Source organism: Helianthus annuus, chromosome 17, assembly GCF_002127325.2.
Source record: "Helianthus annuus cultivar XRQ/B chromosome 17, HanXRQr2.0-SUNRISE, whole genome shotgun sequence".
In the NCBI taxonomy this organism is placed as follows: domain Eukaryota; kingdom Viridiplantae; phylum Streptophyta; class Magnoliopsida; order Asterales; family Asteraceae; genus Helianthus; species Helianthus annuus.
The window spans coordinates 95,255,278-95,327,366 of NC_035449.2; the positions used below are offsets into that span (position 1 = coordinate 95,255,278).

Here is a 72,089-nt window from a genome sequence, read left to right on the forward strand (position 1 = left end):
CACTGTACTCTTTTTCCTTGACTAATTTTTGTCCCACTGGGTTTTCTTAGTAAGGTTTTAATGAGGCAGTATAACTGATCCTGAAGTGTTAGTTAATATCGGTCCTGAAGAATCGAGCCAATATCTTCCAATGTATAATGTTGATAGTGTATAATATAAAATGTCTGAGGGGGAGTGTTATGAATGCAACCATTTTATGACCCAACCCAATGTTTATAGGCTTTAGGTTTATAGGGATTCTATTGTACTAGTATATATATACGATGTATATGTCAGATGAATGATGAGATTGAATCAATTTTCTCCCTATATTTCTCTCTTGTTCATAACAAGGTGTATATATATAAACATTGTCTAAATTTTTTTTTTTTTTTTTACAAAGAGAAAATTAAAAACTAGAATGTTATATTTTATTACATGAAAAAACAAATTGAAAAAATGTTGGGAATCAGGCAAGTATGCTCAGATTGGCTGAGCCTAAGGTTGGGCAATACTCGGCTTTGTTATCCTTTTAACTTTGGCATAAAACACATTCTTTTTTAAATAAACAGGCTGAACATGTCACATGCAAACTCGCCAGGACAACCACAAACCCGACCTGTTTAGCTAAACACGTCTGATGTTTGACCCGAAACTGTTAAAAAGACCTACTTGGTTCAGACATACACAACTAATGAATCAATCATAGTACATAGATACCAATACAATCTTACTACATATAGAATGCCACAATCACTTGACAAAAACCAATTTAAAGACATCAAGATGAAACAAAGGTTTTGATGAAACAATTAAAGCTATGATTTATACTCCAATTTTCATTCACTCGATCAAAACTCACCTTCTAAGAAGAACAGCATCCGGCTTTCTTCACTGCTGACACGTCATCCTTCCCGCCAACATTAATTGTCTGCCCTTTTGGCAACGTGGCCTGATCATCACCAGCATCGAGCGCTTTTCTGCTTACAATATGATAAATTTGAGTAAGAACTTCAGTGAATGCATTTTCTACATTCAAGGATTCAAGTGCAGAGGTTTCCATGAAGTAAGTGTGTTCTTTTTCAGCAAATGATGTGGCATCTTCAGACTGGACAGCTCGTAAGTGGCGTAGATCGGCTTTATTACCCACGAGCATGATAACAATGTTGGAATCTGTATGATCACGAAGCTCCTTTAACCATCTCTCTACATTCTCAAAGGTGACATGGCGTGTGACATCATACACTAGCAGTGCACCAACTGCACCTCGGTAGTATGCGCTTGTAATTGCGCGGTACCTTGGAAAAGGAAAAGGGTCACTTCGGGTTAATAATTAATGGTCAACGTCAAACAAGCAAAATGGAAATCATAATTGGTGAAACAGGTCAGAAGAAGAATGTGAAATAATAATAATAATAATATGTTGAATTATAAGTAACCTCACTCACAGGAAGGCAGAAAACTAGACTCAAACCTAACAATTCTTCTACGGAGTGTTGTGTACCAATTGAATTCAGTTTTGTTTAAAAGCCACAAGGTAAATAAATACTTAAGTGGGATCTGTGGAGTCTAATTGTTGACAGACAGAATGGTATTGGAATTGAATCTAAATCACCAGTTCACCTCCTTCTTTCTTTCGATACAAGGTAGTTATGTCATTTAACATTCCAATTCCAATTCCAAATCCAAATCCATTCTAGTATCAGTATCAGATCCGTCGTTCCTTCCTAAGAGTAAGGTTTACGAGGTGGTAATTTGTTCGATTGACCAGGTGAATTGCTGTTTAGGTGGAAGAGGTGAATTGGGATCTGAAGGAGTTAGATAAAGAAGCCCTAGGTAAGGTAATAGAATAGATTAGGGGGGTTTAATTACCTTTCCTGGCCAGCAGTGTCCCAAATCTGAGCCTTAACAACTTTATCATCGACACGGATGCTGCGAGTGGCGAATTCAACGCCGATGGTGGATTTGGACTCGAGACTGAACTCGTTGCGAGTGAATCTGGAGAGGAGATTGGATTTACCCACTCCGGAATCACCGATGAGGACTACCTTGAAGAGGTAATCGTAATCATCGTCTGCTCTGTACGCACCCATAACACCAAACCAAAATGCTGCTGCTGCTGCTGCTGGAGATCTGTAACACCCCTGCAGCCGCCTGCCTGCCTTATGTTAATTAATCACGGAGTAGAGAAACAGGGTGGTGCTGGTGGTGATGCTTTCAAAGAGATTTGCTTCTTCTTTATTTTCATTTTCATTATGTTAACCAAATCTTTTTCTTTTTTAATTAATAAATTCAATGAATATTTCCTCTCTTTATTTTTAAAAAATATTCAGTTTATTTTAATAATATTTCTTAAGTGTTTTTATTTTCTTTTTTATTGTAAAAAGATAAAGGAATATTAAATCATTATTAATGAAAACTTGAGCATTATAAAACAAGGTAAAAGATCAAATGGGAAGTTAATTTTCGCTAGAAAGGATAAGAAGCCATAAGATTATAACATGTGACAAATTTTAAAATAAAGAGAAAGAATATTTTAGTCAATCCAACTCCTTCTTCTTCCTTTTTCAAAACCCAGTAAATTCAAAAACCCACCATTTTCAAAACCCACCATCTTCAACTATTTCTTCACTTTCTATCTCAATAATCACTACATTATAGTGCGATTTTCATCACCAATCAATGATTCAGAACCCGATCAACGTGTTCTTCAGCTTTTTTTGAAGAAAACCCAGTTTAATTTCATAAAAAAAAATCTCGTTTTTTCCGGTGATTTTCGAGATAATCACTCGATTTGTTCGATTCGAGCGTTGATAAGTGTTTCTATCATTCAAATTTTGTCAATTCATGAAGAAATCGGCTTCGATCCATGTAAGAAATTCTTTAATTTCATTTTCATGATCTGGGTTTTTTATTTAGTCATTGCGTTTTACGATCTTTGCGGGGGTCCGGGGGCGGCAGCCCCCGGTAGCGGGGTCCAAGGGGCAGAGCCCCTGACTGTCTCGGAAATTTTTTTTTTCGATTAAATTGCTGTACTAAAAACGCATCAGAAAAATTAATTTTCCATAAATTGGCTCATTTAGGTAAAACACATTTTTTAGGTGTTTTCAGTCCATTGCGTTTTAGAATGAGTCATTTTTAAGTGTTTTCTGGCCATTGCGTTTTACATATAAGACATTTCTTTGTGTTTTTGGTGCATTACGTTTTAGGTAAAACACTTTTTTATGTGTTTTCAGTCCATTGTGTTTTAGAAAACAGACATTTTAAGTGTATTCTGGCCATTGCGTTTTACAAATAAGTCATTTCTTTGTGTTTTTGGTGCATTGCGTTTTAGGTAAAACACATTTTTATGTGTTTTCTGGCCATTGCGTTTTACAAATAAGACATTTCTGTGTGTTTTCTGGTCATTGCGTTTTACAAATAAGTCATTTCTTTGTGTTTTTTGTGCATTGCGTTTTAGAAAAATGTCATTTTTTAGGTTTTTTTTTCATTGCGTTTTACGTAACTGGTGGTTTTTCTATTGCGTTTTACGCAACTGGGTTTTAATTTTTTTTTTTTTAAATATAGCAATAGTATACTTGTTTTAAAGATTAAAAAACGCTCGTTTTTTTGGTGCAATTTTTATAAAAAAATAATGTCGTATGAAAGAGTTATTAACGTTTAAAAAATGGGGGGAAATTGGAGGAGAGAGAAACTATTGGCTTGGATTGACTAGAATGCCCTTGAACAAACTCACGCGTCTTTTTTCTTTCTTTCAATTTCCCTGATTTAATCTTAGCCCTTGATTAACTTAATGGATGGTCAAGATCACTTCCTATCCTTCCTAGCCAAATAAACTTCCTATTCTATCTCCACCCTATAAAATAAATTTTGAGATAACATATAACTGAAACTAACTTTTTTATATTTTGAAATATAATATAGGATGAGAATCAAATAGGAAGTTTATTTTTGCTAGAAAGTATAGCAAGTCATATTAGCCGTCCATCTGTAATTTTTAAAATTTAGGACGCGGGGGCTTTTTTTGTCATTTTACTTATCATATACTCGTCCTAATATTATACCAGATTTTGTTACCTCTACTCTCAGTTCATCAATTGCATAACAGAATTGAGATTGTATAACCCTAAATCGTAATCGATCGCAAATTCACATTTTTTTCAAGAAATAATCTTGTTTCGTTCGTCAATTCGACAACTTCAATGTCTTCTGCACACTCTGTTGGTAAGTTTAGCTTCAATTTTGAGTAATTTTTTGTTATTTTTCCGAAATTCAATCTTTTACGTTTTATAATTCCTCTTTCTGTTATTATTAGTTGATTTTTGATAAGTTTAACTATTATTGTTGTATAATTTAATATAATTTGATCATTTTATTAATTGTTTTGTTTGTTCATCAGTTATTGCGTTTTAGTGAACTTATTGCGTTTTATGCTTTTATTCACATAATATGTATACGAACTTTAAATTGTAATTGTTCTAATATAAAGCACATAACTGTCATTGTTGTATAATTTAACAATAATTTGTTCGTTTTATTCGTTGTTTTGTTTGTTGATCAGTTGTTGCGTTTTAGTGAACTTGTTGCGTTTTATGCTTTTAACCACATTATATGATATACAAACTTTAAATCGTAAATTTTCAATTATGAAGCACATAATTTTAGATTTAACACTCTAAACATGATTATATAAGAAGTATTGCATTTTATAATTATTTGTTAAATATTTCATATCTCAATTCCAAATGGGAGGAACGTGTATGCTTAAACAGTGGAAGAAAGTTTTAAAACCTAAAGTCAGTGGATCCATTAGACCTTCTGTTGGAATGTTTTTTAAATCATTTGATGAGACTTTTGCGTTTTATCAGAGATATGCACTTGCTGCAGGTTTTTCTGCAAGAAAAAATACCTCTTGGAGAAATGGTGGTTTAGTGAAAATAAGATATATTGTCTGCTCATGTAACGCCCAGCGTCCCAAAACTTTAGACACTTGGCAAGAGCAGTCCCTGAACTTTTGATAAGTTGTCAATTTTAGGCCCTGTGGTTTTATGGAATTGATGTTTTGATGCCTTTGGTGTGAATCTTGTTGATACTATTATGATATTTGATCCTTTAATCTAGATGCTTGATTCTTGAAACATAAACTATGAGACTTGATACAAATACTAGACTCTTGATGCTTGACCCTTGATGCTTAATCTAGATACTTGAATCTTTATGATTTAACTAGATACTTGGTTCTTTATGCTATGAAAGTTAGATTCTTGTTGTTGATACTTGACACTTGGACTCTTGATTCTTGATACTTGAGAAATGATGATTCTTAACCTTTGAGACTTAAATTGGTGCTTGACTCCTTAGACTCGTGAAGCTTGATCCTTGGTTAAACGAGAGACTGGAGCCTTGTCACTGGCAGAATCTAGGAAACTTTGAGACTTCGGTGCTTATAGTCATTCCCCGACGTTTCCGCCACGTCTGGTTGTTCCACGTGGTCGGGGTGTGACAGAACTTTTCTGTCACACCCCGACCACGTGGAACAACCAGACGTGGCGAAAACGTCGGGGAGTGTTGTAACAGAATTAATTGTTTCAAATCCATGGCAAATGAAGTTTCGTTTTATTAATCAAACATGAAAGTTTACATTGTTTAAACAAGAACCAAAGAGTACATAACATAAATTAACTAGTTCTTGTCTCGTTTTAAGTCACTAAGGCACAGGTCAACTTTTCTGTCACACCCCGACCACGTGGAACAACCAGACGTGGCGGAAACGTCGGGGAGTGTTGTAACAGAATTAATTGTTTCAAATCCATGGCAAATGAAGTTTCGTTTTATTAATCAAACATGAAAGTTTACATTGTTTAAACAAGAACCCAAGAGTACATAACATAAATTAACTAGTTCTTGTCTCGTTTTAAGTCACTAAGGCACAGGTCCGCCTAAGTATGTCTTGATAAGTCCTATGCATCATCTCCTGAAAACACATGTGAAAATAGGCACGTCAGCATAAAAATGCCTGTGAGATACATAGGTTTTGTGAAAACAGAATTCATGACTTATGTTTGAGAAAATGTTTAGTCATGAACCTTGTAATTTGCTTTGTCTTTTAAATCATTTGAAAAACGATAAGATCAGATGATATGTTTAAATAAGAGAATAATGTATGGTTAAATGAATAACCATGTAAAATGAGTTTGTATAAGATAAGTTGTTTGTAAATCAATGTCTAGTGAAAAGTATGTTATTTGTATAAAATGTTATTGTCACACCCCAACCAATGGCGGAAACATCGGGATGAGACGAAGTGTGAAGATTGCAAGAGACTTCATAACGCTATTTGTGACAATATTTAATAAATCGATTTCATTTCATAGATAAATTATCAAACATACAAGGAAATTCAAATAACAACATGTTCAAAGGAAATACGTAACAACATAATCAAAATTGATACAACATATTAAACCTAAACGTCTATATGTGTATCTAGGCATCAACGTTACTTCTTTTCATAGCATCGTCATCATCAACCTGTAACATGTTTAAAATACAATTCAATGCAAAAGCAAAGGCGAGTATACAAGTTTAAGCATAAGTATAAGTATAAGTGAAAAAGTTTAAAACGAATCCACATGGCATGCAATATTTCTAGCCAACCTCTGTTTACGCAAGAAAGTTTAAATAAATTCAACATGACCCAAGTTTAAGGGGGGCGGTGCGTTACTCCTATAGCGCTATACATGTCGAAAGGAGGCTCGTGAGAGCTAATGACTAAAACATATCACATAAGTATGGTCCACGTAAGCATCAAGTATCATAACATAGTATTCATGTATAAGGATTGTTTTGTGCATTGCATAAAGAATAAGTTTAAGTGTAGTTTAATAGTAAAACATGTTACACCCCAAAAAGTGGTAAACATAAAAAGGGGGTTGCGAGTATACTCACAAAATTGCTAAGTCTTCCGATTATCCAAGTGTTGACGAGCGTAAGAGATTAGGAGGAAGGAACCCCGAAGTCTCGAGTGTATGAGTGGTTGCGATTGCGATTCCATTGTAAAAATTAAGCGCACGAATTAGGAAACTTGAAGCGGTTGGAGTTATCCTATAATATGAAATACGTGGCATCATAAATGATCTAGTTATTGATGATATGTCTCCATTTTTGTTACAAGGAATATAAATAAAGTGACATTGTATAATCGTATGAAAAGTATTAGTATAATGTATGTGTAAAAGTGAAATCTCAAAAATAGTTCGAAATTGAAAAGAGAGGATTGCATCATAAAAGATCGAAATCAATAAAACGTAAGTTCGATTAAAACTTGGATGGTTCCAAAACGGAACGTTGACTAACCAAAGTGGTCAAAAAGTCTTTCGAACTTGAGGAGCATGCTTTGGCCTAATAGGTGAAATACTCTCGCCGGCAAGTCGGTTAACGGTATCTACCCTTCCGGTTACTACATGTCCCAAATCAATCGAAATTTCGAGACTTGGCGGGATTTATGAAAAAAATCAAGGAATGCAACTAGTCGATAAGGTGCGGGTTTCACCCCTAACTTGGCGATTTCGTATCCTAAGTGTGGTTGGTACTCGTCGGGTCAAAATTTAATTTCAACACTTTAACGAGGGTCCACTAGAATTTGAAATTTGAATTTCCCCATCAAGGTGAGGATTTCACTCCTAACTTGATGGTGAATTTCATGTAAAAAGGAAAAGTAGATGGATTGAGAGTTGTTCGCCAAATTGTGGGTTTCACGCCTATTTTGGTGAAGTCGTCTCGTTTGTGTATTACGAGTGGTTTCGATTTTTCTATAAACGAGTAAAAAGTCGTATGCTTAAAATAATAACAAGTATAAGCACATAAAGAATCTCAAGAAAGTAACACGTAAAAGACATTTCAAAAATGGCACATAAAGAATGGAATAATACAACGAGTATTAACAAATAATAAAGCAAGTATTAACACAAAAGTGACGTATATGTTTAAAAGGCCAAAAGAAAATAAATAAGGAGTAAATAAAGTATCATGCAAGTGTTTCAAGCAAAACATAAGAATAAATCTCTAGAACTATAGACTAGGTAAAAAGCATGGCAATTTTTCCTAATTCCCTATAGTTATGGCTCTGATACCAATCTGTCACACCCCAACCAATGGCGGAAACATCGGGATGAGACGAAGTGTGAAGATTGCAAGAGACTTCATAACGCTATTTGTGACAATATTTAATAAATCGATTTCATTTCATAGATAAATTATCAAACATACAAGGAAATTCAAATAACAACATGTTCAAAGGAAATACGTAACAACAAAATCAAAATTGATACAACATATTAAACCTAAACGTCTATATGTGTATCTAGGCATCAACGTTACTTCTTTTCATAGCATCGTCATCATCAACCTGTAACATGTTTAAAATACAATTCAATGCAAAAGCAAAGGCGAGTATACAAGTTTAAGCATAAGTATAAGTATAAGTATAAGTGTAAAAGTTTAAAACGAATCCACATGGCAACTTAGTCTATACGAGACCAACCTAGCGTGGCATGCAATATTTCTAGCCAACCTCTGTTTACGCAAGAAAGTTTAATTAAATTCAACATGACCCAAGTTTAAGGGGGGCGGTGCGTTACTCCTATAGCGCTATACATGTCGAAGGGAGGCTCGTGAGAGCTAATGACTAAAACATATCACATAAGTATGGTCCACGTAAGCATCAAGTATCATAACATAGTATTCATGTATAAGGATTGTTTTGTGCATTGCATAAAGAATAAGTTTAAGTGTAGTTTAATAGTAAAACATGTTACACCCCAAAAAGTGGTACACATAAAAAGGGGGTTGCGAGTATACTCACAAAATTGCTAAGTCTTCCGATTATCCAAGTGTTGACGAGCGTAAGAGATTAGGAGGAAGGAACCCCGAAGTCTCGAGTGTATGAGTGGTTGCGATTGCGATTCCATTGTAAAAATTAAGCGCACGAATTAGGAAACTTGAAGCGGTTGGAGTTATCCTATAATATGAAATACGCGGCATCATAAATGATCTAGTTATTACTAAGACAGTTCCTAATTTTATTGCTTAAACGGATTAATTACATTTTTAGTTATTTAAAAATTATAGATTAGTCCTATTAATATTTTAGGTTATAAAAGAATTAAGAATCAATTTCATTTGGCATACAGGTGCCATGTTGACTACACATGAGTTTTCTAACTTAAATTCACGAGGTAATTTACCTTACTATATATAAAACCTTACAGAAGGTTTTCGAATATTTATGTGACCATTATTTAGATCAAAATTCAAGTTTAGATATCCCATAATATGATGATTCTAATAACTTAATTCCTTAACTAAGCTAACCATCATCAAAGAACGAAATCTATAATAAAAAAAAATCAGTTTTACATCAGAATATATTTCTGTCGCCGGACCCGTCAATTTAATCATGGCTTTAATCGAAAATTTTAATAAGGAATCAGGATGGTTACCCCAATAGATGAGCAGGAACAATTAGCAGACCGTGATGGAAACACTCGCCTTGCGTTGATCACTCAAACGAACCTGAACGGAATCGGGACTGAACTGATAAATACCTCCACCGCCACCATTGTCGGTTCCACCGGAACCAAAACTTGAATCGAAGCAACCCGAGCAGAAGCTGAATTGGCTGACCCGAGACCGAACCACCGATGAAAGAGACTCGACCCGAACCGGAACTCAAAACAGCCAACCAAAATCGAGCCGAATCGGGGCTGAGCGACTGTCTCCGCCGACGCAGATGGCGGCACTGCCGTCGTCTCTCTCAGCTTCTCTCTTCGATCATGTCGCACCAAAGATCCTCGTCGGAGCTCGCGCTCGTCGTCGGTCGTCGACCAGAGGTGGAGGATGGTGTGTGTGTGTGTGTGTGTTTGGAGATGTCTCGACTAGAATCAAATCGAAAAGGGAGGGAACGAAGGCTGTGAGTGGTTATCGGAGCATGGGGTGTCGGAGAGGTCGATCATAAGGTGTGGGGGTAGGGATTATGAGTCTGTGTGAAGTATTTTGGGAGAGATGAAGTTGCACAAGACAAATGAGGGGGAACAGGGTTGATAACGGCTGCAAAAACAAAAGTTTCATTTAGGGTTTTACTAGTGTTATATAGGTAGGTTTAATTTAGTGGGCTTGGGCCAAAGGCCCACAAGCCTATCTCGTGTGTTTTAAGAGGCCCGTAATTCCCACGAGACCCGTTATCAAGGACCCAAACTCTCGGTAACGTCGTAAATTATAATTTTAGTATCAAAACATGTAAAATATGATCGGTGGTCGTTGTTGTCGCGTTTGAGCGTCGGTTGTAAAAAGCATGTAAATTTGCGTCGTTTATTATTTATTTATTTTTTTTGTTTTTGAACTGATTTCGACTGTGGTTCTAAAAATATAAAACGAACACGAGTTTTCTAAAAAGAATTACCAGAATACGAGGCGTTACAGTTATATGTCTCAAATTGAAATGATTCAAATAACGCTACGATATGTAATACCATACAAACACTTATATATAGGAAGTACCATTGGCGTATCCACCATCATTGTATCATATTACACACGCCTCGTTACTTAGATCACTTACTCAAACTAAACCATCAAGATGAAATGTTTAACAATTGTAGAAATGTTTATGTATAGTCAAATATCTATTGTCAAATGTAAATCATGTCAACAGATACAACTGGTTCACACGGTTCAATGGTTACAAACGGTTCATATAATCAAAGGGTTAAGACGGTTCACATAGTCAAATGGTTACAACGGTTCAAAATGTAGTATAATGTGTTCATATGCTGGATGAGCATATGTAACAGAAATGCAATGTAAAACAATGTACTAACTATGCACACAATGGGCGTACGTAGCATGAAATGTATTGTAAAGTGATGTACTAAGTATGCACACAATGGGCATACATAGCATAAAATGTATTGAAATCATGTACTATAAATGTACTAATAAACATAGCAAGCATGTGATATGAAGGCAAGAAAAGCATGAAAGTAACAAGTAGGCACATGTGTTTCACCCCAAAACCGTTTGGAAAATAGTAAAAGAGGGGTCCATGTACTCACCTGAGATTGCTTAGAAGTCCTTGTGTAACAACCAAACAATGCTAGAGATCACGGATATCAAACGACATCTAATATAGGTAACTATGTTAATATACCGGACCTAAATCGGAGGATTGGATAGGATGCGGGTTCGTAAACCAAACGAGTATGGAGACTCGTGTATTATGGTTTAACAAAGCCCACATACTAAAGTGAAACTTAACCTAAGTGCTTACGACCCATTACGACCCGTTTTGGTAGCTTATGCTACCTTAACGCATCGTTTGCGTAAAACGCGCTTGGAACGCCTAACGTCGTGACCATAAGGTATAACCTCGGAAGGTTATTCCCTATACAACTATGGTCACCTAATATGTTTGGTCGGATCCTAAAGATTGACAAAATGGGTCGGGTTCGAAGGTATAAGCGATTGTTTAGATCGCTTTCCTTACGACCCTATATAAGCACTATACTAAAAGTGACGAGCTAAGCATGTTAGAACATGCTTAACTAAGTTTAGAAAACAGGTTTGGTATCAATACAAACGGTTTTGATACCTATGAGTAGTTTGGTTACAAAATACGCAAGAATGCGCATTTTGGCCGAAACTACGACTCGTCACTGAGCCTATATAACGTGGTAATCAGTAGGTGTAGTCACTAGGGACTATAACCATCGTGATCACGCTCACGTTATGAAGTTCGAACGAACTTCGTGTTGACCATAACCTGGTCAACGCAGAAAGTCAAACAAAGCTTGACTTTCGGACTCGAAAAGCGAATAAAAGAACGAAAGAACACTTACGAAGGGTCCCCGAAAGCTAAACTTGATCCAAGAGCTCAGGTATGAAGCAATGGCATCAACTTAGAGCTCTTTGATCAGATTTGTGGGTTTTCCACCAAATGGGGGGGGGGGTATTTATAGGAAAAGCAAGACCGTTAGGATCGTTTCTTGAATATCGTGCCTTGATCTCATTCGTACACTTGTCAAAATGTTGTGTTATCAAAATGTTGTGGTATCAAAATGTGACCCTAACCCCAGAGATTGTGAAGAGGCATTGCCCCTTGGATGCTTGAAAGGCCAAATTTTGCAAGAAAAATGAGTTTCTGCATCTGCAGGGCTGACGTGGCCCGCGTGAAAGTTGCCCCTAGGCTTACGCGGGTCGCCTGAGGTGCAGTTCAGAAAACAAGTTTCATAAATGACAGTTTAGGTCCCTGTTGTGGTTTAGGGCCATTTCCGACATGTTTAAGGCCCGTTAAGCCATATTTAAGGCCCTAAAATGATGCTTAAACATTGAGGACATGAAACATGCTCAAAAATATGCCGGATGTTGGTTCGTTTGGTCGTACGATCGCGATGTTCGCTTAATTACGACGGAATGCGCATAAGCGCGAAAAACGATCCAAATGACGCGACGAATGGATTTTTCTCATGCCAAACACTAAGGCATAATATTAGGATGCTTACATAAATTTTTGGATGTCCGGATGTATTCAGAACGTAAGTTATGCGCGAAAGTGCAAACTTATGCACTTTTTGACACTTTTAGTCCCTGAATGATCCAAAAGTTTATTTTAGCACACCGAACACCTCAAAGCCTATTTCTAAGCTATGGAGAGGATATTTATGGCATGTTTAACTTATGGGCACGTTCCGGAATGTCTGTTTTAGTACGAATCGGCATACTTTCGCAGTTTGTCAAGTTTAGTCCCTGTAAGCGAATTAACTTGTTTTTGCCATACCAAAGCCTTCAAAACTTATTTCTAAGTTATGTAAAGGTTATTTAAGGTACGTTAAGTATATATTGATGTTCTAGAGTATTTGTCGCACTTAAACTGTGTACGTTTACGCACCAGTTTGCGTATAATTCTCCAGAAAACGATATAAGGTTTGAAATTGAACAAGAATTGATATGTGCAAAAGATACACATATTTATACAAGATCCCAAGTATGAAATACAATATTTCATCGGCTTGGTATTTGTTTGATGGTCGCGGTGACACAGGTGTCACACTTATGATGTAATCTAATTAATAAAATACTCCGCATAATCTATACGCAACGCAACGCCAAACCTAACGTGTGAAACGAATCAGAAACGCGAAACGCGAAAGGATGGAATGGCCAGAGTGGCCATCCGATCGGATGACTATCCGATCGGATGACCATCCGATCGGACAGCCAGCCGATCGGATGGCACTCCAGCCGAACCACCTTTCTTCCCTTCCCCCCTTCGCCTATAAATAGGCTGTCACATCACCATTTCAAGTGATGTGACAACTCTGACCGAACCTGACGCACGCGCACGCTATTTCTTCCTTTTCTTGCTGATTTCGGTATGTTTCAAGCTAGATTCTTGTACTTTCTTGATCTACACTTCATCCTCTACGTGATTCACCTTTGAAATCACACTTTTCACCGTGAAATCTCTCGGATCTGAGATCTTAAGGATGATGTCATCATGGTGGTTCGTACAAAACTGCTATATGAGGTCATTCTTGGTAAGATCTAGCTGAGATATAAGGGATTCCATGTATTTATCACTAAATCTAAGTTAAATCTAAGAGTTTTTATACTAAAACTTAAGTTTCTTCATTTCTACTCCAAATTTCTGATTTATTTCGGTGATAAATGTGACTGAACGGACTGTAGACTTGATCGGTGGTCTAGAGTTGGTATAAGAACGGATTATTCACTGATTAAGACGATCACGGGATGGATTCTGGCATAAAACCGTCACCAACGGACAAACAGGTCGGACGGGGGTGATTTCCCGACCGATCAGAATGTCGGTGAAATGATGTGTAACTGTTGTCTCAATACGTGTTGTGACGTCACCATTAAATTCCAAACTTAACAATTTTACGAAAGTTGGTAACCAAGAAACAACAGGCTAGCCGATCGGACAAGCCTTACTCCAAAATAGGCGAGCCGATCGGACTGTCATCCGATCGGACAACCCTACTTCTCAATAGGCCAGCCGATCGGACAACTGACCGATCGGACAGCCTATTTCTTACACTCGGCTAGCCGATCGGATTGCCATCCGATCAGACAGCCACTTGGTCTTACCTCATGTTGTTCTCAATCGGATGGATGGCAGCCCGATCGGATAGCCATCCGATCGGGCAGACATTGCCACTATACGTACACAAGGCCACTCGGTCGACTGGCCATCCGATCGGACAGCTGTCCGATCGGACAACCATCCGACCCAGTGACCTGTTAGATACTTTATTCAATCTCGATTCTTCGCCCGACTCTTACCCTATTGCAAGCTAATCAGGCTAATCTCAAAAGAGCTCCCTTTGATCGAATAACAGTTGCGGCTGTTAAGCAATTACTGTGAGTATACTCGATTCCCTTTTACTTTAAACTTTTGGGGTGTAACATGTATTCTATGAAACTTAAATTTGAATTTTTGAGACCGATACTCTATCCTATGCAAAACTTGTGATTCTTGATTCTTGATTCTTTGTGCTATGTGACGTTTAATCCAGAGTGTGTAGTTCCGCCCTAACAATAGTAGTGCTATAGGAGATGCACCTCTCCCATTATTCGCGGGGGGGTATTGTTAGGAGGATTCTAGTTACCTTGAGTCTTGGGTAAACACTAAAGCATCGGGATACTTGGGCTATCACTGCGTGGACTGCGACTCTAGCACGGCTGAAACTATTTTATTGTTTACACTATGGATATGAGTTTTCTTAATCTATTATTCTATTAACAAACTTGTATACTCGCCAGTACTTTTGTATTGATATTTTAATACATGTTGCAGGCTGATAGGATGCTTGGAATGCTTGGAATTCAGCTAGGAGTTGCCTAGAAACGTCACCTAGTAAATCTAAGATTTTTGGAGAATATTGATGATGTAACTTGATACTTGTTTGATGGTTGTTTGTTTAGACAATTACTATGAAATCTATTTAAAACTATTGAAATATCTAGTGTTATGGAAATCTCATGAGCAATCTGAACGCTTAGTGCTCGCACCCCGATGTTTCCGCCATCGGTTGGGGTGTGACAGATTGGTATCAGAGTCATAACTATAGGTAATTAGGATAAGTAGGAATACTTGTCCTAGTCTATAGTTCTAGGAACTTGACTCTTATTTGTTGTTTAAGACTTATGCATTCTACCGTACTTGCTTCCTAGCATCACATGTTCTTATTTAACTTACATGCCTTTCCTAAGGCTGCTATAATTTACCCTTTATACTATGAAGACACTGTTACGCAGTAATTATTTTAGCACGAGATTTGCCCACAGGATAGGAGTGACATCCGAACCTTGAGGGGAAATCTCCCTATTATTCTAAGTCGGTTTTGTCTGCGGATGAAAGCTGACGACACTTAGGGTACGATGTTGTCAAGATAGAGGTGAAACTCAGACCTTGATAACTAGTCCCACTCCTTGATGATTTCATGTCTCGCCAAAGTCTCGTAACTGCCAATCAATTGAGTACGCGGAATGACAAACAGGACAAATAGCGTAGGTCTAACATCGATGATGTATTTGTCTCAGTAAGTCAAGACGCGTTACCTCAATTCGATAGGAGTTCGAATCACTTGGGTTAGTCGCCGTTCCTCTACCCGGAACAATCTTGTGTTTTAAAAGCTTATCTTGTTTTTATGTTATCTCGATTTTATGAAAGTGGTTTTATCAATAAAGTGTTGAACTTAATTCTTCGTTTGTTTATAAATGCCTTTAAGCTTGCACGTCGTCCGCAACCTAAAACGTTAATTCTAATATCTGATCAAGCTAAATTTACGAAGTTTTATTCTATGTGTAATCTACGTGGTAAAACTTAATCGTCTATGGTATGACACATTATTATGGTGTGAAACACTAAGATGACATGGAAGTATGGGACAGAAGTGGTGTGTCAGAAGCATGGTGGATACGCCGCTGGTACTTCCTATATATAAGTGCTTCCGGCATATTACCAACTTCCGAACCAAGTGCCATGCGAGATTTAGTGTTTGCAGACCATTGTAGAAAGTCTATATAATCTGCGAACTGCCTATGTAACCTATGGAAAATCTATGGAATGCATATAGAAAGTCTATGTAATCTATGAAAATTCTAGCATGATCTATGGTTGATCTATTGTGTTAATCTATGATAATCTAGTGCGTTAATCTATTTTGAGCTAAACTATGTTAAACTACCTTGGTCTGTTAGTTAGTCTACGTTAAACTACTGGGTTACTCTATGAGCTAATCTATGTCGATCTATCGAGTAAACTATGAATCAACTATGTGAATCTATTTGAGTAATCTATGCGAAACTATTTGAGCAATCTATGATGATGATGATGGGTAAATTGTTTGTTTGGTAATTGCGACACGTAGCATGAAACTGAGTACGAGGTAAGGCGATGTGTCCAAAGCGTGGTGGATACGCCACTGGTACTACCTATATATAAGCGTTTTTGGCATGTTGACCAAACTTCGTACAACGTGCCATGTGAAAGTCATGAGTTTTGTGGTGATTCAATCTAGATTCTTTAATCTATCGTGTGTGTAATCTATATTGTGAGATCTCGTGAATGTAGACTCATACGATCCTCTTGTTGGATCTTTAGGATGTCTTCTCGAAAGCTATCTGCCACTCTCCGGAAATCCAGGAGAAGTCTCAGAAAAAGATGATGTCATTCATGGCCGACCAGATCGCTCGAGTCGTGCCAAAGATCGTCACTGAGCTTCAAGGATCAAACACTCCTCCATCCTCTGTGGACTCCAAGGCTGAGAAGCAGAAGCCTACAAAGTTCAACTACAAACATTTCATCTCTTGCAACCCCAAGTCTTTCACGGGCAGTGATGGGGTGACTGCTATGCTCGAGTGGTTCGACATCATCGAGGTTACCTTCATTAACAGCGAGTGCCCAGACCACTTAAAGACTAGGAGTGCAACTGGAATGTTTCAAGGCAGAGCGTTGGAGTGGTGGTCGAATGAGAGAAACATCGTTCAAATGAAGAAGCCTATGCTCTTCCATGGGCTGAGGTGCGAGAACTAATGATGCTTGAGTTCTGTCCTCCTCATGAGCAGTTAAAGCTTGAAGAAGAATTTTGGCATCTGAAGCAAGTTGGTGATGACAACCTGGCTTATACTACTCGTTTTAAGCAGCTAAGTCTCATCTTTCCTCACTTGGTTTCGACTCCTAAGCGGATGATAACCAAGTATATCAACGGCCTACCATCTGCAATGCGTAATTCTATCGAAGCAGCTCAGTTGGAAACTATCGAAGAAGTCTATCGTTTAGCGGCAAGTTTGAACAACAATCGTGTGCATGATAAGCAGTTTGCTACCCCTGCCCCTTCAAAGTCTGCTAATCAAGTGACCCAACAGCCTAGTAGCAGTAAGAACAAGAAACGGAAGTCTCAGGGTCCGGGATGCAATGCTATTGTCCCTACTGCTAACCCTGCTGCAAAACCTGCTCCTGCTCCTGCTGCTAACCCTGCTACTCCCGAAGCTAAGAAGCAATACACTGGACCTCATCCCAAGTGTGCAACTTGCAACTACCATCATCCTGCTGCTTATGCATGTCGTTTGTGCACCAAATGTAATTGCTATGGCTACACCACTCCCTACTGTTGTCAAACTAACCCTGCACCGCCAGCTCAGCAAGCCCCAGCTCAGGCAACACTACTAGCACCTCCAGCTCCTCTGCAGAACCCTAGGCCAGTCAATGTTGTTCGTGCATGCTACAAGTGTGGAGATACTACCCACCTCCGTAACCAGTGTCCTCAGCTGAACCAGGACCAGCAGCCAGCTGCTCGTGGATGAGCGTTCAACCTTAACGCGAATCAGGCTCGTAATGACAATGACGTCGTCAATGGTATGTTCCCTGTTAATAACCTTTATGCTTCGATTCTATTTGATACTGGTGTCGATAAAAGCTTTGTGTCCGTGGAATTTGAATCTTTGATAAACTGTACACGCTCCAAGTTAGCAGAGTCATTCTCTGTTGAGGTCGCCAATGGTAAGTCGATTTTTGTGAACTCTATCGTGCGTGATTGTTCCTTGATACTTAACGATCACGTATTTGCTATTGATCTTATCCCAATGCGTTTAGGTAGTTTTGATGTCATTATCGGTATGGATTGGTTGCGTAAGAACCATGCCGAAATCGTGTGTCATGAGAAACTTGTTCGTCTTCCTCTTCCCTCTGGTGATACTTTGATCGTCTATGGAGACCGACCTTCAAAGGGACTAAGATTAATGTCATGCACACAAGCAAGCAGAAGCTTACGTAAACAGAACCCTGCCTTCTTGGCCCACGTGGTGGAACAAAAGGGCAAGGTGAAGAACATAAGCGACGTTCCAGTGGTGTGTGACTTCACCGATGTCTTTCCTGAAGATCTTCCTGGTCTTCCCCCTCCCAGATCTGTTGATTTTCATATTGGTCTCATACCTGGTGCGACTCCTGTCACCAGGGCTCCTTACCGTCTTGCACCTTCAAAGATGCAAGAGTTATCTAGTCAACTTCAGGAGCTACTCGATAAGGGTTTTATTCGTCCAAGTACCTCCCCGTGGGGTGCCCCCGTTTTATTCGTCAAGAAGAAGGATGGTTCCTTCCGTATGTGTATCGATTATCGTGAACTGAATAAGCTTACCGTGAAGAATCGCTATCCTTTGCCCCGTATTGATGACCTATTTGACCAACTACAAGGCGCGTCCTGTTTCTCTAAGATTAACCTACGTTCTGGATATCATCAACTACGTGTTCTCGAAGATGATATTCCTAAAACGGTGTTTCGTACTCGATATGGACACTACAAGTTCGTGGTCATGCCTTTTGGGTTAACTAACGCGCCCGCCGTGTTCATGGACCTTATGAACCGCGTTTGCAAACCCTACTTGGATCGTTTTGTTATAGTATTTATCGATGATATTCTCATTTATTCTAAGTCTAAAGCTGATCATGCTCTCCACCTATGTCTAATGCTTGAACTCTTACGTGGTGAAAATTTGTACGCTAAGTTTTCTAAGTGTGAGTTTTGGATTGATGAAGTGCAGTTTCTAGGCCATTTTGTTAGTAGTCGGGGGTATTCATGTTGATCCTTCGAAAATTGAGGCAGTAAAGAATTGGTGTACGCCTAAATCCGTGTCTGAGATTCGTTCTTTTCTTGGATTGGTGGGTTATTACCGCCCGTTCATCGCATATTTCTCTAAAATCGCTGTTCCTCTTACAACCCTAACCCAGAAAGAGAAACCTTTTGTTTGGGGTCCCGAACAAGAGGAATCCTTACGAACTCTTAAGGATATTTTGTGTAATGCTCCTGTTTTAACTCTACCTGATGGCAACGACGATTTTGTGGTATATTGTGATGCCTCGAACCGTGGATTGGGCTGTGTGCTCATGCAACGGGACAAGGTTATCGCTTATGCCTCTCGTCAACTCAAGGTGCATGAGAAAACTATACTACTCACGATCTGGAGCTCGCTGCAGTTGTTTTAGCGTTAAAGATTTGGCGACACTACCTTTATGGTACTAAGTGTGTGGTCTTCACCGACCATAGGAGCCTTCAACATATCTTTGACCAGAAAGAACTGAACATGCGACAGAGGCGTTGGGTGGAATTGTTAAACGACTACGACTACGAAATTCGCTACCATCCTGGTAAGGCGAACGTAGTGGCCGACGCTCTTAGTCGTAAGACTCATTTCAAGGCTATTCGTTATCTAGTGATCTGCATGCTTGCATTCGTGAAGCTCAGTTCTCGTCAGCAAATGAAGGAAGTTTAACCGTTGAATTTCATGGCGCTAATGTGAATCAGCTCGAAACCAAGTCTGATGGTCTGCAGTATTATCAGAATCGCGTCTAGGTGCCAGATCGCGATAATCTCTGTGAGCTCATTATGACCGAGGCTCACAAATCTCGTTACTCTATCCATCCAGGTGCCGACAAGATGTACCAGGATCTGCGTACAACTTATTGGTGGCCTGGCATGAAGAGGGACATTGCTGTCTATGTGTCTATACCTGTTCGAAGGTAAAGGCTGAACACCAGCGTCCTTCTGGACTCTTGGAGCAACCTAAGATACCTGTTTGGAAATGGGATGGCATTGCTATGGACTTTATTACCAAACTACCCCGTACCTCTAAAGGTCACGATAGCATCTGGGTGATTATTGATCGTCTGACCGAATCCGCTCACTTCCTTCCTATTCGTGAAGATTACAGAGTGAAGAAACTTGCCCGAGTCTATACCGATGAGATTATAAGCCGTCATGGCGTACCTCTCGACATAATCTCGGACCGTGATGGTCGTTTTACTTCACGTCTTTGGCAAACGTTTCAATCCGCTATGGGTACGCACTTGAATCTTAGCACGGCCTTTCATCCTCAGACGGATGGTCAGACCGAGCGTACTATTCAGACCCTCAAGGATATGCTTCGTTCTTGTGTCATCGACATTGGTGGTAACTGGGATGTACATTTAGCATTGATAGAATTCTCGTATAACAATAGCTACCATTCCAGTATTCAGATGGCTCCTTTCAAAGCTTTATATGGGCGAAAATGCCGATCTCCTCTCAGCTGGCATGAGGTTGGGGAAAAGCAGTTCACCGGCCCTGAGATTGTTCAAGAAACAACGGATAAGATTCTCCAGATCCGTGATAACTTGATCAAGGCTAGGAGCAGACAAAAGAGCTATGCTGATAATAGGCGGAAGCCTCTGGAATTTGTTGTTGGAGACCGAGTACTGCTCAAGGTATCCCCCTGGAAGGGAGGAGTTCGCTTTGGTAAAAAGGGAAAGCTCGCGCCTTGCTATGTGGGTGCTTTCGTGATACTCGAAAGGATTGGCAAGGTAGCATACAAACTCGACTTGCCACAGGAGCTAAACAACGTGCATCCAGTGTTCCACGTATCTAACTTACGGAAATGCCTAGCCGACGAAGGACTGCAGGTTCCTCTTGAAGACTTGCAGATAAATGAAGCTGTTCAATTTGTGGAGAAACCGATCGAAATCATGGATCAAACTGTCAAGCGTCTGAGGCGCCGTAAAATTCCCATTGTTAAGGTTCGATGGGAAGGAAAGCGCGGCGCTGAATTCACTTGGGAGCTGAAAAGTGATATGAAGGCCAAGTATCCGCATCTCTTCGAACAGTCTTCTTCTAAGATTTCGGGGACGAAATCTCCTAAAGGAGGGGAGACTGTAACGCCCAACGTCCCTGAACTTTAGACACTTGGCAAGAGCAGTCCCTGAACTTCTGATAAGTTGTCAATTTTAGGCCCTATGGTTTTATGGAATTGATGTTTTGATGCCTTTGGTGTGAATCTTGTTGATACTATGATATTTGATCCTTTAATCTAGATGCTTGATTCTTGAAACATAAACTATGAGACTTGATACAAATACTAGACACTTGAAGCTTGACCCTTGATGCTTAATCTAGATACTTGAATATTTATGATTTAACTAGATACTTGGTTCTTGCCAATTGATACACTTACAGCGGAAACAAACTAAACTTTCATTAAAACTTATAATAGTTTGAGTACAACACTTTATTTATTCACAAACTTTTGGCAACTAAGAACTCCTTGATCTTCTAAACTCCACAACTGTCAAGTAGTTCCTATAGCTTTCCTCATGACTCACCTGAGATAAGTATACTCAAAACGACGTCAGATATATACTGGTGAGCTCATACTATACAATTTTTATAAAGACAGACCACAGTTTACATTATATGCATACACAATATGGGCATGTGACCACATTATAGTCAGGTTAGGCCTCATTGAACCTTATAGGTCACATTTGACTTGTCACAAACCACCGTACAAGAGACATACTGGTCCTCCAGCTGTGCCCCCCTACGGCCGTCACATAGGTATGAGTGTGTGTCGCTGGACCTTATAAGCACGAAGTGCCTGTGGGTACAACACCTTATTACCCTTCCCAGAGTGACACACCTCATTAAGCATAATAGGATCCCATATACCCCTACTGACACATGCATACCGCAGCATTCTCATTATTACCAGTTATGGACGAGTATACTATCACAGTTTAAAAGACAAGTATGATGACTCACCTGATTAGCAATTGCTTAACAGCCGCTAGTAATACTGGGTTATGTCTCAAGGTCCTGACACAATTACATAATCCTAGGTTAGGTAATGGTACACCTAACTAGTCATTATCATGGTTGGATATTGGTTAACCCTACCTTGTTTAAGCATGGGTGATCAGTCCATGCCTAACTAAGGCTAGGCTACCCAATACCCGCCCCTGACAATAACCCTAGTACCTAAAAATAATACTAACACTACTACTACTAATATATTATTACTAATAATAAAACTAATATTAACTACTAAAAATAAATAATAAATAACTAAACATAAACTTAAACGAGAGTATACCTCAAAACTATCTACAACACGTTGATGTAGAGTTTCCCTACTCCTGCTCCTACTCGCGCTCCAAAAACGACTATTAACAACACCCAACGGGGTATCGTATACTCAGGATTCTCTATACTAGAGCATTCCCGTTAAAAAAACTGGTACCTAAACAAACTACTGAGACTCTTATTTAAAGGAAGCAAGCAGGCACCTCAAATGATTTCTGGGGCGATGTGGGATAAGTGACGTGCCTACCTGCCTGCTTGACATGCTAGCTTGCTTGCTTATATATATTAATTCAGCTGCTTAACTCGTTTTTCTTGTATAACTTTTAAAATATGACGTTTTATAAAACGACGAATATGTCACTAGAACGAGCATATTTTTATCTACGTTTTAACCTAAGTTTCATTAAAAACGGAGTAAGGTAAATAAAATAATATATTTAATTATTAATATTAACGGTCTCCTATATTGAGCATGATCACCGATCGGTCGATTTTCTTCAAAATCAACTTCTGTTCATCCAGTGCTACTCTGTGGATCCATCGAAATAAACAAATTGAATGAAACCCTAACACAGAAGAACGAAAACTGCCAATTGAGAATTATGGAAAATTTGAAACTGATTTGAATAATAATTACCGGGATATATTATAACGAACTTCTCGCTGAATGAATGAATAGACGAATTTGCCCTCTGATGATTAGGTTAATTGTCTGATCTAACCTTATTGAACCGAAAACGAATCAGGACACGTGTACGGCTCAAAATATAGCGTATGTAATGTACGATAACCATATTTGTACCATACTCTTTACCTATATATATATATATATATAGAGAGAGAGAGAGAGAGAGGATTAGGTTCAAACGTAAACAAAATCCCAAGAGTGAACTGCGTGAACTGATCTGGGCCCTTCATTTTTATGATCTTGAGATTACAGTGAGTGGCATGATGGTAATTATTTGGTTATTTTTTTCCATTTAATTAAATACAAAAAGGATATATGTGTAATTTCAATCTTAAATTGATTGCATAAATCTCTCACAAATCAAGTAATCCATTATCCTCTTAAATTGAATGCATAAATCTCTTACAAATCAAATCAAGGATTAGGAAAGATGTAACTTAATTCAATTATTAAATTAATTATTTGTTTAAATGCGATGTACACATGCGTATTCTGATTTTGCCCTCTTTTTAATGCGATGTACACATGTGTATGTCGTCTGTTTTTGTGATATCTCAGAATTTTTTGTGTATTGAATGTTGATGTACACCTGTGAATTACTGTACACATATGTACGATGCTGAGTACACATGTGTACTGTTCTATTTATATTCAAGTACACATGTGTATACCGTTGAAATATGAAGGTTACGTGGATCTTAAAAATCAAAATTTGAATTCTGGTGATGAAATCTGAAATAAAAATTAAAATTGAAATTTGGTGATTTGTTGTTTGTTTTGATAATTATCTTATTAATAAATAAACATAATGTGGATAATGAATTTAAATCAGGAAAGATGTAACTTAATTCAATTATTAAAATAATGATTTAAATCTAATTTTTTATATAATTACAATCTTACCCTTAACAACTAAAAAGGAAATCAAAGGTCCATATCTGTTCACGCAGTTCACTCTTAGGAGGTTGTTCACGCTGGAACCCTACCCTATATATATATATATATATATATATATATATATATATATATATATATATATATATATATATATATATATATATATATATATATACGTTTTTTTTAAATAGTAAACAAACACATACCAGTTCCAATATAGACCCATTTACAAATCATTTTTTATGGTTTAGAATTTAGACCACTTGGCATTAGTTTTATTGAGCCCAATACTAATTTGATTTTTTTTTTAAATACTAACTAGGTTAGAACCTCGTGTATTACACGAGTTGAATAAATACAATTTTATATACCAAATAATAAAAAAAAATATAACTTAAAAAATATCGTTTATTACACGGGTTGAATAAATGCAATTTTATATACCAAATAATAAAACAATATATATTTAAAAATCTCTTTTATTACATTGGTTGAATAAATGTAATTTTATATGTTAAATAACAAAAAAGTTACATTTTTAAAAACCTCGTCGAGCTGAGGAGCGAGACTAAGTTCGACCGTTAGGGAGACTAAGGGACTGTTTGGTAGCCTCTTAATGACCATTCAGATGCTACCTCTTAATGGTTTAAAACATCTGAATGAATAAGAGGTAACCTCAAGTCTGAATGGTTAAGAGGTAACCTCTGAATGGTAAATCATCACATGTCACATTCTTCTACATTTTCATTGGTAAAATTCTTAATGGTTTCATTAAGAGGTTGCCTCTTAATGACCATTCAGAGGCTACCAAACAGCCCCTAAAGCGGGAGGGTGTGTTATACGGGTTGAACACATGTAATTTTATATACTAAACAATAAAAGTTATATCTTTATACATTGAGTAAATCTAATTTTATATACTACATAATAAAAAAAGTTATATTTTTAAAACCCCGAGTATTACACGAGTTGCATAAATGTAATTTTGTATAGTAAAAAATAAAAATGTTATATCTTTAAAAAATCTCGTTTATTACACGGATTGAATGAATCTAATAAAAATTTATATCTTAAAAAAAACTAACGGATATACTCGATATACGACGGATGGGGTGATTGCGGTGATTGTTCTTATAAATGTCACGTAAATATAGTGATTACCGTATTTGAGTTGAGAATTGAACACGAAAATATAAGTATAGAACCAATAAACACCTTTTAAACATTTTTGAAATATGTTCTACCCTTAACTATTTTAGTTTAATAAAATAAATAAATCATTTAAATTAACTTGGTTAGGGCTAAAGGACATTACTTGCAATGGTTTGCAAACATCGAGTACGTTTTCTGTAATTATTGAAGACAAAGGACACAGTTTGCAATAAGTGACATACATAAAAAACGATTTTTGTAAATTTACTCTATTTTAAAATATTATATATATTACTAGGTTAGTTCCCCGTGTGTTACACGGGTTGAACAATTTAAACTATATAGTATAGATATTTCATGTAAATGCAAAACAAAGACAGAGACATTTACATACCATATTGACATAAATGAGTTAATATAAATGTAACCCATCAGCTCGTATATATTAATTAATTTAATGTCGTAGAGTTCAATAAGACAGCTCTAATGTCGGTTGAATGAGGTCAATCAGAGTCTATTCGATACCCTTTGTATGACTTCTTATTTTTTGAATCTTTGTATTTGATTCTAAACCTATTATTAATATTATTGATAATAATTTTAGTTATATATATCAATAATATATTTTATATAATTTTGAACTATTAAAAGGATATATAGAAAATTTGTACTTATATAGAGGGTGTTGGACATTTTGTTTTGAAAGTCATTATCATATTCTTGTGTTTCCAAGTCGTATATAATCATATATATTAATTATAAGATCATCGCAACTTAAAAAAAAATACACATATATACAAAAATTTGTATTAGATTAGATTTTAGATTTGATTAAATATTATTAATAATAAAATTTGTATTAATTTAGATTAAATATTATTTTTATTAGTATTATTAATAATTTTAATCAATTAAATGAGAGAATGACAAGTGTCTCAAATATGGTTTCTTTTATTATATAGTATAGATTTCCTATATGAATTGTTTAAATTTATATTAAATTTAATCGTATAATTATTTTTTAATTGATATTAATTATCTATAAAAATAGACGGCTTCAATGAATGACACGTGTCCAAAACTTGGTTTCTTTTATTATAGTAGATAGATAAAACATTATGGACGAGCACATTTTTTCGAGCTCGAACAGGATACATGAATTCTCAGAGACGCCTCTGACAACGAGGATTTTGAGGTGTTGTGGATAGAAGGAATGATGTAGAGATGGGGATGGAGCCCCCCTCAGCCTCTCCTGAAACCATAACACATAGAGCACGGTCATGTATGTCGACACATGACTCATACGTGTAACAAAAATAACATTTATACAAATACTGTTAAATGTACAGTCATAGGGTTCTAAACTTGGAGCAACTAATTATATTGCAAATCAAGATCAAGTTATGTAGACAGTAGATACGAATGAATACCTGAGCTACAACATCTAGTTTTCAGTTTATTTCTCAAAAATATATAATAATATGATGGTGATGTGTTGTGTGTGAGTTTGGCTCAAAAAGCGAAATTCAAAATTTTACAGCCTTGAAATGTTGTCACATATTTCATCAATCACCCCTTTGGCCGTTTGCTCATTGTTTTCCGTTTGTTTGAATCCAAATATCTCTTTCTCAACCGGATATTGTGAGGTGTAACCTGTTAATTAATGTTGTTCATCAGGCTCAACTACAAAAAATAACTATGTGAGCTACTCGTTATCGGCTCGGTTAAAAACTCGAACGAGCCGAGCATTAACGAGGCCGAGCCCGAGCTCGAGCCCGAAATAGAGCTCGTTTTGTTATCGAGCCCGAGCTCGAGCCTGAAATACAAAACTCGTTTAGGCTCGCGAGCCTAAACGAGCCCAAACAAAATTTTATTTTATTTTTTATATATAACATAATAATAATGATGAAAAATTGGTGAGCTGAACTCGAGCCGAGCTTTGGCGCGTTAAAGCGATACTGAAACGAGCTCAAACTAAGCTTTTAGCTTGTTTGAGGTTGTTCTCAAAATAGCTCGAGCCGAGTTCGAGCTTTGGGTTTTACTCGCAGGCCGAGCTCGAGCTCAAATAAGTAAACTCGAATTGAGCCGAGCTCGAGCTCGAGCTTCAGAAAAATATGACGAGCCGAGCTCGAGCCCAGTCGAGCTCGGACTCGGCCCGGCTCGTTTACACCCCTAATGTGACTGATTGAATTAGGTGAGTTGGGTAACAGGTCGAAAGAGTAAAATTCAATGCGGTTGAGCCAAACCCACAAACCACTTTTTTTATGAATTTTTCAATGATTAATGTATTTGTTATGACTATGAAACTATGTAATTACAATGATAATCTAATTGTTTATATGAAAAACAATTTAAAAGGTTTCATGCATTTCGAATACCAATTTAAACAACTTTTGACCCACATGACTGATTCAACCCTCCATTAAAGTTAAACCATTTGATCCGTTTGACGCAAAGTATAGACCAAATAAACTGACCTCAATTAGCTCATCAGATGCCACATAGCCAATAGCTTCTTCAAGTGTCATCTGCATAAAATTTGTACAGAACATAATCAAAAAGATGGTAGAAACTTTTTTTTAAATATTTTACAGAAAAAAATTAGCATCAGTAAGCTCAAAGTTTCTGGTTAATATTTAGGTAATCTTTCGTTAATTTAACTAAAACAAATAAGATAATTAAGATCAAGTAAAACTAGTTTTTTTAACGTCGCGCGTTGCGGCGAAACCAAGCAAATGATAATGTAAAACAAACGTGATTCAAAAATAAAGGATGTTGTTTAGAAAAAAACAAACCATTAGAACGGTTTAGTTTATTATCATACCGTTATGATACCAAATAAATACTTTATTTTGAGTAGAACTTCGTTTTTTAACAAAACTTGGGAAAAAATCAAGCGCAACTACACACTTAAGTTTTTAGAAAAAAGTTATAAACGTAAATTATTAAAGAAGTATCAAATTAATTGATAAATAAATATATGTTCTAAAAAAAGAAAAAAGAATTATTAAAAAACTGGTAAAGGAAATATAGGGTTTTAAAAAAGGAAAAATATTAAAAAAAAATTCTAAAAGTAAATATAATAATATATTGAATAAAAAATAACAAAATACTATATATTATTATAAAAATAAAGTTACTATTCATCGTCCTTCATCAACAATATATATAATAGGTAAATGAGACGAACTCTGCGAGGTGGTGATAGCTTCACATTCTCATCATTTCCAGCAGATCTTATATTTGTAAGTGCCTTGTTTCGTACTGGGTTAACCTGTCACAAATCCTCAAGTTACTAAAAAAAAAAAAAAAAAAGTCATAATTTCCGAGCAAAATTAACATGGGTTTCCTCCTTACATCAAGATCCGTGTCTCGTGAGTGTTCGCCAACAATCATGCCATCATATGTCTGCATCAATCATAAAGGAACTTAGTGAACAATAACAAAGATAAAATTAAGCTTGAAATAAAACGGATCAAAGGGGTTGAAACTTGAGCGGAGTGTATTTTTAATGTATACACCCTACTAAAACACTTTATTAAAAAATTAGATTATCATTGTAATAATATACTTTTTGTGCAATTACTTCATATATGAATTATAACAAAACGGTAAAAGAAGATCACCTCTACACCAGGAGTCACAAAAAGTGTTCCGCGTGGTTCCAAACTCACTAAAGCATAAGCTGTGATCGTTCCACGAGCACATGATACCTGTTCAATAACCATGTAACTATGTAACCAACCATGAAGATTTTATTATTTAAAAGTTGACTATCATTAATGTATGTTCACATCAAGCCTGATAAAAAAGAAAGCTTGAGATAAGCTATGGTGCTCAAAATCGCCCTCAATCAGATACGCGTATAAATTAAAAACCAAAATAGATAATTTTAAAGAATGCTAAGAACTCTTTAATTAACTTTATAGTTAAAACACTTTTTATTCTTCTATTTTATAAAATAAGAACTTTTTAACCAAAAATAGTAATGTTAAAAGATATTATGAGGTGCTTGTGCAATATTATGTTCATCGTCTAAATATCAAGACACCTCCATACATCTGATTCCTTTCAAGAATTCTAGAATATCAAAATTAAATTTACAGTTAAAATAGATTTTGATAAAAGTGTGCTCATACAAAAATGAGACGTAAATAAAATAAAATTTACTTGTTTTAAAACTCAAAATATGATCAACAGTTTCCTGAAATGAACCCAAGTATGGAGAAAAAGAACAATATTTGACACAGATTAATGTAACAAGGATATTACCAACACTCCTTTTCTGACATTTCCAAGTGGGCCCCGATATTTTTCATAAGCTGTAAAAACATTGTAAACAAAATAGAAGAAAAATTCAATATTAAATATACATGTAATATTCAAACAAGAGAGCACTTTCTACATTAGAAATAAATATAAAAACATTTTTTAAGATGTTACTCTTGAAACATCAAAGTTAATATTCATAAAAAAACAATGTTAAAATAAGAATACCCATGAATGCACGATGCATGAATCCTGTGCCACGAGTGTCACTGCTAAACACACTTCTGTAACCAACCAGTCCCCTGAAGTGTCATACGGGAAATTAGATATAATATAATATAATGGAAAAAGTAGCAGTCTCCATGCATGAAAAATAAAGTACATTTAAAATGCATAAAACCTCCTAAATCATGTATTCAAAAAACTATAATACTATTGAAATAATATAAATTTTGTAATTGAAGGCTGACCGTGAGGGACAAGTTAATGTCATTCTAGTCCGGCCAAAGTTTCCCGGGACGGGGCCCATGTCAGTAACCTCCGCTCGTCTGTGAGAAAGCGCTTCCATTACCAAGCCCACATGTTCTTCATTGACCTGAAATCAATATTTGTAAAGCTAATGTCGTATTGGAAATGAAACACTAAATCTATAGGTACCTCAATAGTTACTTCCTCAATTGGCTCTAGCTTTGCACCGTTCTCCATTTTGTACCTGTGTCATTGCATTGAAGAACATTGTCCAAATTGTTTCGATTAACGTCATCCTTCATAATCTTTAAATGCTGTTTTATTTTGAAGTAAAAGGTAATATACGAAAATGGCTCTTAAGAAAACATACATAACTTTTGGCGGTGAGACAGAAAGCTCAAAGCTTTCACGCCTCATATTCTCAAGCAAGATACCTGGTTCAGTCACACACAATAATAAAAAAAGTCAGCATGCATAATGCCATATGAAGCGCACGGTGAGTTGGAAGGCATGTCACCTAATTGAAGTTCTCCCCTGCCTTGAACCTCATATGATTCTGCTGGACCAGGGATTACGTTTATTGCTAAATTTGTTTCTGCTTCGGCCAATAGGCGATCACCAATCTTTCCTCCTGTTAACTACATATATATATATATACAGACCATAACATATATGAAACTCTGATTTTTTTTCATAAAAAATCTGTGGTAAAAGTATATCTTACCTGAGAACCATCAAGACCAGCCAATGGAGAGTCATTCACACCAAAAGTCATTGAAATGGTTGGAGGGTCCAGCTCAACAGTGGGCAATGGGGTCATCACCTGCCAAATAACTTACCACTTAAAAACGTGTCGCCATGCAAATTAATAATCAATTTTATAAATGATGACAAACCAGAACAGTCTATCATGATTGATAAAGTATTATGCCTCGAAAAGGAACTATTACTTGTTTGTTTTCAAATTTGTATTCACTTAAAATTAAAATTAGGGTTGGCAACCTGACCCAAAGACATATATATGGACTCTCTTTTTTAGATATGAAAAATTTGATGGGTCACCTAAATGTTGGTTTTGAGCACAATTAGTCCGTCTGTGGGTTCACCATGCTATTTAATGTTACTTGTATGTTCGTTTACTTGGTTTCAGTCAGTTATCGGCTATCCCGTTAAGGAAAATTGGCACACTAAGAATGAAAAAAAGTGTATATTTCATATGGAGGTCAATTGTCAAATGTTCTCATTCGAAGCTAAATTCTTGAAAGACAGATGTTTTGAACTCTTCATGCATTTTTGAAAGCTAAATTCCAGATGGCAAAATGGGAACTTCTAAATGTGATGTGCTAGTAGAAATTATTTTTATTTTTAATTTAAAATCGACCGGTTCATTAATGACACAAAGTTCAACCAAATTACATAGACCAGCTTGCTTTTGTTAGCAGCATGAATAACAACTGAATCATTATTCTGTGACTTAATTTTTTAGTTGATATATATATAGGAGAAGGATCCGTTAGGAACCACCCTATATTGCGAGAACTAGTGTGAACACGACCAAAAATACCTAAAAAAATCTAAAAACCACACAATTTTTTTAAAATAATTTTTTTTTATAAAAATCGCTACTTTTCGTTAATAAAAGAATTTAAAAAAATTGAAAGCTAAAAGTAGCGCTTTTAATTAAAACAAGTATTTTAAAAAAAAATTGTGTGTTTTTTAGATTTTTTTAAGGTTTTTGGGGAGTTTAGTTTTTAGCATTTAACCGGGGGGGGGGGGGGGGTGGTAGTGTAGTGGGTTGTGTTCGCATTGGTTCTCGCAATAAAGGTGGTTCTCGCATGAACCCTACCCTATATATATATTATTGGGGGGTTACCTCTACATTTGCTACTGTGTGGCCAATAGATGGACTCTTCAACCCTGCCACTGAGATGATATCACCAGCACCAGCACAATCAACATCAAACGAGACCATCCCTTGTTTTTTCCTTAGCTTCACAATCTAAACAATAAACAACAAGAGGCACCAGAATTGCATCCAGCTATTACAAAGCATCCTAAATTTATCTATTTGTTAACAACAAGTAGAGCATCAGATCACATACTTTTCCCTCTTCAATTTTGACAACCCCAGCATCCGAATCACGTAATCCATGAACCCTATCATTTATACGAGCCACACCAGATGTAATTCGCCCAGTCAAGATTCTCCCCACATAATCATCCTTCTCCATCATCGAAACCTGAAAAGAAATTAACCCATTTTAATAAATTTGGATATAACAATTTCCAGGTCTTTACTTGGATACATGAAAATTATATTATATTTATGAATTGAATGTAAAATGCACTATAAATTAACAAACCAGCATTCTGAAAGGTTCATCAAGGCTAGCTTTTGGTGGGGGGACATATTTTACAATTGCATCAAGCAATTGTGACATATTTTTGGCATCAGCCGGAGGATTTTTGGTGAATGTTGATGATGCCCAACCTTCTTTAGCAGAAGCGTATAAAACCGGGAAGTCAAGTTGCTCCTCTGAAACATCGATTTCATATATGTTTTCAAATAATATGTAAAATCAATCATTTGAGGTGGCAATTCCAACGCTTTTATTATTGTAACAATTTCCTCAACTAATCACCTTTGGTGCATTTATCATTTATAAAGATTCAAGAGAAACTTATTTAAGGGTTTTAGACCAATTACCCAGCCGTAGAGGTGTACAAAAAAACCGGTTTTAGAACCGAAACCGGTTTTTTTTATAACCGAACCGCCGGTTTGTGACCGGTTACTAATCTTGATCTGAAAAACCGGTTAATAACCGAAACCGGTTTTAAAAAACGGTTAAAACCGGAATAAAAAAAACGATTTTTTTGGGAAAACCGGTCCTAACCGGTTACACCGGTTATTGTTTTGGACTTGAAAAAACAGGTTAGTAACAGAAACCGGTTATAAAAAAAAACCGGTTTTCGTTTTGGGTGAAAAAACCGGTTCGGTTAATAACCGAAACTGGTTTTTGAAAAAAACCGATTTGTACACCTCTACCCAGTCGGCCCAACTGCCCATTTTGCCACCTCCTAACAAAAACAATGAATATGATCTATTGAAATATCTGCACACCTGTTGCACCAAGATTTGCAAAGAGATCAAATACCAAACTCTCAACTTCATCGCACCTCTCCTCACTAACTGCATGGAAGATGATTGGTAATGCTTCAACCAACACAAATCAAGTATTGCAAAACATAGATTGAATAACTTACTTGGCATTTTCTAAGTAATTAGAACAAAGATAAAAGGTTATCTATATACTTGTTTTGCACACTTGGAATTAATTTTGCTCAAAGAAAAAAAGGTAATCATATCTACTGATAAAGAAAAACTGTACCTGAAGGTCTATCTACTTTGTTCATGAGTAAAATAGGACGTAGCCCGTATCTTAAGGCTTTTGCTAAAACAAATTTTGTCTGTGCAAGTGGGCCTTCACCAGCATCCACAACTAATATGGCTCCCTCAACCATGCCAACAACCCGCTCAACCTAAATAATCGTACATAAAAAGTGAATATTATAAACATTTTCTCTAGTAACATACAATGGAGCTGTGTTTAAAAAAGTGAGCTTTAAGCGCGCTTTAAGTGTGAAGCGCTGAAGCGTTTGGAAAAGCGCTTTTTTTGGTTTGAAGCGTTACAACACGTGAAGCGTTTTGAAGCGAGCTTTAAGCGCGAAGCGATGATGGTCTGAAGTGACGCTTCAGCCCAACCAGGTCACATTTAGGCCATTTTTTAGGCCCAAGAGTCTTTAAATAGGGTTTAAATGAGGCCCTACTTCTTTACCCTAATAATCAGCCGCTGTCTTTTAACATGTCAGCCGCTGTCTTCCTCTTTCTCCTTCTATTCTCTCTGCAACTTGATTTCTGTTTAGAAATCATAATAGCCTCAGGATCAAACAGCACTACTGCTGCCTCGGAAAAGTCCTTCTCATCTGGTGACCCGAGATGAATACGTACTTGATTATGATGATTATTGATTAAAGACTATTTTTATGTTTATGTTTTAAGTGTGTTTCGACTTTAATTTATGTTTTAACTATGCTTTTCTTGTGTTAAGTGTGTTTTTAATCATGTTTTTGGGTTTATTATTGATTAACAAGTAGAATAGGTCATATTGATGTGTACAATATTTTTTTTTATTTTGAGCGCTTCGTATACGTGAAGCTCTCGCTTCGCGCTTGAAGCTTCGCTTAAAGCTTTTGGAACCAAAACGCTTCGGAGCGCCTCGCGCTTTTTTAAACCAAGCAATGGAGTATAAAGCATCAAACAAGAGAGAAAAAAAAATTGCATTCACACATATAACAAATATCATATAATTACGTAAAATTAAGCAAAAAAAAATACTAAGCTTTATCAGGTAAAACGTACCTCACCACCAAAATCTGCATGTCCAGGTGTGTCAACCATGTTTAGCTCATTTTCTTTCCACGAAATGGACGTGATCTACAAGTGATGAAAATCAACACCCAAAGACGTAAATACAAGTGCATTTTTAAACCTAGTAACGAAATCATCTTGAAAATAGTGACATGTATTAACTAGAAAAAGATGTACAAATTTATCTTTAAACGTTTACAATAGATTGGTTGGGTCAAACAAAGAGATAGAACTTAAATGAAAAGAATCTTCACAGTCCCATGGTTCATAGAAGAAGGAAAAACACCATCATCCTCGACTTCCCATCAAGGATTTCCAATATTCCAAAATATTTACATAGAAGATTAATTTAACCAAACTAAACTAAACTCATATCGATTGCTTGTGTGGAAAGAAGAAATGCTTATTGATTTCTTCATCACTTAACAGTAAGAATCCAGATACTTGAAGATGAAACTGGCCTTTAAAGTTGAACTGCAATCATACTTTCCTGTTGATTCCATTTTTTAACTACAAATAGCCCTTTTCAATTCTTATTTATACAAATACCAAAAACAGGTAACAGTAATTATGAACTTTCAGTGAGAGACTTACTAGAAAGAAAGCAAAAATGAATAAGCTTAATGGAATACTGGCTAAGAATCAGTGGCAGTTGAAGTAAAGATATAAAAAAAAAAAAGAAAAACCTTAGAAGCAATGGTGATTCCACGCTCCTTCTCAAGCTGATTAGAGTCAAGCGCCCGTTCATGTGGAATATCCGCCCCGCACTGCCGAAGCAGGCGATCCATAAGAGTCGTTTTACCATGATCGACATGAGCAATCACCGCCACGTTGCGGAGGCGGTTAGGATCCAGCGCGCCGCCGGGGTCAGCAGCAGCCGTTGCAGTGGCGGAGGAGAAAAGGCGGGCATTTATCGACGGTTTCAGAGAAGAGGAGGAGGAGATTGATTTCCTGGTGGTGGAAAAGAGAGCACGAACCAACGCTCCGACCATTTTGCTGTCGGAATGGTGAGCTAGATGATGCAGGCAGGCTTGTAAGCGATGGGGGTTTTACTTTTTAGGGGTTATGCGCTGTAGCCGGGTCAGATCCGGTTATAAGATTCGACAGATAAACCGGATAAACACCAATGGCGATTATCTTGGCCTAGTGGTGGAAAGCTTTTGCTTCTCTTGGAGGTTTTGGGTTAAATCCAGCAAAGGGGATTTTAATATTAATTTAGTGATAAATACTAACTACTAACGCGGTTAGCGACATCCTAATCGTACGCCTTTAAAAAAAACGGATATACAATGATTATCAGGTTGCTGGATAGTGTTTTGGTCGATATGGGTTGGATTGGATTTTATTGAATTTAGAATTAGAATTAGAATATTCGCTCTTATGCTTGTGTAGGCTGGACGGTATGGGTGATATCCACGTCGTGGCGAGGCCCGTCCACACCGCTCCCTTGGGGCCCGTCCCGTCTCCAACATTGCCCAACCGACGGGGAAGACGTTTCTCTCTCTTTCTTTATCCAACACACATATACATACATGCATCTTGTATATATAAAGGGGCTCATCACCCACACGTTAGGCCCTTCCCTCGGGGCTCATACCCAAGAGCCGATGACGTGGCTACCTACGTGACGGATCATCCCCTAAGTGACTACCCTCCTTCACGCCCAAAGCCTAAGTACCAGGGTTGCTCGAAACCAGATTTTGGCCCAAACTATCAAATCGGATCGGATTTAAAGTTGGTTCGGATTTAGTCAAAGAAAGTCAAAACCAGATCAGCGCAAAAAAAGTTCGATAACTGATCAGAACAATTTAGTTTCAAGTGTTCCAATGAATATATTCTCATATCGATTTCATATAGACATATCTTGATATACATACCAAAGATTGATGGTTCATCTTGAGCAGGCAGTCATGAAGCTAGATCGAACGGCGGATCATGAGACTACAGCCTCGAGCCCCCTTCTATAAGATTCCCGACGTGGACCCGAGTTCACTTGGGAGCGACGGGATCAGATGCAGCGAAAAAATCCTCATCTATTTCCACCAAGCGAAACCAAAACCTGTGGAGTAAAATTTCGGGGACGAAATTTCCTAAACAAAAGGAGACTGTGACACCCGACAAATTTAGCATGTGTAATGAACGAATAATAACCAAATTTTATTAAATATGGTGTTATTATGTGATTTTTAATGTGTTGGAAAATACAGACTTTGCTAAATATTAAGTTGGCTATGATAAGAGAAACGCTTATTGCGTAATGAACAAAATGCGAAACGAACATCGGTGAGCGCCCGATTAATGTTAAAATCCTAAAAAATACTCTGTTATGATTAAAATTCTATTTTTAATTATATTCTTTTTCTTATTCAAATCGTATTCTTATTTCATTCATACTTACCAAGTTACATCAAAACAGAAGGTAGACGGGCAACAAGCTGCGCCGCCACCCCTTTCTGAATTGCAAACCCTAATATACCAAAGACAAAACCCCGCCCCTCTGAAGCTGAGCAATTATTGTGGATGACCCGTTGGACCATGAGGAAAAAATAAATCAAAGCGTTCAAAATCTCTATTTTGCGAATTAGAACGTAAACTTCGTAATGCAGTGCGTATACTGCAAAATACATACAACGTTGCCAGTCTAGGAGAACAAAATATTATTCAGTAATATTCTGATGAGATTATTTTATAAGTTGATAAAATAATTTTTAAAAACCTTAAACGCGATAAAACGCAAGATAAAATGTCCGGTAGTTAGTAAAATACATGTTTTTAGCCTATGATATATATGATATATGTATATATAGATGTGGTGTGTGTGCATGACAAAGTGGCTGCACCAAGAGTGCCCACCTCTCTCTTGATTTCTCCAGTCTTGACAAGTGTAAGCCTTAAAGAAAACCTAATCATTTCTAATTAACCATTTAAAGTTTCAAAAACAATCAAAAATCATTTCCCTTCTTCCCCTTGATAGCTCTCAGCCGAACCCTCACACTACCACACTCACTTCAGATTTTTAATTACTTCCATGGAGAATCAATCCCATTTCAAGTAACTTTCATGTGGGTTTGAAGATCCAAAGGTGTTTTCAAGTGATTTCAAGAACAAACAAGCAAAACCACCATCATAAATCTCATCAAAACCCATTTATTTTGAAAGGTATAAACTTATATTTTTAATCATAAATTCCTATTCTTTGATGATGATGATGATGAGGATGAGGATGAAATAAAGTTTCTTAAACACATGGATTCTTCATAACACTTGAATTATAAATAACAAATGATTTTGAATAAAATTAAAATGGAAGGGTATATGTGGGTATATGTAGCCGTGAGTATGTATATGTGTGTGATGATGATTTTGTTTTGGTTGTTAATTGATTTGTGATTGATAAGATTCTTGAAAGGTTTATGCATGATTAATCAAGAAGGTTTTCATGAAAGATCTTGTGGTTTGAAATGATAATGTGAAAAGGTTAAAAATTTAAAGTGTATGTATATGTATGTGTGTTGTAGGTGTATATATATATAGGGTTAGGTTAACGTACAATGGCTCCTATCGTATAAAATGTACGTGATCATCTTAGTCGTACGATATTGTGAGAATTCAATCTTGAACATGCGATTTGTGCTAAAAAACCAACATGCAAAATTGCTTTATATACCAACATGTGATTTCATCATATTTACCAACATGCGAAATTGGTACAAAAAACAACATGCGATTTCATCAAAAATACCAACATGCGATTTCCAACATGCTTTTTATAACATGCGATTTCATAATATCATACGAGCATACGATAAGCCCTATTGTACATTACACTTTTTTCTATATATATATATATATGTTGAAATTGTGAGTTTTGTTGGATTGTTCATAAATGTGTAAGAATGATGCATGCAATATAATCAAAGTGATTAGGTGAATGATTTAAGTGAACTTGGTGTCTCGATTATTTAAAGATGTGATAAATAAATGTTGGATGCATATAGAGTTCATGGATGATGATATGATAAACATGCATTAGGTATTTGTACATAAGCATGCGTGATGACTAAATGATCATGATTTGATGAACTTGAAATGATATGATGAAATCAAGTTAAAGCAGAATGTGATCATTACAAATAATGTTTTGTGATATAATATGATGATATAAAATCATGTCATAGATTTGGTAGCTTTGAATGTTGTACATGTAGCTTAAAAAGTAGTAAAATGGGTAAAATTGCATGATTTATGTGCCTTACATGAAATCTGCACTATCATGAGTATAACCACCATTTTAACCAGTAAATAACATGTGTTTGTCGTGACGATTTGGGATGGTTACGGTAAAGTTCGGTACAAGACTATGCATTAAAAACGGTAAAAATCGGCTTTTAAAGTGATTTTTGCAAAACTGTTTTAAATCAGATTTTAAACTAATATTTTTATAATAAATATAAGTATTTTTGCTTATATTAAGTATCTTTGGTGTTTGGTTAGTCATACGTGACTTCCGACGCCCGAAAACGTTATCAAAAACGTTAAAATACGCATATTTCGATGTACGTGAAAATGGGTTATTCACGGGTGAACTTATGTTTGACAAAGTGATATGTGAATATGAGTATGAATAATGTGATATGCTAAGTGAATACATGATGATATGAATTAATACTATGTTTATGCGTTTGTGCGATGAAAACGGTAAACTATGTCAAAAGTCACGTTAGGTGTGTAAATTGTGTTGAGCATGAAGATAATGCCTAAGTTAACTTGATGAGTTATTTGGTGTTTAAGTGCTTGAGAATGTTAAAGTGCGTTAATTAATGAAATACGAGAATTACGATATATGTCGAATATGTCCATACTTATGTAAATATATTACGAAGCGCAAATCGTAGATATATTGTATATAAGTGGATGTGATAAGGGGTACAACATTCTAAAGGTCAACAATAAAATCGTTCAAATCGCAGAAATCTTAATATATATACGTGTGACATTTACACATTTTTCATCATTGTACAATTTCGAACATTTTCGTATTCAATAAAATCTTTTTCGTGTTCAATAAAATGTTATATTTTATTTATGAAACACGTAACCCTATGATCGAACACAACGATATCCACGACATTTCCGGACAAAATCTGAGTTACACATGCCTTAAACACCTTTATATAACCTAAATATTAGGTTAAAGGGGGTTAAAATGACAAAATGCTACAATACAAGTCCAGGGGCCAAAACTGCCAAAGTTTAAAAGTTTTGTGCAACAAAGGGCCTTACGGACCGCAAGGGGAGACCATACGGTTGTGACAACTCGCAAAAATAATGGTGATTTTGTACAACTTAAGCACTTGATTTAACGTTTAGTTACGTTCATTACGATTTAATTATTGCATGATTAGGTACAAAATCTAGCAATCATAGGGCATGGTTATATATGTCAGACAACAATAATACAATCGCCACGTCGCGAGAAAACTGCAAACTATGTCCTAATATGTTGGCAAAATGCTGAAAACACTATTCACCGGAACACACTATTCATGCCAGCTAGTTCTGAAAACTGTCCGAACGAGCAACGAACGGCATGAAAGAATATTATAGTTGTAATATAAATAAAACCCCCTAACTTGGGGCACCAAATGATAAAACATATAAACTTTCAGAAAAAAAATGTACATTTATAAGGTGTACGTTCTGCGCCAAACTGTAACAAAATAAAATATCCACGACACTAAATTTCTGCTTTTAATGTTCGTAGGACTTTTAAATAATATACGACATCCTAATAAGCTTGGGGATATCAATGGGATACCAGAAACATAAACTCCCGGTGTTACGCCGCGACTTTCATACATTGTCCAAATTCAAGCCGATAGGCGAATAAATTGTATTTCTACCATCCGATTGCCTAAACCAAAAACCTAGCGAACTAGTTAGCCATATTCTGGCCTCGTAAAGGCCTTGAATTAACGCTATGGCGTCGATGGTAAATTAAAACCATAGCACCCAGTATTATATAGCGTCTTTTATATATCACCCGATATTGAAACAATGAGGGAACTAGTGTCATTTTTAGCATCCCAAAACAATACCCACTAAACTAGTAAACTAGTTAACACCCTAATCTATCGTTAATATCTTAATTATGCAAGACTCACTAATTGCTTAAATATCTGAACAAGTGCACATGTTTAATGTAAAAAAAAAACTATGTCTAACTTCCCAAGTTTCGGCCATACAAGGGCCACCCCATAGCCTACTTACTTATGAGTTATGATGAAAAGATTTAAAAGACTGTGAAAGATATTGTTGACTTAAATCATCATCATCATACTCAGTAAATCCTACCAATAGCAAAGCTAAGGTAGGGTCTGAGGAGGGTAAGATGTTGACTTAAATCACCAACTAGCAAATCATAAGACTTACCTTACATGTCACCAATTCTTATCATTCACCATTTAAAAAAAAATTCACAAACACAACCTCCTCGATTTCCCCTCATACATACGGCTCCCCAAACACCCCTCTTAACCATCTTTTTCTTCACTAAAAAATCTCATTACAACCATCCTTATACACTTTCAAGAAGATGCAAGTTATGGAGAAGCACTAGGAGGCATTTGGAGCTCTCACTTCTTCATAACCTTCACATCTTCTTCATTTTAGTGCTTCCCTAGCCTAGTGCTAGTTGTAAGACATCTCCATTCTATTTTTTTTTCATGCTTGTTTTATTATGTAGAAGACTAGTGTATGACTTGGTCATCTTAAACTCCATTAAAAATCAAAGCTGAAACTCTAATCATAAACTAAAAATTCTACAAAAAAATGTAATAATAAAAATAATATGTACTATATGTTGATTTGTGTAGACTAGTTTGTATTATCTTGTTAGTTATATTAAAGTAGGGTGTTTAAAGATTATGATCTTGTAAGAACATGGTAAAAAAATAATGATCTAAGCATTTAGATGTTTAGATCTAAGCAAGATCATCCCCTTCATAATCCATGAACTTAAACTATAAATTTGAAAGTAATTTTTAATAAATGGAACTTTTACAAGTTATTAAAGACATGATTTGTGATATAAGAATTTTATGTGCATGGGTGAACTAGTTCAAAAGCATGAGAAGATGTGTTGGTTTAATGACCTTGTTAAAATATATAAAAGTGTCGCTAATTTTTTTAAAAGCATGTTAATATATATATATATATATATATATATATATATATATATATGAGTTCATGGGGGAAAATGAAGGCGTTATGTGTTGATTTATACATGCAAAGTTGATGTTAAAACTTGATATGAGATTGATGATGATTTGGAAATTGAAAACTTGTCTAAACGCATTTAAAACGTGGGGAAAACGCCATGTTTAGGGAAACTATGGCGAAATTTTTCTAAAATATTAATCGCGATTAAAAAGATATTAACGGGGTGATTAACATGGTTAATCGCGATTAGTAAACTTAATGGTGATTAACGACCCTAATTGTGATTATACAAACCGTAATGACGATGGTTAAGTCTTAACCATCCAAGAGTTTATTTAAACACTAAAAAGTTATTTTTACTAAATAAAGAGGTAAGATTTCAAGTATAACAAATCACTATAATTTTTGGGGAAAATTATATATACTTCAAATACCTTATTTGGTGTATAATATATGTATAAGTATGTGTATGTATTAGTAGTAGGATGATGTGGGTAAAATGCAACATATAAATTACATCAAATGAGCCATAAAACTAATCCTTTTTAGTACTAATGTTGGAAAAAGTGTATTTTTGTCTTCCTTTTGTATTTTCAGGACCAAATGAGCTTAAACGAACAAAAGGAACAAATATGCAGTAAAAACTAACATAAATACAAAGAAAATGAATAAACGTGGCATGCCCGACCCCTCGAAAGCATCTCCAAAAGCAAAAAATAAGAAACAGAGGGCTGACCACGGCCCGTGCCCACTGGACACGGGGGCATGGTCAGATGTCTGCATTAATGGACAAAGCTGTGGAAGCTTCTATGCCCACCACGGGGGCGTGCCCAGCTCAGCACGGGGCGTGGTCAACGCTAAGATTTGCATAATCTTGCAAATCTTGATAGTACAGATACGCTTCTGCACACGGGGCCGTGTGGAGCCTAATACGTATACATGTGAACGACGTTCACCGAACTTAAAAATATTTTTTTAGGAATATATATTTCATACAACAAACTTGCGTCGTGCGCGGCACAAAGACGCTATTGGACTCGGTCCACTTATACTTCTACGAGACACAAGGACTTATACGGGCTAAACCCACATATACTTGTGCGAAGCACGGATACTTACAAAGGGCGATGCCCGTTCTAACACATTATGAACTCAAGAAGTGTATATATATATATATATACACTAAACAAACATACGAAACAAATGCCAACATATTTAAAATACACAAGTGTTCCAAAAACAAAACGAATACAATAACGTCCAAGATGAACAAGGAGTACAAGGTCTAGAAGAGATCGACGTGTCTAACGAGTTAGAACCCTTGTAGGTTAACTCTCGCTTATGGAACACAGTTGCTAGAACTTATTACTAGATGCAATACTGTGAGTTCATGTCCCCCTTTTCTTTTTAACGTTTCGGTTTTATAACTCTCGCGGGAAATACATGTTACTTTGGTATGGTTAAGCTACGGAATGAATTAGTAAATCACGTGCGAATAGGCTGTTACTCAAAGCACCATTAATCTTGTTTAAGACCAAGGAACAAAGGGGGTAGATCTATCAGGTACAGGGCGAGCCCCACTCATGGGTCCTTGTGTGGCTACATGGAGTTTCCTTTGTTACCCTCACCAGGTGGATGGGTACTAAATCGCTTACGGGTTGGCGGTTTCCTATGTCGGCACACATATTAATGTCCTAGCTACACATTAATGATCAACATGTTCTTTGACGCTTTACATACCGGATTTCGATACTTGAACTTTCAAATGTTTTAAAGATTCATTTGATGCTTACGAACTTAAAACACATGAACTCGCTCAACTTTTGTTGATGTTTTCAAACTTACATGTATTTCAGGTAATTAAGTGGATCTTGGTGCAACAAATTATGAAGTTTCAAGTTTACTATGAAGACGATGTCATCCGTATTTTGGAGGGTTTGATCCATATATCCCGTCTTCGAACGGGACATATGTCACAACCCCCGATCCCTAATCCCCGGGAACGGGCAGCTGTGAGTCAGTTTCGGTGGTATCTGGTTATTGTCCAATTTGGCAGTGGAAATTTTCATCAGGACCGTAGTTAGGAAATATTTTATCAGAGTAAACCACCATATTTTATAACTTTAAACACATGGGTAAAACCCAAGTTTTCAGTATACACACTTTCATAGGAATAAATCCTATTTTATTTAACAAAACATCTATTTTATTCTTTAGGTAACTCTATTGCCACTTTTCCAAGCCTTCAGAGCTGTCCAGCTGGCTTCTATTTGGCTTTCAGATTTTGTTACCTGAAATGCGTTTTAAAAACATTTTGTCAGTGGGAAATACTGGTGAGTGAATCCCAGTTTAATCAAGTTTAAATAAAAAATCGCATTGAACAGTATTGAGGGCGCATCCGCAATTACATTTGTTTCCAAGTTATATCAATTACCACCACACGGTAATGTCGTTCCGACTTATGGTCATGTTACTCCTTTACCAGGTGGTAACAAATTTTGCATACAAAACCCCAAATTTACCGACTGTAATTGTATTCTTACAAATACTCAATAACTATTATTCGCATGGAAAGATGTTTAGGGTTTTGTAAAAACAGTTAACAAAAAGAGGATTACTCACATTGTTGTTTTAGGGTTTTCAATAAGGATTTCCTGGGAATAATCTATAAATTATACAAATGCACGTGTGTTAGTATAATAACCCATTTTAACATTACTAATACCCTGTGACAACCCTCATAATTACATGTATTCGTACGATGTATTAATGTTAATTAAAGTGCTTGATGACTGTGTTGAATTACATAACTATTTTCTGATTACTGCGTCATACTTACATGTGTTTGTTAACATACTAGTCTTGTGCAGAAAACTGACTAAATGGTCCTGAATGTTTTCCTAAGTATTAGGAATTAAAAGTGTTGCAAAAAGATACCGAAAAGACACTAAACGGAATAATTAAACACTTTAACGGAACGGTATCTAACCGAACAACCAGACATTACCCAAAACACTAAATTTTTGTCAAAAACATTGTTTCATTATTTCTTGGCTTGTCGTGATCCCCGAATACCCTAACACCCACTAAAAATCAAATAAATATCATATGTAAAGTGCATGCTTGAAATCTAACTTGTTAAATAATATTTAGTAGTATGATTTAACAAGATTAGAAAGTGGTTATGTGCTACATAAAATAACCACCTTCTAGCTAAAGATGAACTTGATAAAAATGATTTTTCCATGAAATATAACTAAACTAGTGAGTTGATGATTTTGTAAATCCAAGAGTTACAAAAGGGTTTTTGTAAAGAAACCAAGTTAGAGAAGCGGTTTTTGGAAAATCATGACTATTACAAACACTTACACTATTTTAGAAATAAGACAAGTATGAGAATATTTTATTTACAAGAAGAGTTCAAAGGGGTTAATTTTTGTAAAAATTATTTACAAGTTGTAAACACTAAATACTTTCAAGAAAATGATTTTTAAAGAAATAAACACGCTTCGGAAGGTAACTAAGTCCAATAAAAGCATTACTAAGTTACTACGCGTTTTCGAAATGTATCAAGTTCATGATTAGTGTGTAACACATATATTTTTGCTCTTGGTAATGTAAAGATTGATTGTTGATGATTGTTGAATGAAATTTTGAAAAAGAAAATGATATGCTAGTAAGCATGGACACCTCCGTTTACAAAGGAAACTCTGGCGAAATTTTCTAAAAATTCCAACACTTAGAAAATATTTTTCCAAACAAGTGTTGCAAGTATACTTTATAACTTGTGTTTTGAATACAAACTTTGCCATGATTTTTGTAACATGATACGAGTGACGGAGGTTGATTTTCTTAAATAAAAATGGAGAATTATATATTTAGAATATATATTTTAATACTAAAACGCTTGTGTGATTATTTGCTTATGTTGTGAACTAGTTATATTATTTAGGGCAAAATAATGTAACTTAACGATATAACTTGGCATTTGAATTGCGTGGTATGTGATAGAAGTAATGAGTAGATAAACCGTACGTGGGATACGTGTTATGCATAAGAAACTGATTGTTATCTGTACCTTATTAGGACGTGCTTGATTTCCTGATTATTTGAGTAATTAATCTAACCGAGCAAACCGAGGTGAGTTCACACACTTTCTAAGGCATGGGATTCCCGGTGGTTGGGAATGGGTTAAAGAATTTAAAACGAAATCTACATATCCTCCTTGGGTAGGATATGTACGGCCATCCTCCATAGGTAGGATGCCAATATTAATCCTGCGTATTCTCCTTAGGTAGAATACGTACGTTCGTCCTCCTTGGGTAGGACAACAACCTTAAAAAATTACTAGACAAAGCTCTATCATTAAGTCCCTCATTTTATATCGACTTAATCGCCGAGGCCGATGACGAGCGGGTCATTAGTTAATAACGCTATTAGGTTTAACAAACCTCACACCGTGCCGTTCGGACGGGCGTGTACTAATGGACTATGGCAAACTGTCAATGATGATAGACATTGACGTAGGGCACAACTATTGTTCGTCAGTTGTCGATATCTTAACGATCTAGTGGTTTACATGGGGAAGCCCCCACTGATTATGGATATGGCTTGGGTAATAAAGAAGGAACTGGTCAATCATACTTTCAACTATGGGGTAACCCCCACGGCAATTAAGCCAACGAAAGACAAACCATGTTTTCGGAAATAACTTAAAACTAAACAACCAACCGTGAACTCACTCAACTTTGTTGTTGACTCGTTGTTACATGCCTTACATGTCGCTAGATGCTTATGGAGCTTGCACGAGGAGGAGGTCGTTGTGGGATGAGAACTGTTATGTCCCGTACTTAATAATTAAACTTTATAAACTTATGGAACTTATGTTTCGGGTCTTTAAACTTATGAACAATGGGACTTATGTTTTGGACTTACGTTTTATGCTTCCGCTGCTAACTTAAAGTCGGTTACTTTCTTTTGGTCACCAATTGTATTGTGGTTGGTTTTATTTACTTAATTACGTTGTTCAATATGATTGGTGGCTCGATCCTGGTCATGTCACGCCTCCAAGCGGTGATACTTCGCATGGTGGATTTTGGGGGTGTGACAGATTGGTATCAAAGCCAATGGTTATAGTGAACTTGGTTTTAAAAAGGGGAAAGGCTTTTTGATAAAACCAGACTATAACCTGTACAGTGCTCAACGATCCACAACGACGCTTCGCTCCACGTGCAAGACTCGACACAATCGGTGGTATGCATTATGTTTATATTGTCAGTTAGATAGTTCACAGAGTGCATTAGTTAACGTGATAATTGCTATTTGAACCTTGTGTGCTTACTCCTTACTGTCGTCCCACACTTACGCACTTTCGCGACACTTTCCTCACTTACGTTGCTTCGTTGTGAAGATCATGAGCGGACGCGGAGGACGTATCAACCTAACTCAAGCCCAGTTGACAGCCTTGATCAATGAACGAGTTGCTGAGGCACTCGCGGCTGTCCCTGCAGGAGGTATAACCTGCCATATCAACCCATCTTAGGACGTTTAGATCCTACCTTCGCGAACCAAATCTTGTGCTTAACCTTGTCTTTTAATTCTCGCGCGACAGGTCAACCCGCACAACCTCCTGTGTGCACGTTCAAAACATCCATGGATTGCTGACCTAGTACTTTCAGCGGCACAGAAGGAGCTGTAGGTCTTCTTCACTGGTTCGAGAAGCTTGAGTCTGTTTTTGAGATGTGTGAATGCCCTGAAGATCGTAGGGTGAAATTTTCTACTGGAACACTCGAAGGTGCTGCGTTAACCTGGTGGAAAGCACAGGTCCAACTGCTAGGGTTGGCGGTTGCTAACGCCACCCGATGGAATGACTTCAAAGAGCTGATCAAAGAAGAGTACTGTAGTCGTGACGACATCCACAAGCTAGAGGTGGAATTTTTCAATTTGAAGATGACGAGGTCTGAGATCGAGGCATACACAAAGAGGTCGAACGAACTAGCTATCTTGTGTCCTACTATGGTGGACCCTCCCATCAAACGTATTGAGCTGTACCTCAAGGGTCTAGTACCAGAAATTCAGAGTCACGTGACTTCAGCTAACCTAGGTACCATTCAGCAAGTTATACGACTAGCTCACCGTCTCACTGATCAGGCAGTTGAGCAGAACAAGCTGCCCAAGCGTATTAGCGCTACTACTTCTGAGGCTCCCAGTGATAACAAGCGTAAGTGGGATGGAAATTCGGGCAAGGGTTCTACTTTAGTTCAGTCCCAACAACAAAAGACTGATGACCACCAGAGTCCCGGTCAGCAATCTTCTGGTAGTCAAGAACAGGGTGGTTACCGAGGGAACCACCCCAAGTGCAACCGGTGCAACAAGCATCATAGCGGGCAGTGCCACAAGGGTCGTTGTCTGAGATGTAACAAACTGGATCATGAAGCCAAGGATTGCAGGAGCCCACGCCCTGCGAATCATAATCGTCAACAACAACATCAAGCTCCACAGAACCACTAGCAGCAGCAACAGCAGGGCAATAAGGGATGCTTTCAGTGTGGTGCTGAAGGCCACTTTAAAAGGAACTGTCCTCAGCTAAACCAAAATCAGAACAACAACAACCAGGGAAATGGGAACAACAATGGAGGCAATAACGGGGGCAACAATAATGGTAATGGCACCCGAGGTCGTGCCTTCGTGATAGGTCAGGGTGATGCAAGGAATGATCCCAACGTTGTGATGGGTAAGTTTCTTCTGGACGATTTCTTTGTTACTGTATTATTCGATTCGGGTGCCGATACTAGTTATGTGTCCTTAAAAGTTAGCCAAATGCTTAAGCGCACTCCAAAACTTCTGAACACCAAACACACGGTAGAAATAGCAAACGGTAAAAGTCTTGAAGCCACACACATAGTTAAGGGCTGTAACCTCGTCCTAGCTGGTCAGACCTTCTCTATCGATCTTATTCCTATCGTTCTGGGTAGTTTCGATGTCGTTATTGGGATGGATTGGCTATCTCAACATCAAGCGGAAATTATTTGCAAGGAGAAAATTGTCCGTATTCCCCGCCCTGGTGAAGAACCCCTCGTAATTCGTGGCGACAAGAGTGGTGCTGTTGTGGGCATCATCTCTCTCCTTAAGGCCTAGAAGTGTTTGCGAAAGGGCCACACTGCTATTCTTGCCCTTGTTTCTGATACATCCTCGGAAGAAAGGAAGATAGAAGACATACCTATTGTACGTGATTTTCCTGAGGTATTTCTTGAGGAACTACCTGGTCTTCCGCCTCAGCGTCAAGTCGAGTTTCAAATCGAGCTAGCTCCTGGAGCAGCACCAATAGCTCGTGCACCTTATCGTCTAGCTCCATCAGAACTTGAAGAATTGTCCACGCAACTACAAGAACTCTTGGAAAAGGGTTTAATACGTCCTAGCTCTTCGCCTTGGGGAGCTCCGGTGTTATTTGTGAGGAAGAAAGACGGTACCTTCAGAATGTGTATTGACTACCGCGAACTCAACAAGGTGACCGTAAAGAATCGTTATCCTCTTCCACGCATTGATGACTTATTCGACCACTTGCAAGGGTCGAGTTTCTATTCCAAGATTAACATGAGGTCAGGCTACCATCAACTGAGAGTCCGAGACGAGGATGTCCCTAAAACGGCATTTAGGACTCGTTATGGGCATTATGAGTTTCTGGTTATGCCTTTCGGATTGATGAATGCACCTGCAGTCTTCATGGATCTCATGAACAGAGTGTGCAAGCCTTACCTGGATAAGTTTGTCATAGTGTTCATCGACGACATCCTGATCTGTTCTAAGAGTCAGGAGGAACACGAGCAACACCTGAGGCTTATTCTGGAACTTCTTCGAAAAGAGCAGTTATATGCCAAGTTTTCGAAATGTGACTTCTGGCTTCGCGAAGTCCACTTTCTAGGCCATGTGGTAAACAAGGATAGGATTCACGTTGATCCATCCAAGGTTGACTCGATCAAGAACTGACCTGCACCCCGTACGCCAACAGAAATCCGCCAATTCTTGGGTTTGGCAGGAAATTACAGAAGGTTTATCAAGGATTTCTCAAAGATTGCGCAACCGCTCACTTCACTGACTCAGAAGGGTGTCACCTATCGTTGGGGTGATGCACAGGAGTCCGCATTTCAGCACTTGAAAGATAGACTTTGTAGCGCGCCTATCCTCTCATTGCCTGAAGGCACTGATGATTTTGTGGTTTATTGCGACGCTTCCATCCAAGGACTTGGTTGCGTGTTGATGCAACGTGACAAGGTCATTGCCTACGCATCGCGCCAACTTAAGGTTCACGAAAGGAACTACACTACGCACGACTTGGAATTGGGAGCTGTTGTTTTCGCGCTTAAGATATGGAGACATTACCTGTACGGTACCAAGTGCACCATTTACACCGATCACAGGAGTCTCGAGCATATCTTCAAGCAAAAGGAGCTGAACATGCGACAACATCGATGGGTCGAGCTCTTGAACGATTACGAATATGCGATCAAGTATCATCCGGGCAAAGCCAATGTTGTGGCTGACGCCCTCAGTCTAAAGGATACTATACCTAAGCATATACGTGTGTTACAACTTACCATCCAATCTAGTCTTCCTGCCCAGATACGAGATGCTCAGGTTGAAGCGCTGAAAGCAGAGAACATCAGGGCTGAGTCCCTGCGAGGATCAAGGAAACGGTTAGAACAAAAGGAAGACAGCGCCTACTATGTTAACGGACGCATCTGGGTTCCATTGTACGGAAACTTGCGCGAGCTTGTGATGGATGAAGCACACAAGTCTCGTTATTCAGTACATCCTAGTTCGGATAAGATGTACCACGATCTCAAGACTACATACTGGTGGCCTAGCATGAAAGCCCACATAGCAACCTACGTTAGCAAATGCTTGACTTGTGCGAGAGTCAAGACCGAATATCAGAAACCATCAGGCTTCCTTCAACAACCAGAGATCCCGAAATGGAAATGAGAGCAGATTTCCATGGATTTCTTTACTGGCCTGCCTAGATCTCAACGCGGAAATGATACCATTTGGGTGATCGTGGATAGACTGACCAAGTCTGCACATTTTCTAGCTATCAAGGAAACCGACAAGTTTTCTACCCTAGCAGACATCTACCTAAAGGAGGTGGTATCAAGGCACGGAGTGCCAACCTCCATTATTTCTGATCGTGACTCACGTTTTACGTCTGAATTGTGGCAAGCCATGCACAAGTCCTTTGGCTCACGATTAGACATGAGCACGGCATATCATCCACAGACAGATGGGCAATCTGAATGCACCATCCAAACCCTTGAAGACATGCTTAGGGCATGTGTAATCGATTTTGGCAATGGCTGGGAAAAACACCTCCCGTTAGTGGAGTTTTCGTATAACAACAGTTACCACACCAGTATCCAGGCCGCTCCATTCGAGGCATTGTACGGACGGAAGTGCCGATCACCTCTTTGTTGGGCAGAGGTTGGCGACAGTCAAATCACTGGCCCAGAACTTGTAGTAGATACAACCGAAAGAATTGCTCAGATACGACAACGAATGGCGGTAGCTCATGACCATCAGAAAAGCTATGCTGATAAGCGAAGGAAACCACTCGAGTTCCAGGTTGGGGATCGAGTGCCACTTAAAGTCTCGCCTTGGAAAGGTGTAGTTCGTTTTGGCAAATGAGGCAAACTCAATCCGCGTTATCTCAGACCATTCGAAGTCATTGAGAGAATTGGCAAAGTCGCCTACAAGTTGAATATACCTGAAGAACTCAGCGGAGTTCACAATGTTTTCCATGTGTCGAATGTGAAAAAGTGTCTGTCAGATGAGACCCTCATAGTTCCCTTAAAGGAGCTCACTATCGACGACCAGTTGCGATTCGTCGAGGAACCAGTAGAGATTACTGATCGAGATGTTAAGATTCTCAAGCGCACCAGAATACCTCTTGTTCGAGTTCGTTGGGATTCCCGTCGTGGCCCAGAGTATACCTGGGAACGAGAAGACCAAATGAAACTCAAGTATCCCCAGCTGTTTAAGAAAAGTGCAACCACTACTGAGACAGAAGCTATTGCAGAATTTCAGGGCGAAATTCCAAATCAACGGGGGGATGATGTGACACCCCAGGAAAACCAGGAAACCACGCAACTTAACTAGCTTCCTCAGTAACCACGTGCTAAATTTCGGGACGAAATTTTCTTAACAGGGGGAGAATGTGACAACCCTCATAATTACATGTATTCGTACGATGTATTAATGTTAATTAAAGTGCTTGATGACTGTGTTGACTCACATAACTATTTTCTGATTACTGCATCATACTTACATGTGTTTGTTAACATACTAGCCTTGTGCAGAAAACTGACTAAATGGTCCTGAATGTTTTCCTAAGTATTAGGAATTAAAAGTGTTGCAAAAAGATACCGAAAAGACACTAAACAAAATAATTAAACACTTTAACGGAACGGTATCTAACCGAACAACCGGACATTACCCGAAACACTAAATTTTTGTCAAAAACATTGTTTCATTATTTCTTGGCTTGTCGTGATCCCCGAACACCCTAACACCCACTAAAAATAAATAAATATCATATGTAAAGTGCATGCTTGAAATCTAACTAGTCCTTACCATCTAGTTGGAAAAACTTGCAACCAACCCCCCTCCCCCCTTAACCGATTCGGTCACAAGGACCATCACCACCATACCTAGATCTTGTGCAAGATTATATTTCCTTATTTTATTAGATAGTTTACTTGTGAGGATGACCAAATTATGTGAAAATATCTTATAAAAGCATGGCCAAGATCACTACACCCTACTTCTCATCATCACCTCACTCTCACTCCCCACACCCTCCTCCTTCTCGGCTCCCCTCAACCGCCACCATTACGACCACATAACCACCATCTTCATCAAAGTTTCAAGTCTCATTCAAGCATATAAAGTGATTCAAGGAGGCTTGTATCTTGTTGTGACACCTGTGTCACCGCGACCATCAAACAAATACCAAGCCATTGAAATATTGTATTTCATACTTGGAATCTTGTACAAATATGTGTATCTTTTGCACATATTAATTCTTGTTCAATTTCAAACTTTATATCGCTTTCTGGATAATTATACGCAAACTGGTGCGTAAACGTACTCAGTTTAATGCGACAAATACTCCGGAACATCAACATATACTCAACATACCTTAAATAACCGTTACATAACTTAGAAATAAGTTTTGAAGGCTTGGGTATGGCAAAAACAAGTTAATTCGCTTACAGGGACTAAACTTGACAAACTGCGAAAGTATGCCAATTTGAACTGTAACGAACATTCCGGAACATGTCCATAAGTTAAACATACCATAAATATCCTTTACGTAGCTTAGAAATAGGCTTTGAGGGGTTTGGTATGCTAAAACAAACTTTTGGATCATTCAGGGACTAAAAGTGTCAAAAAGTGCATAAGTTTGCACTTTCGCGCATAACTTACGTTCTGAATACATCCGGACATCCAAAAATTTATGTAAGCATCCTTATATTATGCCTTAGTGTATGGCATGAGAAAAATCCATTCGTCGCGCAATTTGGATCGTCTTTCGCGCTTATGCGCATTCCGTCGTAATTAACCGAACATCGCGACCGTACGGCCAAACGAACCGACATCCGAGATATTTTTGAGCACATTTTAAGTTCCCTATACTTTAACTTCATTTTAGAGCTTTGAAATGGGGTTAACAGGGCTTAAACGTGTCAAAAATGCATCAAATACCAAGATTAGGGGCTGTAGGGACCAAAACTGTAAAACTGCCAAACTAGGGGCTTACGGACCGTAAGCCATAAGCCATACAGTCCGTAAGGGGTCCCCAGTACAGCAGATTCATTGAACCCACTTGCAGTTGGCCTTTCGTTCATTCAAGGGGCAATGCCCTTTCACCCAATCAAGAGCCAAGGGCCATTATTCAGTAACCACAATAATTCGACAAGTGTACGGGTGAGATCGTGGCATGGTATTCGATAAATGATCCTAACGGTTATGCTTTTCCTATAAATACCCCCCCCCATTCTTGCAAAAACCCACAAGAATCTGATCTAAAAAGCTCTAAGTTGAAGTATTGCTTCATACCTAAGTTTCTTTGATCAAGATTAGCTTTCGGGGATCCTTTGTAAGTGTTCCTTCGTTGTTTTATCGCTTTTCGAGTCCGAAAGTCGAACTATGTTTGACTTTCTGCATTGATCAGTTTATGGTCGATGCGAAGTTCGTTGGAACTTCATAACGTGAGTGTGATCACGATGGTTATAGCCCGTAGTGACTATACCTACTGATTACCACGTTATCTAGGCTCAGTGACGAGTCGTAGTTTCGGCCAAAATGTGCATTCTTGCATATTTTGTAACCAAACTACTCGTGAGCATCAAAGCCGTTTGCTTTGATGCCAAACCTGTTTTCTAAACTTAGTTAAGCATGTTCTAACATGCTTAGCTCGTCACTTTTAGTATAGTGCGTATATAGGGTCGTAAGGTAAGCGATCTAGACCATAGCTTATACTTTCGAACCCGACCCATTTGGTCGATCATTAGGATCTGACCAAACACATTAGGTGACCATAGCTATAACCTTCCGAGGTTATGCCTTGTGGTCACGATGTTAGGCGTTTCAAACGCGTTCTACGCGAACGACGCGTTAAGGTGGCATAAGCTACCTAAACGGGTCGTAATGGGTCGCAAGCACTTAGGTTAGGTTTCATTTTAGTATGTAGGCTTTGTTAAACCATATTACACGAGTCTCCATACTCGTTTGGTTTACGAACCCGCATACTATCCGATCCTTCCGATTTGGTCTGGTATATTGACATAGCTACCTATTAGGTGCCGTTTGATATTCCGTGATCTCTAGCATTATTTGGTTATTATACAAGAACTACAAAGCAATCTCAGGTGAGTATATTGAACCCCTCTTTTACTGTTTTCCAAACTGTTTTGGGGTGAAACACATGTGCCTACCTGTTACTTTCATGTTTTCCATGTTTTCACATCATATACCTGCTACGTTCGTTAGTACATATTAGTACATGATTTCACTACATTTCATGCTATGTATGCCCATTGTGTGCGTACTTAGTACATTGCTTTACAATACATTTCATGCTATGTATGCCCATTGTGTGCGTACTTAGTACATTGCTTTACAATACATTTCATGCTACGTACGCCCATTGTGTGCATACGTAGTACATTGTTACACATTGCATTTCTGTTGCATATGCTCATCCAGCATATGAACACATTATACTACATTTTGAACCGTTGTACTCTACAATACATTTCATGCTACGTATGCCCATTGTGTGCATACGTAGTACATTGTTACACATTGCATTTCTGTTGCATATGCTCATCCAGCATATGAACACATTATACTACATTTTGAACCGTTGTACTCTACAATACATTTCATGCTACGTACGCCCATTGTGTGCATACGTAGTACATTGTTTCACATTGCATTTCTGTTGCATATGCTCATCCAGCATATGAACACATTATACTACATTTTGAACCGTTGTAACCATTTGACTATGTGAACCGTCTTAACCCTTCGATTATATGAACCGTTTGTAACCACTGAACCGTGTAAACCAGTTGTATCCGTTGACATGACTTACAGTTGACAATAGACATTTGACTATACATAAACATTTCTACCGTTGTTAAACATTTCATCTTGATGGTTTGGTTTGAGTAAGTGATTTAAGTAACGAGGCGTGTGTAATATGATACAAGCATGGTGGATACGCCGCTGGTACTTCCTATATATAAGTGTTTGTATGGTATTACATATCGTAGCGTTATTTAAATCATTTCAATTTGATACATAGAACATTTTATACAAATAACACGCTTTTCACAAGACACTGAATTACAAACAACATATCTTATACGAACTCATTTTTACATGGTTATTCAGTTAACCATGCATTGTTCTCTTATTTATACATATCATCTGATCTTACCGTTTTTCAAATGATTTACAAGGCAAAGCAAATTACAAGGTTCATGACTAAACATTTTCTCAAACATAAGTCATGAATTCCGTTTTCACAAAACCAATGTATCTCACAGGCATTTTTATGCTGACGTACCTATTTTCACATGTGTTTTCAGGAGATGATGCATAGGACTTATCAAGACATACTTAGGCGGACCTGTGCCTTAGTGACTTAAAACGAGACAAGAACTAGTTAATTTATGTTATGTATTCTTTGGTTCTTGTTTAAGACAATGTAAACTTTCATGTTTGATTAATAAAACGAAACTTCGTTTACCATGGATTTGAAACAATTGATTCTGTTACAACACTCCCCGACATTTCCGCCACGTTTTGTATGTTCTACGTGGTCGGGGTGTGACACTTGTGGAAATTCAAGGAGCTTTTTTCACTTGCTTTTCACCATCATCTTCTCCATCTTCTTCACTAGAGATTCCTCCCTAGCTATAAGCTAGTAGTAAGTCTTGATCTACTCTTGTTTATTCCTACTTTGAGTAGTTAAAAGTTATATTATGTTGAGATTCATAAGAACACTAAAAGAGTTTAAACAAGAAGCTTGAACATAAACCTTTACATGAAACATTACATGAAAGTTTACATGAAGATAAAATGCTACTAGTATGATGTTGTAGTGAACATGTTGTTAATTTTATGATGATTCTTGGTTGTGTGATGTTAATCACCGTATGAATCTTGTTAAATAATATTTAGTAGTATGATTTAACAAGATTAGAAAGTGGTTATGTGCTACATAAAATAACCACCTTCTAGCTAAAGATGAACTTGATAAAAATGATTTTTCCATGAAATATAACTAAACTAGTGAGTTGATGATTTTGTAAATCCAAGAGTTACAAAAGGGTTTTTGTAAAGAAACCAAGTTAGAGAAGCGGTTTTTGGAAAATCATGACTATTACAAACACTTACACTATTTTAGAAATAAGACAAGTATGAGAATGTTTTATTTACAAGAAGAGTTCAAAGGGGTTAATTTTTGTAAAAATTATTTACAAGTTGTAAACACTAAATACTTTCAAGAAAATGATTTTTAAAGAAATAAACATGCTTCGGAAGGTAACTAAGTCCAATAAAAGCATTACCAAGTTACTACGCGTTTTCGAAATGTATCAAGTTCATGATTAGTGTGTGACACATATATTTTTGCTCTTGGTAATATAAAGATTGATTGTTGATGATTGTTGAATGAATTTTTGAAAAAGAAAATGATATGCTAGTAAGCATGGACACCTTCGTTTACAAAGGAAACTCTGGCGAAATTTTCTAAAAATTCCAACACTTATAAAATATTTTTCCAAACAAGTGTTGCAAGTATACTTTATAACTTGTGTTTTGAATACAAACTTCGCCATAATTTTTGTAACAGGATACGAGTGACGGAGGTTGATTTTCTTAAATAAAAATGGAGAAATATATATTTAGAATATATATTTTAATACTAAAACGCTTGTGTGATTATTTGCTTATGTTGTGAACTAGTTATATTATTTAGGGAAAATAATGTAACTTAACGATATAACTTGGCATTTGAATTGCGTGGTATGTGATAGAAGTAATGAGTAGATAAACTGTACGTGGGATACGTGTTATGCATAAGAAACTGATTGTTATCTGTACCTTATTAGGACGTGCTTGATTTCCTGATTATTTGAGTAATTAATCTAACCGAGCAAACCGAGGTGAGTTCACACACTTTCTAAGGCATGGGATTCCCGGTGGTTGGGAATGGGTTAAAGAATTTAAAACGAAATCTACATATCCTCCTTGGGTAGGATATGTACGGCCATCCTCCATAGGTAGGATGCCAATATTAATCCTGCGTATTCTCCTTAGGTAGAATACGTACGTTCGTCCTCCTTGGGTAGGACAACAACCTTAAAAAAATACTAGACAAAACTCTATCATTAAGTCCCTCATTTTATATCGACTTAATCGCCGAGGCCGATGGCGAGCAGGTCATTAGTTAATAGCGCTATTAGGTTTAACAAACCTCACACCGTGCCGTTCGGACGGGCGTGTACTAATGGACTATGGCAAACTGTCAATGATGATAGACATTGACGTAGGGCACAACCATTGTTCGTCAGTTGTCGGTATCTTAACGATCTAGTGGTTTACATGGGGAAGCCCCCACTGATTATGGATATGGCTTGGGTAATAAAGAAGGAACTGGTCAATCATACTTTCAACTATGGGGTAACCCCCACGGAAATTAAGCTAACGAAAGACAAACCATGTTTTCGGAAACAACTTAAAACTAAACAACCAACCGTGAACTCACTCAACTTTGTTGTTGACTCGTTGTTACATGCCTTACAGGTCGCTAGATGCTTATGGAGCTTGCACGAGGAGGAGGTCGTTGTGGGATGCGAACTGTTATGTCCCGTACTTAATAATTAAACTTTATAAACTTATGGAACTTATGTTTCGGGTCTTTAAACTTATGAACTATGGGACATTTGTTTTGGACTTACGTTTTATGCTTCCGCTGCTAACTTAAAGTCGGTTACTTTCTTTTGGTCACCAATTGTATTGTGGTTGGTTTTATTTACTTAATTACGTTGTTCAATATGATTGGTGGCTCGATCCTGGCCATGTCACGCCTCCAAGCGGTGATACTCCACATGGTGGATTTTGGGGGTGTGACATACCCTCCCCGAGACGGCATTCCAACGACTACGTCGGGCAGAACCACGACAGCCGTTACGGAACCCTAGATCAATCGGGCAGAGTATCTAATACGTCTCTAAGGGTTATGATACTTACATCATAGCAGAACCTCGCTATTTAGGGGGGTATTATACCCGAGTATAAAGCCTACACTTCAGAAATTTGAGATATAGAAAAGAAAATGAACGAGCAGACCGAAGATCTGAGGCCCTCTATATATAGGGCTGTAATTTGTCTTTCTCGCGGCCCGCGTAAAGGTAAGCCTAGGCTTACGTGGCCCGCGTCAACCCTCGGTCAAAGCGTAGGTGATCCGGGTCATCAGATAGGGTCAACGCGCGTCGGACACGTGGCCGCACCGGGCTGCGCCATGTTTTTAAGTTCACGCGGCCCGCGTGAAGGTTAAGGTGGGTCTTACGGGGCCCGCCTTAACTTAAAATTTCAATTTTTAATTATTTTTATTAATATTTAATGTATTTGAGGCCCGTTTTCGCGTATGGGGTGTATTTTGGGACATATTAGGATATTTTAAATATTTTTAGGGTGTCGGAAAAATTATGAGGGTGTCGGTTTTATTTAGAATCGTTACATCCTCCCCACCTTGTTTTAGAGCTCGTCCTCGAGATCTACTGGAACAAATGTGGATATTTTCTTTGCATTTCCGATTCAAGCTCCCATGTGTACTCAGGTCCTCTTTTGGAGTCCCACTTTACTTTGACCAGAACAAATCTCTTGTACTTAAGATTCTTGATTTTCCTATCTTCAATTTGTAGAGGCCTCTCTACAAACTTGAGTTGTTCATTTACCTCTATATCCTTAAGAGGCACTACGAGTGATTCATCAGCTAGGCAATTTTTGAGATTAGATAGATGAAATACATCATGTATTCCTGCCATTTCCTCTGGCAGTTGTAGCTGATAGGCTACAGGTCCTATTCTTCTAATAATCTTAAAAGGTCCAATATACCTGGGACTTAGCTTTCCTCTTTTGATGAATCTTACCACTCCTTTCCAAGAAGAGACTTTTAGCAATACCTTATCACCTATATGGAATTCTAACGGCTTACGTCTGTTATCAGCGTAACTCTTCTGTCGATCACGTGCTGCTTTTAGTCGTTCCTTGACTTGAATGATTTTATCTGTTGTTTCCTGTACTATCTCAGGTCCAGATAGTTGCTTTTCCCCAATTTCTGCCTAACAGACTGGGGTTCTGCACTTTCGTCCATAAAGTGCTTCGAATGGTGCAGCATTAATACTTGTGTGATAACTGTTATTATAAGAAAATTCTATTAAAGGTAAGTGATCGTCCCAATTACCTCCGAAATCAATTACACAAGCTCTAAGCATGTCCTCCATTGTCTGAATTGTCCTTTTGCTTTGTCCGTCCGTTTGAGGATGGTAGGCTGTGCTTAGATTCAGCTTGGTTCCCATTGCTTTTTGGAAACTCGACCAAAAATGAGAGGTAAAACGGCTATCCCAATCAGAAGCGATTGACAAAGGTATTCCATGTAATGAAACAATTTCATTTACATACATTTTGGCTAATTATTCCATACTAAAAGTTTTCTTCATTAGTAGGAAATGAGCTGACTTAGTTAGCCTATCTACAATCACCCAGATTGTATCATTACCTTTCCTTGTTTTGGGTAATTTGGTAACAAAATCCATTGTTATCAATTCCCATTTCCAAACTGGCATTTCTAATTGCTGTAACAAACATGAGGGTTTCTGATGTTCAGCTTTAACTTGTGAGCAAGTTAAACATTTAGAAACATAAGCTGCTATATCTTTTTTCATTCCTATCCACCAGAAATTTTTCCTTACATCCAAGTACATCTTATCACTTCCTGGATGCATCGTATATTTAGACTTATGAGCTTCTTCTAATATACGGTGACGTAAATTTCCTAATTTAGGTATCCACATTCTCTTTTTATGGAATCTCCAAATTCCATCTGTTCCTTGTTCTAATTCCTTAATCATTCCTTTTAATTTTTCAGTATCTTCCTTGATTACTGATTCTTGTGCTCTTCTAATCTGATCGTTTAAATCTACTTGTAGATTTAATTTAAGAGAACGTACCCTTTTTGGCTTTTTGTGATACTTTCTACTTAAAGCATTAGCCATTACATTGGCTTTTCCTGCATGATACTGGATATCACAATCGTAATCACTAAGCAATTCCATCCAACGTCTTTGTCTCATATTCAACTCTTTTTGCCCGAAAACATACCTTAAGCTCTTATGATCTGTAAAAATGGTAAACTTACTACCATAAAGATAATGTCTCCAAATCTTAAGGGCAAAAATTATAGCTCCTAGTTCCAAATCATGGGTTGAATAATTCTCTTCATGATTCTTAAGCTGTCTAGAGGCGTAAGCTATAACCTTTTGACGTTGCATCAACACACATCCATAACCTAACTTAGAAGCGTCACAAAAGACTACAAAGTCTTCAGTTCCTTCTGGTAACGCTAGTATAGGTGCATGGGTCAATCTTTGCTTAAGGATTCAAAAGGCTTCTTCTTGTTTTGGTCCCCATTCAAACTTAATGGATTTACAGGTTAACTTGGTTAAGGGAATGACTATTCTAGAAAAATCTCGAATAAATCTTCTATAATAACCGGCCAATCCTAAGAAACTTCTAACCTCGGTTGGTGACTCGGGGGTTTTCCATTTGGTAATCGCCTCGATCTTTGTTGGATCCACATGAATTCCTTCATGGTTAACTAAATGTCCAAGAAACTGTACCTGTTCTAACCAAAACTCGCACTTTGAAAACTTAGCGTAAAGCTTTTCCTTTCTTAATAAACTTAAAAGTAAGTGCAAGTGCTTTGCATGTTCCTCTTTACTCCTAGAGTAAATTAGAATATCATCTATGAAGACAATTATGAATTTATCCAAATATGGCTTACATATTTGGTTCATCATGTCCATAAATGCGGCTGGGGCATTGGTTAAACCAAATGGCATGACAGTAAATTCATAATAACCATACCTTGTTCTAAATGCGGTTTTAGGAATGTCCTCTTCCTGTACCTTTAATTGATGATATCATGATCTTAAATCGATTTTAGAGAAAAATCGAGCTCCTTAAAGTTGATCGAACAGATCATCGATCCTCGGTAATGGATACCGATTCTTAATCGTGACTTTGTTCAATTCACGGTAGTCAATGCACATACGCATTGATCCATCTTTCTTTTTAACGAACAATATCGGTGCTCCCCATGGTAATGAGCTTGGCTGTATGAATCCTTTCTCCAACAATTCGTCTAATTGTTTCTTCAGTTCTTGCATTTCGGCGGGTGCCAAACGGTAAGGTGCTTTGGCAATTGGGGCTGTCCCTAGTAGCAGATGGATTCTGAATTCGACTTCCCTGTCTGGCGGTAGTCCTGGCAATTCCTCTAGAAAGACATCTGAAAACTGGGACACTACTGGAATGTCTTTTAGTTCTTTTCCTTTAGTGTTAGTGATTATAGAAATCAAATACACTATAGATCCTTTTCTTATATAACTTGCAGTTTTCATCACAGAGATGAATTTAGTGGATCTAGATGGTTTATCTCCTTTAATTGTGATCTTTTCACCCCTTGGTGAATTTACTTGAATTGACTTTTGATCACATAAAATACTGGCTTTATTGGCTATTAACCAATCCATTCCTAACACAACATCAAATCCTGCCAGATTCATTGGGTAAAGGTTTGCAATAAATTTTTGATTAAAATTTTCTATTCTTGCTCCCTGCAAGATTTCAGAAATCCTAATGGTTTCTCCATTTGCGGTCTCTATTAGACATTCTTGTGGTAGTTTAGTTAATGATTAATTTAGAAGTTTGCAAAACGAAGTATTAATAAAACTTTGGTTTGCACCAGAGTCAAATAATACTTTAGCAAAAATATCATTAACTAAAAACGTACCAGCTATAACGTCTGGAATCATCTTGGCTTCATCTGCAGTTAGAACAAATGCTCTAGCATTTTTAGTGTTCTTGCTGTTTGCAGCTGAAGCCAATTTCGGACAGTTTGGCTTGATGTGACCTTGTTCTCCACAGTTGAAGCACAATCCATTGGTTGGTTTCCTTCTGCAGGTTTCTTCCTTATGTCCTGGTATTTTGCAGAAATTGCAGTAAGTAGAGCATCTTCCAGAATGCTTCTTTCTGCAGACTTTGCAGTATGGCGCAGAGGTAGAACCTACATTCCTACGGTTGGAATTCCCAGAATGGAATTCTTGAGTAAGCCTTTGGGATAGGTTTCTCCTCTGGTCTTCTTCTCTAGTTCGCACTAGTCCATCAGTCAAGGTATTGGCTAGTTCTACAGCTTCTTCTATGGTTTGGGGTCTAGCTTCCTTGACTACATGTCTAATCTCTCCGATTAATCCCCAGATATAACGGGAGATTAATACCGGTTCAGGTGATGCAAGGGTTGGTACTATCCTAGCATATTCAAAGAATGTGGTAGTATAACCCTTACTATCTACCCCGGTCATTCTAAGGTTCAGAAACTTATTTGCTATCTGTTCCTTTTCATTGGGAGGGCATAATTTCCTTTCTACCATGTTTTTAAACTCCTCCTATTCCATGTTATAAACCCTACCACTTCCTCTTGACTAGAGGATAGTGTTCCACCATTCTAAGGCTGAGTTCTTAAACAAATTCGAAGCAAACATTATCTTATCCTCTTCAGCACATTTGCTTATTTTTAGAACAGCCTCAGTCTTTTCTATCCAGCGTAGAGCTGCAATGGGTCCTTCATTACCCGAGAATTCTATTGGTTTACAGGACCAGAATTCTTTATAAGAACAACCATATGGCATGGTTCTTCTTCTTTTGAGAATGGGCGCTTGAAGTACGGGTCCATTGTTCACGCTGTGTTCAGGTTCAGTTGGTCGCTTACTGCTATGCTTACTTTTATTTTCAGCGTCTTTAACAATTTGGATAATAAATGGCATTGCATCTATAATTCCTTGTGCCACTATGTGTTGGATATCACTATTATCCACTTGGTTTCCATAGTTATTGTTGTTCGGATTCTCGTTATTCAGATTATCATTATTCGAGTGGTTGTCGTTCTGGATATTATCATTCTGGTTTTCCTGATTCACTTCGTTGTCCATCTGAATTTTAAACAATTGCCACTTATTAATATCACAAATAATATTTAATACAACCAATCACACAACACACAGGTTGATCAAAAACGTCGAGCATTGCGACTTTTACTCTTTTTATAGTATGTATCTATTACACACCAGTACTGAAATTAAAATTACAATACCGACTGAAATGTAAAGCTATAATACTAGTAATGTGCATCCGTAGTTTTTTTCTAACACATACACACATATATTTTTATTATATTACTATTATTATTTCTACCGTTCCCACCATCACATTCACGGATATGGATTCATCCAAAAATCCACATTGCGCTCGTCGTATTTCCATACGAGATGCTCTCCCACCTGTCTCATTCTCTCACTGCTTTCTAAAATTTCCTCACAAAAAGTCCTAAGTTCTTGTACGTTTTCTGCACTCATTGGGGGTGCAGGTTCTAGGACTGGGTTTAGAATCTGGGGTACGGGATCCTGGTACGGGGCCTGGTATGGGTAGGGATTCTCTAAGATCTCCCTAATGTATGCATCATTATCGTAATAGGGATCTTGAGGATCTAGCCCTGGGTAGGCTCCTAGATTGGGCATTGGCACATTTTCCTGTATCGGGTAGCGTTGCACATAGTCCCTAACGTCGTCCCACCAGGGGTCGTAATTGTTTGGGTCTAGAGGATTTGGTGCAGGTACCCTAGGTATCTCCTCCGGGTTAAAATCATGCATTTCTATTTGATTTTCAGGGTTTTCTATTTCCATGGGTTGGTCAGGAATTGGTGGTTGTGGTTGTGGTGCTAGCATTTGCTCCAGGTTTGGGTCAGCTGCAGTGGTTGCTAAGATATGGATATTAGCTATACCCCTATTAAGCATATCCTGAGCATACACATCGGTTTCTCTTTTAGCTGCGGCTAACACTCGTTGTTCCTGTAACTTTTTCATACGCTTTCTACGTTCGTGTGCTCCCATACCGGACCATCCCCTCTTTTTTTGAGGAAATGGCTCTTCAGATTGAGTCTTAAACACGAATATTCCTTCTTCCGTATCAGCAGAGTACCCCGAGATGGCAGGCTGAGAAGAGGAGGTGCCTTCGCTTCTAGGCGAACCAGACAATTGACGATACGCGGTGGTTCAAACAAATGACCATCACCCATGCTTTTGGTCGGTAATTTCCTATTCTTACCCAATGCCATTTCACTTGTTTCTCTCTCTTGTTTCCCTTTTAGAATGCCTCCACGACGCGACAATCAGATACCTAATGAAGAACTGGCAGCTATCATTACGCAGCAAATGACTGCTGCAATCCCGAACATCGTTGCTCAATGCAACCAAGCTCTCAACAACAATAATGTCCCCTGCAACTTCAAGATGTTCAACTCAGCTAAGCCATCAAAGTTTTCTGGATCTCAAGGAGCGACTGCACTTCTGCAATGGTTCGAGAGTCTAGAGAGCACCTTCAGACATGTTCAATGCCCAAACGAGCGAAAGGTAGACTTCGCATCTAGTGTCTTTGAGAAGCGAGCTTTGACGTGGTGGAACGGTGTAATGAGAGATAGGGGTGCCGATGTGGCACTAGCTCAAACATGGGAAGAGCTTCGAGCTCTGATAATGAAGGAGTTCTGTCCTCGTCATCAGGGCCCTGGAAAGGGAATTCGACGATCTTAAGCAAGACAGCGGTGAACATCGAGCCTACACCGATCGATATGAGGAGCTGAGCCTGTTGTGTCCTTCCATGGTTACGCCTTTGGATAAGGCGATCGAGAAATACATTGATGGTCTCCCTGACTCAGTTCAGGACATTGTTACTGGTAGTAATCCTACCACAGTTAGACAGGCCATTGAATTATCTGCTACCCTAACCGAATCTCAGATCAGGAAACGTAAGCTTTTCCGAAAGGGTGACAAGAAACCAATCGAGGAATCAAAGACCATGGATGAACATACTGGATCCCTTAAGAAGTCAAAGAAGCGAAAGGCTTCTCAGAACTTCGCCATGGTTACTCACAATGATCAAGCCGTCCCCAACCAACCAGCTCAACCCCCTGCTAGGAAGCCATACAATGGAAATTCACCCTTGTGCAACCAATGTAACCTTCATCATCATGCTAGGGTGAAGTGCCGCGAATGCCAAATTTGTGGACTTAAAGGTCACACAACAAAGGTTTGCCGAGCTGCAGTTGCACCAAATCAAGCTGACAACAATCCTGCTCAAGCTCGCTTTCCACCAGGTTCTTGCTACAATTGTGGCGAGATGGGTCATTTCCGAAGAAATTGCCCAAAGCTTGCTAATGCTAATCCAGCACAGTGATGAGCATCTGACCGACTAGAAGACAACACCCTTTAGAAATAATCATGTCTTGTGTATTATTTTCTTTTGTTGTCAAGGTCCATGAAACAGTTGTTATCATTGTTTATAAATAAATTTTTTTATTTTACATTGCAATGTGCAAATGTGATGGCATGTATAAACAATGTATCCCCTCCAATACCGACAATCAAGGAGCCATATTCCTTGAAAAACATACTACCCCCAAAATCCTTCCATTTTATGATCTATTGCGTTTTCTTGAAAACGAAATCGAATATTTGGTAGATCATTCTATCTTTATAGATAGATTCTTGAAAGTGATTAAAGTGCCAAATGAAATCCACGGATTGGATTCCTGGTGTGCTTTAAGTATCCGCGTCCAAAGATAACAAATTAATAACCAAGTTAAACAACTATGTGATTATGTGCTTATGTGTTCCCTTTTATGTTTTTGTGATCCAATTTTTGTTATCCAAATCCTCGTAGAATCTTCCATATCTTCGTATAAGGGATTCATAGTAGGATATCCAAAGGTACAATATCCTCAATGGGCTTTTACGTGATAGTAAGGACCCTTGAATTATATTGTACTACTCCAAAATTAGACCCCTTGAGTGGTCTAGTTAAACAGATTGATCCAAAAATCTAGTTAGGAATATCATGTGATGATATAGCTGAAAGGACTCCATGTCACACCCCCAAAATCCACGTGCGGAGTATCACCGCTTGGGAGCGTGACATGACCAGGATCAAGCCACCAATCATATTGAACATATAAATATATATAGCAAAAGTTATCCATCAATACGAATGGTGTTTATCAAAACCAACATAGTTAAGTATAGCGGAAGCATTAATGTAAAAACCCAATCATAAGTATTAATGTATGAAATGACATAAGTAATCACGATCCATCTGCCCACAACGACCTGCTCCTCCTTGTGCAAGCTCCGTTAGTACCTAAGGTCCTGCAAGGCATGCAGCAGAGAGTCAACAACTAGTTGAGCGAGTTCACAGAAAGTAAATGCGTAACAGTAAGTTCATGAGTATCAAGTGGCTCTACTGGGCCAATATAGGTTTCTACTGGTGGGGGCTTCCCAAATATTAATCCACTAGACTATGCGTAACCATATGTGTTCTTCACAACCGAGAACAGTAATACGTACAAGTTTACGCAGGATTTACGTAAGTATCCTTCACAACCGAGGATAGGGTACGTGGGGGTTTACGTAGGTTTTACGTAAGTGCCTGACACAACCGAGGCAGTAGTGAGTATCCGTTCACGCAGGCTTTACGTGAGTATCCTTCACAACCGAGGATAGCGAGTAACTTAGTTATACGTAGGTTTTACGTATGTGTCCTGCACAACCGAGGACGATGGTTTGGTAGTCTAGTAACAGTGTCCGTATGAATCTATTCAACCTTATCCTTATCAATCCCATTCCCAACACCCCGGGAATCCCATGCCTTGGTAAGAGTGTGAACTCACCTTGGGTTGCTCGGCAGATACACAATAAAAGGTTCTTGAACTAAAGTGGTCAACCACGTCCTAACAGGGTTACCACACAAGTCAGGTTTTGACTTCATGTAATGCACGTATATATATCATAGCAAATACGTAAAGATCATGGCAACACTTAACAATCAAGTAATGAAATCAAGATGCCCAATTAATATTGGCCCAACAAGTAGGCGGATCGCACAACGGGTTGTGCGATTCCACTAAAACAAGCCCAATAATCATAACGGATCAAATACACATACTCGGCCCAATAAATAACGTATAAATGACATTGTGCGATTCAGCATTTTCGTTTCTAAAGGATACCCATTAAGGAAAATGACTCATTCCGTGCATTTTCGTTTCTAAAGGATACCCATTAAGGAAAATGACTCATTCCGTGCATTTTCGTTTCTAAAGGATACCCATTAAGGAAAATAACTCATTCCGTGCATTTTCGTTTCTAAAGGATACCCATTAAGGAAAATGACTCATTCCGTGCATTTTCGTTTCTAAAGGATGCCCATTAAGGAAAATGACTCATTCCGTGCATTTTCGTTTCTAAAGGATACCCATTAAGGAAAATGACTCATTCCGTGCATTTTCGTTTCTAAAGGATACCCACTAAGGAAAATGACTCATTCTGTGCATTTTCGTTTCTGAAAATTTTCCATCGAAGGGAAATGAATATCCCTGATTTTTCCTTCATTTCCATTTCTGAAAAGTCTCTGTTAAGGAAATGACAGGATATTGCCTTGCATATCTTTGGTGGCTATTTGACACAAAGTCACAAAATAGACTCCTACGAATAAATTTCGGGACGAAATTTCCTAAAGTAGGGGAGACTGTGACACATGTGTCACCACGACCATCAAACAAGTACCAAACCAATGAAATATTGTATTTCAAACTTGGGATTTGTATAAATATGTGTATCGTTTGCACATATTGATTCTTGTTCGATTTCGGGCCTTAAATCGCTTTTTGGAAGGTTATACGCGATCTGATGCGTAAATATAACCAGTTTAATGCAACAAACACTCCGGAACAGTGAAATAGGCTTAACATACCTTAGATAACCCTTACATAACTTAGAAATAAGTTTTGGATGGTTTGGTATGCCGAAATCAAGTTTATTCGCTTACAGGGACTAAATTCGACAAACTGCGAAAGTATGTCAATTTGTACTGTAACAGACCCTCCAGAACTTGATCATAAGTTAAACACACTCTAAATATCCTTTACATAGCTTAGAAATAGGCTTTGAGGTGTTCGGTGTGCTAAAATAAACTTTATGCTCATTCAGGGACTAAAAGCGTCAAAAAGTGCATAAGTTTGCATTTTCGCGCATATTTTACGTTCTGAATACTTCCGGACTTCCAAAAATTTATGTAAGCATTAAAATATTATGTTTTAGTGTTTGGCTTGACAAAAATCCATTCGTCGCGCATTTGGATCGTTTTTCGCGTTTATGCGCATTCCGTCGTAATTAACCGAACAACGCAACCGTACGACCAAACGAACCGACATCCAAGATATTTTTGAGCACATTTTAAGTTCCCTATACTTTAACTTCATTTTAGAGCTTTGAAATGGGGTTAACGGGGCTTAAACGTGTCAAAAATGCATCAAATACCAAGTTTTGGGGCTGCAGGGACCAAAACTGCCAATTTTGAAAGTTGCTGACCTGCAAGGTCCTTACGGTCCGTATGGACCTTTGCTTATGGTCCGTAAGCATGTCCCAGATCAGCAGAATTGGTTTCCAGCTTGTTCCAGCTGTTCCACACCTTTGCTAATGGTTTGTCATCAATCTATGGGCTATTTTTGATGGTTTTTAAGTGCCCATGGTATCCAAATACTATGTGCCCACTTGTACGGCTTAGATCGAAGCTCAATCTTCGAGAAACGATCTTAACGGCTCTTGAATTCCTATAAATACCCTCACACACTTCATTCTTTCCCCACTTGATTTCTGAGATTTCTCTAAGTTGGGGTGTTCCATCACCTCATACCTGAGAATACTTGGAAAATCAAACTTGCTTTTGGTCGGTAATTTCCTATTCTTACCCAATGCCATTTCACTTGTTTCTCTCTCTTGTTTCCCTTTTAGAATGCCTCCACGACGCGACAATCAGATACCTAATGAAGAACTGGCAGCTATCATTACGCAGCAAATGACTGCTGCAATCCCGAACATCGTTGCTCAATGCAACCAAGCTCTCAACAACAATAATGTCCCCTGCAACTTCAAGATGTTCAACTCAGCTAAGCCATCAAAGTTTTCTGGATCTCAAGGAGCGACTACACTTCTGCAATGGTTCGAGAGTCTAGAGAGCACCTTCAGACATGTTCAATGCCCAAACGAGCGAAAGGTAGACTTCGCATCTAGTGTCTTTGAGAAGCGAGCTTTGACGTGGTGGAACGGTGTAATGAGAGATAGGGGTGCCGATGTGGCACTAGCTCAAACATGGGAAGAGCTTCGAGCTCTGATGATGAAGGAGTTCTGTCCTCGTCATGAGATCAGGGCCCTGGAAAGGGAATTCGACGATCTTAAGCAAGACAGCGGTGAACATCGAGCCTACACCGATCGATATGAGGAGCTGAGCCTGTTGTGTCCTTCCATGGTTACACCTTTGGATAAGGCGATCGAGAAATACATTGATGGTCTCCCTGACTCAGTTCAGGACATTGTTACTGGTAGTAATCCTACCACAGTTAGACAGGCCATTGAATTATCTGCTACCCTAACCGAATCTCAGATCAGGAAACGTAAGCTTTTCCGAAAGGGTGACAAGAAGCCAATCGAGGAATCAAAGACCATGGATGAACAGACTGGATCCCTTAAGAAGTCAAAAAAGCGAAAGGCTTCTCAGAACTTCGCCATGGTTACTCACAATGATCAAGCCGTCCCCAACCAACCAGCTCAACCCCCTGCTAGGTAGCCATACAATGGAAATTCACCCTTGTGCAACCAATGTAACCTTCATCATCATGCTAGGGTGAAGTGCCGCGAATGCCAAATTTGTGGACTTAAAGGTCACACAACAAAGGTTTGCCGAGCTGCAGTTGCACCAAATCAAGCTGACAACAATCCTGCTCAAGCTCGCTTTCCACCAGGTTCTTGCTACAATTGTGGCGAGATGGGTCATTTCCGAAGAAATTGCCCAAAGCTTGCTAATGCTAATCCAGCACAGTGATGAGCATCTGACCGACTAGAAGACAACACCCTTTAGAAATAATCATGTCTTGTGTATTATTTTCTTTTGTTGTCAAGGTCCATGAAACAGTTGTTATCATTGTTTATAAATAAATTTTTTTATTTTACATTGCAATGTGCAAATGTGATGGCATGTATAAACAATGTATCCCCTCCAATACCGACAATCAAGGAGCCATATTCCTTGAAAAACATACTACCCCCAAAATCCTTCCATTTTATGATCTATTGCGTTTTCTTGAAAACGAAATCGAATATTTGGTAGATCATTCTATCTTTATAGATAGATTCTTGAAAGTGATTAAAGTGCCAAATGAAATCCACGGATTGGATTCCTGGTGTGCTTTAAGTATCCGCGTCCAAAGATAACAAATTAATAACCAAGTTAAACAACTATGTGATTATGTGCTTATGTGTTCCCTTTTATGTTTTTGTGATCCAATTTTTGTTATCCAAATCCTCGTAGAATCTTCCATATCTTTGTATAAGGGATTCATAGTAGGATATCCAAAGGTACTATATCCTCAATGGGCTTTTACGTGATAGTAAGGACCCTTGAATTATATTGTACTACTCCATAATTAGACCCCCTGAGTGGTCTAGTTATACAGATTGATCCAAAAATCTAGTTAGGAATATCATGTGATGATATAGCTGAAAGGACTCCATGTCACACCCCCAAAATCCACGTGCGGAGTATCACCGCTTGGGAGCGTGACATGACCAGGATCAAGCCACCAATCATATTGAACATATAAATATATATAGCAAAAGTTATCCATCAATACGAAAGGTGTTTATCAAAACCAACATAGTTAAGTATAGCGGAAGCATTAATGTAAAAACCCAATCATAAGTATTAATGTATGAAATGACATAAGTAATCACGATCCATCTGCCCACAACAACCTGCTCCTCCTTGTGCAAGCTCCGTTAGTACCTAAGGTCCTGCAAGGCATGCAGCAGAGAGTCAACAACTAGTTGAGCGAGTTCACAGAAAGTAAATGCGTAACAGTAAGTTCATGAGTATCAAGTGGCTCTACTGGGCCAATATAGGTTTCTACTGGTGGGGGCTTCCCAAATATTAATCCACTAGACTATGCGTAACCATATGTGTTCTTCACAACCGAGAACAGTAATACGTACAAGTTTACGCAGGATTTACGTAAGTATCCTTCACAACCGAGGATAGGGTACGTGGGGGTTTACGTAGGTTTTACGTAAGTGCCTGACACAACCGAGGCAGTAGTGAGTATCCGTTCACGCAGGCTTTACGTGAGTATCCTTCACAACCGAGGATAGCGAGTAACTTAGTTATACGTAGGTTTTACGTATGTGTCCTGCACAACCGAGGACGATGGTTTGGTAGTCTAGTAACAGTGTCCGTATGAATCTATTCAACCTTATCCTTATCAATCCCATTCCCAACACCCCGGGAATCCCATGCCTTGGTAAGAGTGTGAACTCACCTTGGGTTGCTCGGCAGATACACAATAAAAGGTTCTTGAACTAAAGTGGTCAACCACGTCCTAACAGGGTTACCACACAAGTCAGGTTTTGACTTCATGTAATGCACGTATATATATCATAGCAAATACGTAAAGATCATGGCAACACTTAACAATCAAGTAATGAAATCAAGATGCCCAATTAATATTGGCCCAACAAGT

The 72,089-nt window shown here is 37.9% G+C and overlaps 2 protein-coding genes and 1 long non-coding RNA gene across 5 annotated transcripts; all 3 read right to left on the reverse strand.

Annotated features, from left to right (window-relative positions):
* Positions 1 to 635: 635 nt before the first annotated feature.
* LOC110920593 (ras-related protein RABA1f) lies at positions 636 to 2,231 on the reverse strand. The gene is made up of 2 exons (XM_022164757.2): positions 1,852 to 2,231; positions 636 to 1,277 (listed from the first exon to the last, which is right to left on the reverse strand). The coding sequence occupies exons 1-2, from the start codon at positions 2,070 to 2,072 to the stop codon at positions 845 to 847; spliced, it is 654 nt and encodes a 217-aa protein (XP_022020449.1). The 5' UTR covers positions 2,073 to 2,231; the 3' UTR covers positions 636 to 844.
* A 3,690-nt stretch (positions 2,232 to 5,921) lies between these two features.
* On the reverse strand, positions 5,922 to 10,094 carry LOC110922139. 3 transcript variants are annotated; one of them, XR_002582917.2, is made up of 4 exons: positions 9,480 to 10,094; positions 8,843 to 8,998; positions 6,928 to 7,083; positions 5,922 to 5,953 (listed from the first exon to the last, which is right to left on the reverse strand). It is a non-coding gene; the product is annotated as an uncharacterized LOC110922139 (long non-coding RNA). The 3 variants fall into 3 exon arrangements; XR_002582915.2 differs by lacking the exon at positions 5,922 to 5,953 and adding an exon at positions 6,326 to 6,510; XR_002582916.2 differs by lacking the exons at positions 5,922 to 5,953; positions 6,928 to 7,083 and adding an exon at positions 8,196 to 8,386.
* Positions 10,095 to 26,536: 16,442 nt separating this feature from the next.
* Positions 26,537 to 35,480, reverse strand: LOC110920786 (50S ribosomal subunit assembly factor BipA). Its single transcript, XM_022164984.2, has 19 exons — positions 35,035 to 35,480; positions 34,340 to 34,414; positions 33,309 to 33,459; positions 33,041 to 33,109; positions 32,283 to 32,455; positions 32,022 to 32,159; positions 31,793 to 31,918; positions 30,644 to 30,742; positions 30,437 to 30,557; positions 30,290 to 30,353; positions 30,109 to 30,163; positions 29,922 to 30,046; positions 29,680 to 29,753; positions 29,455 to 29,504; positions 28,809 to 28,895; positions 28,540 to 28,590; positions 28,373 to 28,456; positions 27,660 to 27,710; positions 26,537 to 26,835 (listed from the first exon to the last, which is right to left on the reverse strand). The coding sequence occupies exons 1-19, from the start codon at positions 35,338 to 35,340 to the stop codon at positions 26,752 to 26,754; spliced, it is 1,983 nt and encodes a 660-aa protein (XP_022020676.1). The 5' UTR covers positions 35,341 to 35,480; the 3' UTR covers positions 26,537 to 26,751.
* Positions 35,481 to 72,089: the final 36,609 nt, after the last annotated feature.

Excerpts from the sequence above, each read along its gene's own strand:
- LOC110920593 (XM_022164757.2), bottom strand. The coding sequence starts at position 2,072 with ATGGGTGCGTACAGAGCAGACGATGATTACGATTACCTCTTCAAGGTA. Across the intron at positions 1,278-1,851 it reads GACACTGCTGGCCAGGAAAG|GTACCGCGCAATTACAAGCG; the intron begins GTAATTAAACCC and ends TCCTTTTCCAAG.
- LOC110920786 (XM_022164984.2), bottom strand. The coding sequence starts at position 35,340 with ATGGTCGGAGCGTTGGTTCGTGCTCTCTTTTCCACCACCAGGAAATCA. Across the intron at positions 29,505-29,679 it reads CATGCATCGTGCATTCATGG|CTTATGAAAAATATCGGGGC; the intron begins GTATTCTTATTT and ends ATGTTTTTACAG. Across the intron at positions 28,591-28,808 it reads TTGTGACTCCTGGTGTAGAG|ACATATGATGGCATGATTGT; the intron begins GTGATCTTCTTT and ends TGATTGATGCAG.